General features: G+C 48.6%; 2 protein-coding genes and 1 gene segment (V, D, J or C); all 3 read left to right on the top strand.

The window, feature by feature from the left end:
* The first annotated feature begins 8,522 nt into the window (after window positions 1-8,522).
* LOC109284644 (uncharacterized) lies at window positions 8,523-23,231 on the top strand. Of its 3 annotated transcripts, XM_019493625.2 has the most exons (7): window positions 8,523-12,637; window positions 12,858-12,966; window positions 14,368-14,748; window positions 18,029-18,382; window positions 20,587-20,667; window positions 22,119-22,270; window positions 23,043-23,231. In XM_019493625.2, the coding sequence occupies exons 2-7, from the start codon at window positions 12,906-12,908 to the stop codon at window positions 23,187-23,189; spliced, it is 1,176 nt and encodes a 391-aa protein (XP_019349170.1). In that variant the 5' UTR covers window positions 8,523-12,637; window positions 12,858-12,905; the 3' UTR covers window positions 23,190-23,231. The 3 variants fall into 3 exon arrangements, 2 of the variants coding, with proteins under 2 accessions (XP_019349170.1, XP_059569480.1); XM_059713497.1 differs by having other exon boundaries at window positions 8,523-12,966; XR_002092181.2 differs by having other exon boundaries at window positions 8,525-12,966; window positions 14,368-14,648.
* A 7,962-nt stretch (window positions 23,232-31,193) lies between these two features.
* On the top strand, window positions 31,194-33,281 carry LOC106737354 (pre-B lymphocyte protein 3). The gene is made up of 2 exons (XM_014593575.3): window positions 31,194-31,327; window positions 31,599-33,281. Exons 1-2 carry the CDS (start codon window positions 31,279-31,281, stop codon window positions 31,925-31,927), a joined length of 378 nt encoding a protein of 125 aa, XP_014449061.1. The 5' UTR covers window positions 31,194-31,278; the 3' UTR covers window positions 31,928-33,281.
* Window positions 33,282-40,067: 6,786 nt separating this feature from the next.
* On the top strand, window positions 40,068-40,745 carry LOC109284646 (immunoglobulin lambda variable 5-37-like). The segment is given in 2 exon segments: window positions 40,068-40,184; window positions 40,297-40,745. Coding segments are annotated over 2 exon segments (498 nt in total).
* Window positions 40,746-63,851: the final 23,106 nt, after the last annotated feature.

The following is a 63,851-nucleotide window of genomic DNA, read 5'->3' as shown; positions in this document are numbered from 1 at the left end:
ATGACGAGGTATGGCTGGCCTTGCTGGCTGCGGTCTGGCATTGGCGGCTCATGTTCATCTTGGAGTCAACAATGACTCCAAGATCCCTGTCCACCTCTGTGCTTTCAAGAAGGGAACTCCCCAGCTTGTATGCATGCTGTGGATTCCTTCTCCCAAGGTGCAGCACCCTGCATTTGTCTACGTTGAACCCCATCCTATTATCATCTGCCCACTTTTGTAGTCTGTCTAAATCTAGTTGCAGCTTCTCTCTCCCTTCAAGTGTGTCCACCTCACCCCACATCTTAGTGTCATCAGCAAACTTGGACAATGTGCTTTCTGCCTCCTTGTCCAAGTCGCTGATGAAGATGTTAAATAGTGCGGGCCCGAGGACCGAGCCCTGGGGTACCCCACTGCTCACATCTCACCAGGTTGAGTACAACCCGTCCACCACTAATCTCTGGGTGCGCCCCATCAGCCAATTTTTTACCCATCCAACTGTGCAGGCATCAATGCCGCAGTCACTTAATTTATTGATGAGGATGGGGTGAGAGACAGTGTCAAAGGCCTTCTTAAAGTCTAGAAAGACTATGTCCACAGTGACACCATCATCCAAGGATTTAGTGCCGGGGTTGGAGACCCGAGCCGCCTCGCTGTGGCTCCCAGGGTCCTGGTCCCTCGCAGACTCTCCATGCAGCGATGCCCGCACCACCCACCACTTCTGTCCAGTGGCAGAATCTTTCGGGCTCTTCTGGGCAGTCGGATATGCCCGCTGGGCAGCTCTCCCAGCTCTTCATAGTCCTGGGACCTCTGCCTTCTTCTTCATCCCTCACCAACTGTGGTGCATGCTTGGCACGTGGCTGCTTATATCCCCTTCTGGGGCTCCATGCCCAGATTGAAAATTAACTAATCAGGGGGGTGCAACTGCTGTTCCCAATTAAGCCCACTCCTCCCCACTTTGGTGTAGAGGGGGAGTGGACTCTCCTAGTGGCTCCTCCCCTGCCTTTCTCTGATTGGTGGGTTTTGCCCCACCAATTGCATTCAAGGTCTCCTAAGCCCAGAGAGCCGGCAAGCCAGCCACAGATGCAGAAGAATAAATCCCCTGAGCCACCACAGAAGGGCAATACATGCTTATGGTTAAATGAGAGCTTCACAGGCTAGGTACAGACAATTGAAAAGGCTGAGGCGGAATTGATGTAAGTGATGCTATTTTCTCTAAGTGGCTTAATGTAGATTGGTAGTGAGCAGAACAAACATTCGCCCTTCGCAGGGGGTGCAAATCTTAGACTAGTTTCCTCCATTTTGAACACAGCCTATGTGTGCCAGACATCTGTTCTGTAATGGTGTCACAGAGCACTGAGGTGCCCTGCTCCTAGAGAGGGGAAACTGCCAGGGAGAGAGCCCTGGCAGGGAATAACGAGCACAGCTGTGGGTTGCCCGGGGCAACCAGGAAGTCAGCTGACCGGAAGGGGCAGGGCCTGGCCCTCATAAGGCCCAGGGGCTGAGGCCAGGCTAGCAGTTCCCTGCCAGCAGCCAGAGAGGCAGGATCTCTGGGAGCAATGATGCGGGAAGAAGCCTGATCGCAAGTTCAGCTTATGGCAGCTCTGGAGGCTTGAGCAGCGATGTTAAGTTATAGCCAGGTGGCTTATGTTGTTATAGCCAGGTGGCTTATGTTTCAGTTGTAGCCAAGAGGCTTGAGTTTGTGTTGATGTTACACTGGTGGCTAGGGTGAGGCTATTAGGGGTTGGAGGAGGCCTCATAAGGGACCCACAGTGGTGTGGGGGCCCCAGCACCAGTGAGGGCGCAGCATAGGGGGTGCATAGACCCCAGCCCCAGGAAAGGGGCAGCATTAGACAGTGAGCCCCAGAAAGGGGGCCACCTTATTCCCTAGCACCAGAGGGAACGTGCAGTAAAGGAAGGAAGGCCCAGGGAGAACGGTAAGGGGCTGAATAGCGAGAGAACTGAGACAACAGCAATTCCCATTGGCGAGGCGTGGACTGCAGTGTAGGGGAGGAAACGGAGCTGCAGATAGCGCCCCCTAGCGGCGGGGCAGTATAAGGGCAGCTTCCCGCTAATTAATATTAATTAATTAATTAAGATCAAGGCATGGCAGGCGAGTAGGTGGGCGGTTGCCCCAGAGACAGGCGGGTGGGCCACATTAAGGGTGGCCCAGAGCAGAGACCTGTCACAAATGAGTATAGACCAGTTTCTGATCACTTATTCTGGTTAAAGTGTAATGTCTGACCCTAGCGACAGACAGTTGCTTGTGGTATGATCTGGGCAGTCACCACAGGCAGAGCAGGATTGGTTCTGCATGGTATTTTAATTTGAGGGAACTGGGAGTGCTTTAAGAAGAGGGATTTGTAACTGTGAAGGAGACATAAGTTCCACAAAGTTAGCACCAAAACCCTTGTTCCAGCATGGCACCAGCAAGCAGTGATCTGTGAGGAGTACAGTATACCCCAGGTAAGTATCATCAGCACTACACCCCAGCTAAGTACCAACGGGCCTTTTGGGCATCAGAACAGGGGGGCACCAAAGGCACCATTCGGAGGTCTCAAGTGCCTCTATACTATTGCTAGGAGCATGGGGAACAAGCAGGAAGAACTCGCATTTCTGCTTGCAGATAATAACTTCGATTTAGTGGGGCTAACAGAAACCTGGTGGGACCCTACCCATGACTGGGCGGTACACACTGAGGGCTACAGGTTGTACAGAAGGGTCAGAGTAGGGAGGAAAGGGGTGGGGTTGGTCTCTATGTAAAGGATACATGGAGGTTGAGGGGAAAGGGACTTGGTGGTGGGTGTCTGCTACAGACCACCAGACCAAGAGGAAAAGCTAGACTTGGCATTCTTGCGGTAGCTCTCAGAGGCTGTACAATCTAGGGACGTGGTTGTCACGGGGGACCTAAACTACCCTGACATCTGCTGGGAGGAGCAGTCTGCCAAATCCAACCGTTCACATAGGTTGTTAACCTGCGTGCAGGACCTTCACCTAACGCAGGAGGTCCCACTAGGGGAAATGCCTTACTGGACTTGGTGTTGGCTATGGGGGAGGACCTGGTAGGGGAGCTGCAGATTCATGGCACCTTGGTGACAGTGACCACCAATCAAACAAATTCACCATACGGCGAAGGGTTGGTAAGATAAGTAGTAGGGTGGAAATGCTTGACTTTAGGAAGGCTAACTTCAGTGTGCTTAGGAGTCTAGTCAACGACGCACTGCAGGAGAAGAGTATTGGCGAGATGGGAGTCCAGGAAGAGTGGTTGTTCCTAAAGGAAGTGATCCTTTGGGCACAGAGGGAGACTATCCCAGTACGAGGGAAAAGGGGGAAAGGAGCCAAAAACGCTTGGCTAAACAGGGAAATCCAGGGGAGCCTCAGGGCAAAAAAGAAGTCATATAGGCGGTGGAAACTGGGGGAAACTACCAAGGAGGAGCATACCTACTTGGCGCGCACTTGCAAGGAGGCAATTACAAAGGCAAAGCAACGACAGAGCTGAGGCTGGCAACTCAAATTAAAGACAACAAAAAGTCTTTTTTTAGATATGTAGGGAGTAAAAGGAAGGCGTGGGGCAGCATAGGACCCCTACTGAACAAGGAGGAGCAATTAGCAGCAGAAAGGGGGGACAAGGCTGAGCTATTCAATGAGTTGTTTGCCTCAAGTGTTCCTGAGCAGGGCTCAAGATAAGTTTCCTAATGGGTTCTTGGATGGGCATCAGAGGGACACCAGCCCACCAACTGTCGACTCTGACTTGGTGCAGAGTCACTTGGAGGGACTGGATGTGTTCAAGTCAGCAGGCCCGGATGAGCTGCAACAAGGGTTTTGGTACTGAAGGAATTGGCCAGTGTCATAGCAGAACCACTGTCACAGCTGTTTGAGCACTCGTGGTGCTCGGGTCAGGTCCCGGAGGACTGGAAAAGGGCCAGTGTGGTCCCTATTTTCAAGAAGGGGAGGAAGGAGGATCCGAATAATTATAGACCAGTCAGTCTCACCTTCATCCTTGGAAAGGTCTTTGAAAAGATTATGAAAGATCATATGTGTGGGAGCCCAGTGGGAAAAATAATGCAGCAGAGAAACCAGCATGGATTTGTAGCAGGTAGATCATGCCTGACCAGTCTGGTTTCGTTTTATGACAGGGTCACAAAATGCTTAGCCGCAGGAGTAGAGGAGTAGAGGTGGTTGTCATTTTCTTGGACTTTAGCAAGACTTTTGATATGGTATCTCATCTGATTCTCATAAATAAATTAAGAAGCTGTGACATAGATGTTTACATGGTCTGGTGGATGGCAAATTGGCTTAGCAGTCGCACCCAGAGAGTGGTAACAGACGGGTTGGTATCGACCTGGAAGGAGGTGGGTAGTGGTGTCCCACAGGCCTTGGACCTGTACTCTTCAATATCTTCATCAGTGACTTGGATGTGGTTGTGAAGCATACTCTGTCCAAATTTGCAGACGATACTGAATTGTGGAGTGAAGTGCACGCTCCGGAGGGTAGGGAATGATTGCAGGCAGACCTGGACAGGTTAGAAAAGTGGGCAGTACACACTAGGATACAGTACAACAAGGACAAGTGCAGAGTGCTGCACCTAGGGTGTAAAAATATCTAGCACACCTACTGGTTGGGAAGTGACCATCTCAGCAGCACAGAAGCGGAAAGGCATCTTGGAGTAATAGCGGACTCCAAGATGAACATGAGTCATCAGTGTGACGAAATGATCAGCAAAGCTAACCACACTTTATCATGCACAAGCAGATGCATGACAAATAGAACCTAGGAAGTGATACTTCCCCTTTACGCAGCATTGGTCAGACCGCAGTTGGAGTACTGTATCCAGTTTTGGGTGCCGTACTTCAAGAAGGATGTTGATAGACTCGAGAGGGTCCAGAGGAGGGCCACTCGTATGGTTAGGGGCTTATAGGACAAGCCCTATGAGGAGAGACTGAGGGACCTGGACCTCTTCAGCCTCCGCAAGAGAAGGCTGACAGGTGATCTTGTGGCTGCCTACAAATTCATTGGGGGGACGCAGCAAGGGATCGGAGATGCTCTGTTCACCAGGGCGCCTCTTGGGGTAACACGGAACAATGGTCACAAACTGACAGAGAGCAGATTTAAGCTAGATATCAGGAAAAACTTCTTCACGGTAAGGGTGGCCAAAATTTGGAATGGGCTTCCAAGGGAGGTGGTGCTCTCCTCTGCCTTGGGGGTCTTTAAGAGAAGGAGGGATAGGCATCTGGCTGGGGTCATCTGACCCCAGCACTCTTTCCTGCCTAGGCAAGGGGTCAGGCTTGATGATCTGTTGAGGTCCCTTCTGACCCTAGCATCTGTGAACCCATGAATGTATGAGTGTTGGATCTCTGATTGGTCTTTAGCACCTATGTGTTATTAGATATCCCCCCAATACTTTTTGTAGTAACAGGATTGCTAATGCCTGAATCAGGCTCAAATTTCAGAGGTTTGTATCCTTGCATGTATGTCGTCTGTCTGGCCTGTTCCCTTCTGTGGGAGTCCAGGTTCTGTTGCTCCTATGCTCTGTTACTGGTGTCTCCCCTCTGCTGTCTGGATTGACCTCCTGCGCCTCTGTCTGCTGCCTGTTTTGACTACTTCACCTATTGCTACTAGGGTCGTGCAAAGCTAATTCGATTCGGTGGAGATTCAGCCTGATTCAGTGGCCGAATCTCCAAATCCAAATCAAATCAGGAGACCCTTTAACCTCTCCATATTGAATAGGAACCCTCTGAATCAATTTAGAGAGATTTGGAAAGATTTGGGGATTTGGACATAGACACTGTTGGGTGGCTAGGCACCACCACAGGCTCTCAAGGGGGAGAGAGTGAACCCCGCGGGCCCCATACCCCGAGATCAGGCCCCCGGCGTAGCTAACTTACCTCCTGCAGGGCAGCCGGAGCAGGAGCTGCACCCACAGCTGCAGCCGCGCGAACTGGCATTACACCAGCTGTTTAATCAGCTGTTTCCAGTGCGGGAAACAGCTGAGCCAATCCCAGCGGCCGTATTGGCTGCTGCGGGAAAGTTTAAAAGCCCCGCCAGATCTGGGGTGGGAGGAGAGCAGGAGAGAGAGAGAGCAGGCTGTCCACTCATGAGGCGGGCTCCAGCACGGGGAGGAGGCAACCCAGCCTGCGTGGCTCACACAGGCAGCACCGGGGAAAGCCTTAAGTCTCCTGTGGGAGGCAAAGCAGGGGCACCCGCACAGTCCTCGGAAGAAGCTGAGACGGAGGCGGCAGGGGAACTCCCTGCTTATGGTAGGAGAGAGGAGGCATCTGAGATCCCTAGAGGGGCCTGGGATAAGGGAGACAGCCCTGCAGCCCCTCCTACTCAGAGGAATATTTTCTTTGAAGTGAAACGACTCCAAGAGGGGAGAAAGAACAATTGGAACCCAATAAACAGGCCCTCGGCCATCTTACAGGGCCAGAGAACATCATTAACACATCACCAACTGGTTGGCGAGTGGACAGGGTGTAGGGGAGGCGGAGCCGCGTGGAACATCGCGTCCGACGATCGTGAGTACCGCCGTCCATCGGGAAGGCCCACCCGGTAAAGATCTCCACTGAAGACCCCTCTTATAGTAAGTTCGACATCAAAGTCATGGCAGGCAAGTTGAGGGGAGGGGCCACACCCTGACAGGCTGGGCGGCCAGAAGGGCGCAAGATGCCACACACAATTTTAAATGCATAGCTCAAAGTACCAGGCAGCTCGTGAATGCTGTGATGCTGGGGTGCATGGAGTGTCCCACAGAAGTGCAGGGGGCTCCCCAGCGCGCTTGGCAGTGGACTAGGAAGTGGACCAGAAGCACTTCTGGTCCACTTCCGGGGCCACCGGGGGGCATGCCGGGGGGCCCCCCCATGCCCCTCCGGCTTGGCAACTGGTGCTTCCTGGGCCTGGGGGGGCACCTGGGTTCCCCCCATGGCCAATCACTGAGCTGGGGAGGCATGGGGGGGGGGCCCTGTGCGCTCCCTGATGGACCTGGAAGTGGACCGGAAGTACTTCTGGTCCACTTCTGGGTTCGCTGCTGAGCATGCGGGGGGCCCCCACACTCCTGTGGGATGCTCCATGCACCCCAGCATTGCAGCATTCACGAGTTGCGCCTGGTACTTTGAGGTATGTAGAAAAAACATTTAAAGCTGTGTCTATGGCTCATTTCACACACCTCTAATTGCCACCCAGTACTCTGCCTGTTAGGCTTTTGTATTTATGAGGCACACTTTAACTGTGCACACAACAGTTAATATTTTGACTTATCTAACTGCATTGATTTACTGTCTCTTTGGTGAATCCCCTATACCAGTGTTTGACAACAGAATGACCAAGATGAGGTCAGAGGCAGGTAGATAGTAGGGCTGTGTGAAATTTTGCCGGCTGTTTTGTTCCAACACTGTTTCGATCAATTTCGAGGTCGAAACAGCAAAATTGGAATGAAACAAAGGCTGTCGAAATAGCCTCAAAACAAAACGAGGCTGGTCAAAACATTTTGAAAGTCAAAACGTTTCAACCATAGGCTGGGGATGGGAACTCAGTCCAGCTGGGCTGCTTCCCTGTCCCCCGTGCTACATCGTGCTGGGGTGGGAGGCAGCCTAGCTGGGCTGCTTTCCCTCCCCTGTACTACATTGCTCTGGGGGCAGGAGGCAACCCAGCTGGGCTGCTTCCCTGGTCCCCATGCTACATTGGCGCAATGTAGCGTGGGGGATGGGAAAGCAGCTCAGCTGAGCTTCCTTCCACCCCCGGCACAATGTAGTGCGGGGGATGAGAAAGCAGCCTAGCTGGGCTGCCTCCCGCCCCCAGCACGATCTAGCTGACTCTCCATCCCCAGCGAAACTCGAACCAGAGTCGAAAGAGCCTTTCTGTTTTGACGGAATGGAATGGAACAGCTGTTTTGATTTGAAATGAAATTCGAGATGAAAAACTGTTCCGTCGAAACTCAAGGTGAAACAGAACAGTGCCATTTGGCACAACCCTAGTAGATAGCTAGGTGCTATCTCAGGGCCCAAGCATCATTCCTTTGGGCCCAGTACAAACTTGCAAGTTGGACCCCCTCCTCCCCCACACACTATTCCACATACATAAAATCTCATGAATCGTGAAAGAAAATTTTCCATTTTAATTCTGAAATTATATTCTACATTGCTGACTATTTTGTAACTTTTTGGTTCTTGGTCCTTATAATAGTATTATCTAGTTAATGTTTTGATTTTTTTGTATTAATGGACCAACATGGCTGCAAACATTTTATAAATAGACCAATTCACTTTAAAGCTTTATCTTTCTAGCCTTTTTTATTGCAAAATCATGAATTATCTCCCCAAAGTCAGTTTCTCTTGCAAGTTCACATTTGATAGACAAAACAGCAAGATGGCTTAACCGTTCTTGTCCCATAGTAGAACGCCTGCAGTTCTTGATGGGTGCCAGCTTGCTGAAACTTCTTTTAGTTTCTGCTACAGTCACTGGCAGTGTGCAAAAGATCTGTATGGCTTTGCACGCTTCATTGAAAATGAGTTGCAGTTGTTTTTTGTAAATCTTATTTAATAAGATAAGTGTGGGTAGTTCATACTCTTTTCCAAAAATAGATTTGAAGATTTTGTTCAGATGCAAGATTTCACAGAAAATTCTCAGAAAGATCTGTAGGATACCTGTGAAGTAGACATTTAGAAGCTTCGCCCAGTTCTTCAGGCTCTAGTGTTACATATCTTAGGACTGAACAGAATGAAAAAAAATGTTATTGGTTGCTTTGAATCTGCACTCTAATCCATAGATAATGTTGTTCAAAGTTGCATCAAAAACATTCCTTCTGAATAAGGATTCTGGATCGTTTTCAGAGATGGTAGAACATGATTCCTCAGCTGTGTCATCATGAAATCTTTTCTGCTTTTTGCCTCTCTTCTTTGGTAATTGTGGCAAAATTCCCATGCCTTATGCTACAAGACGCGCTTCCAGTTGAATTTTGGGCCACTGATCTCTAAGTTGTGTTATTTCTTCAATAATATCAACAATGAGAGCTGCCTCTGATTGAAGAGAGATCCCCCTGGCTTGTAAAATCTTGTTTCTGTCATCAGTACTTGAAAGAACCCTGTACCAGAAGCTAGCCAACAAAAGGCATGAAGATGAGCTGAAGTACCTTTTCAGTGTTTCCATTTGTGATTGAGCTTTGTGTGTCAAACTGAATTTAAGAGCACATTCCAGTGCTTCCAGAATACCTGGAAGATACTTTGTGAGTGGATGGATAGCATCAGCATGTGCACTCCAGTGTGTGTCTGACAGAGTGGAGTGAGCAGCAAGGGTGACGTGTAGGGGATGCATGGGGGTGCATGTCCACCCCCTGAGAACACCGGTGCACTCCTTGTCAGGCTGCACTCCTTGTTTAGCTGGCGGGCAGAGGGGCAGGCGGGAGCACCAGTGGACGCCCTGCGAGTGCCAGCCAGGGAGCAGGGCTGCCAGAAAAAGCAGCTGTGCTGCTTCTGGAAATGGCACAGCTGCTTTTATGGAGAGAGATTGACTGTAGGATTGGCCACTGGGGTACCCCCCCCAGTTGTTGACTGGTGTCGGGGGGGGCATGTGCCCCCCTGACTCAAGAGGGACCAGAAACCCATGGTGAGCAGTGTATCTTATCTGTTATAATCTTCCATCTCACAGGGCTAGCACTGAAAAACAAAGTTGCTGCACACAACCAAAAATTGTTTTAGTACATGCTGCTGCAGCATTAACTCCTATAAGATTTAGTGAATGGGAAGCTCAAGGAAAATACACAGCAAGTTCTTTTTTTTGACATAATGCAGGCCTGAACACCTTTTATTTTCCCTGACATTTTAGAGCCGTTATCAAAACCTTGACTTCTATAGTCATCAAGAGGAATGTTATGACGCTTCAAGCTGGCAATCAGCATTTCAGCTAGCTGTTCTCCATTTTTTAAATCAAAGTTGATAAACGCAAAAAACTTTCTTTAATGTTAGGTGTACCAGTACCTTTGTTGTGAACTACAAATCAGAATATCAACATGTGGTGTTCTTGGTGAGAGACATCAGGAGTAGCATCACATATGATAGAATAATAAATTGCCTTTTCTCTCTCTGCAAGGATGGCCTTCTGCACACTCTTACCACATAATTCAATAAACTCATTCTGACTCTCCCATAAGAGATAATGAGCCTGTCTTTGCATTGTTTTACTCTTTGTTTGCATCTGTTTGACTTTAGCTAAATGGTCATGAGTGATGCTGTCATAATGAGCTATTAAATCAACAGTTCCAAGAAAGTTGCCATTGTGTGGGTCACCTATCAGATTATCTCCTTGGCATGCTAAACCTCTTGAAGCAAGATATAAGGTAACCTCCAACAATCTTTCCGATATTTCTTTCCATCTTGTTGCTTCTGTTTAATATTTGTTTTTGAACCTCACTGTCCACTCACTCCATGTCCACCTGACAGTGACTGCTGTAATTCCTGCCACTGGCAGTAGCAAGTTCTATGCTCTTTTCATGTTCAGGAAGTTTATTATATAGCTCTTGCCATTCTTTCACATTTGGTGAATACCCTTTTTTTTTGCCAGCATATTGTGTGGTTTTTGTCTCCCTTCAGAAAATAACTGACATGGAAAACAATATATAGCACTTGATTGGTAGGACTCCAAACAAGCCAGTCTCTTGGTAGCTGTTCTCCATTGGAAGTCTTACATTTGAGAAGAAATGTATGCCCACCAACATCTTTTGGAATTGACTTTGCTAGCATTCACATTTCTTCAAAAGTCAGGACAACAGATAGAACATTTTTTTGATGGACATAGTCTGTTATCAGTTTAGGACACAAGCCTGGGTCTTTGAAAAAGCATGAATCAGATAGTGTAGTACTACTCTCTCCTGTTTGTGTAAGCCTTTTTCTTAATGGTGATATTATCTGACTAACTTTTGAAATCATTAGATTGGAGTCACATGATGCATCTGGCAGTTTTTCTTCATCATCAGTTGCCACAGACACAGGCTCTACATTAAAATCATTTCCATCTTGCTTTCGTTCATCTACTTCCCTAGTTAGTGTATTGCCTGAGCCAGACTGCACAAAGGTCTTGTCTGTTTTGAAAAACTGAAGGATTGATTGGAGTCGCTTAGCTTTTAGATCCCTTTGTTTTACCTCCCTACATTTCTGGCTGCCTAATTTGTATTTATAGCCAGGCATGGTGTGTGTGTGTGTGTGCAAGAGAGAGAGAGAGCGAGAAAGAAATGTCCTTTCCTTCCAGGGACTAACCCTATCCCCATGTCAGTTCTTCTCTGTGCAATGTTTAGACCACCAGGCCTAACTCATTACTCGCTTTTGGGCCTGTAAATCCTACTAACAACACTGTGGCTTCCCCTGTCTCTGGGATCAATGTCCCTGGTTATATGGTGCTTTGTCCCGCCCCTCTGCATCTATATGCACAAGGGACTCTGGGACTTGTAGTTCTTGAGACAGCATGTCCTACAGGGAAGCAGGAATCCTTTTGTCTCTCAAATGACAAGTCCTAGAATTAATTGCATAAGCACACTCTCTGTTCTGCTTCTGATTGGCTCCAGCAAAACTCACAGTGGAGACCCCATATAGGTAGCACATAACTTTCCGTACATATCCTCAAGCATGACCTACAATTAAGCCTCATTGGTTTTTTTCCCCTTATGGTAATAGGGTTGCAGCCTGGGCCAGCCTACCCCGGATCTCCAGGCCCTGGTAAAGTGCACCCCGTGCTTAGGCCCTACTAGGACCTGGCTGCTGTTGCTACTTCTTCCCACCATCACAAACCCATATCCATCCACAAACCAGATCCAGCTCATGGGCCATAGGTTCCTGACCTCTGCCCTGTACTGACTGCCTCTTTCCTCCTTTCACCTCCTTGCCCACAGGAGGGTTTGGTCTCTACCTTATCTCCCACACTGCTCAAAACCTCGGATGCTCGTGGAGGCCTGGCTCTCACTGCTTCCACAGCTCCCCTGAGTGTAGTGACCTTAGCTACAGCATTATCCCATCATGACACTCTCGTCTACCAAGAAAAGAGGAGAGGGTTAGGTTGGGTTATCACTGTCCAGGCCTGCCAGTTCTGTCCTTCTTCTTATACCACTTCCTTCACCTTCATCAGAGTCTCTTCTGGGTAATTTCAGTATCTCTCTCATTTACTTGATAGTGGTAATGAGACTCTCACACTTCAAATTGTAAGAGTGTTGCTTTCTAGCTAAGGTAAATGTACAAGAGGGGGCCTGGGCCTCCATCCCTAGAGCATGACCCAAACATTTCCTGTGTAGGCTGAGAGAGGGACAACAGTCTGCCATATTTGTGAGTGAGACAACTGGACCAACTCTTGAGGCTGATGGGGAAGAGATGGGAGGCTGATGAATGAGATGACCATCAGTGTGGTAGTTGAAGGCATGAACAAGTGACAAGAGACTGAAAAAGGGAGAGGAAGAGTCACGGGTCAAGCCAAGAAGAGCTGGGAAATACTTCCAGGGGAAAATGCCATTTTTAAGAGAGGCGTCCAAAATGCTTGAGGAAAAGGAGAAATCTTGTATTAGACCAACTAGATAGTTGCAAAAAATATATATTAATTTATTTATTGATTGTTAATAGAGGAATCCTATCTGGGAAACAGGTGTTCCCTTTCCGTTTGGGGGAAGCAGGAACAGGAACCTTACATTCAGGTAATTGTTCTTTCTTAAAAGGTCAGGGTGCTGGGTTTGCATTGATGTGGGACATGTCTCGTCTGAAGCATATGTCCTCTTCTCTCTGAGACTAGGGGGCAGAACAGGGTCCTAATTAGGTAACTTAGCACACACTTTCACACCACATCTCTGACGGAGGTGAGAGAATCAGACTCTCACATTGGCTGCATCCTCTGGTGTCAATTATTGGTATTTGCAGACTCTGCTAGCAATATGAGGCTTTGGAGAAGGAGAACACGAGTTAAACATGGCTGCTTCCATTTTGATGATGATGATTTCCTCTTTGCTGGGGGAATTCCTTTCCCTAGGTAAGCAGAGTTATACTATCCAATTATTTTTCTGCCTTAGTCTTTTGGGATGTTGCTCAGTAAAGGAGGTAGATGGGAACCTGCTGTAATGGAGTTGGGGTGGCAGAGATGGGGAAACTGAGAAAGACAAAAATTGTAGCTGGTTCTTCAACAAAGCCACAGAAAAAAACTTCTCTGACCTTTGGACAGGTGCAGAATTCACACAACACATGTGTACGTATCATACGAGTCAAATACTCCCAGGGCTCTGAGGAGCTTAAAACTGAGTTTGAAATGACCTTTTTGGCTTGTTTTTGTCTCTGTTCATTAAGATGGTGTTTTCTAGCTATTCACACATTGTTTGTCTAAATTATTTCTGATGTGCCAATGGAGAGCTTTAAAATGTTTTCTATGCAATTCACACTATACCAAATTCAGATTAGGAATAAAATACTTGCTAAAAAAGAACCTGTGCTGAAATGGATGGCAGCAAGGATGGAAAAAAATGCCAATCTGAGGAATAGCAAACTTACTTTTATTTTGCCTTGTAGCCATAAGAACATTTTTTGTTAATGGCTATCAAAGTGTGTTTTAGTATTCAAATATAACTAATGGTTGTAGAATTAACTGCAATATTAACATGGAATATAGACCAGATCTGGTTTCTTTTAAATGTAAAAAAAATATCCTTTTCTTTTACCAAAAGGAAACAAATTCATTGACTTTAAATATCTTATTCAGTAACATTTTCCTTTGGGGCTCTCCAGAAAGATGAAATTAGTTTTTGGCTTACATAATAATAGATTGAATACTACAATGGATAAGTAAATCTTATCTAAGTAGCCTTCAGCACTTGGGTAAGCTGGTTAATAGCTTGGGGGAGTATTGTATAATAAAATATATTGTATTGATCTCCAGAAATGTAGTAAAGAATGTTTCCAAGTCATTTGACAGTTCCCCTGAGATGAAATATATATTATGGTAGATATACTGTTTATTTTATTATGTCTACTGTATATATAGATATTATATAGAAAACACAGCTAGCATCAGATACAGGAGGTATTCACAATATACTTCATGATATGAGTAACTCTATGGATAAAATTAAAAATCACTCTGTATACTGTAATGGGATTATGTAACAATGCTAAACTTCCAAAGAACTATTTTTGGGCTACTTGGAGATTAGGTAGAAGTCAGTTTAACTGACTTGTGTTTGTTTATGCTGTGGCTGCTCTGTCGATGAAGAGACATCTGTTCTCGAAGGTGGTCAATCTTTTACTAGAGTTTAAATGAATAAACATAAAAATATTAAGAACAAATAAAATGAATGTAGAGTGAAAGAAGGCCATCCCTTTTACAGTAACAGGGTTCAAAGTTGGTTCAAAGTCTGCTTTTAACTCCTCCTTTTTGTTGAAGGTGTTGGAGCTCTCAGATGCCCTGGACTTGCTCCGATAGTCTCTGTGGCTGAAGGGGAACCTGTCTCCTTTGAATGTCCGTTTCCTGGACCCCCCACTCTCAACAACACTTTCCACGAGATAATCTGGCTGCATACCCTGAGCCACACAAACCTGTCCAAAAGGATCCTGAGCATTAGGATGACTCGTCCCAACGACAGTGCCACTGTAACAGTAACTGAAGGTCATTTGAGGGGACAGCTGGATTTTGAAAAGCACATGAGTTTTCTCTCAATCCCTGAGGTACGGGTGAATGACAGCGGTCTGTATTACTGTGAAGTAACGATAGTGCCTCCTCGAATTTATTCAAAAACAAATGCAACTAATCTAATTGTCAAGAGAGGTGAGTTTCTCTTGTGGTCTTTCCAATTCCTTTTTCTCCATTGGGACTCTGCTGTGTGCCCATGAAAAAAATCTTAGCACTCTTGCTTGTTATAAAACAGACAAGCCCTAGGATGCAAGCATCTTTATGACTGGGAAGTTTCTTTACCATATTATCTTGCAGTGGTTGCAGCACCGTGCCTAGACTCCTGGCAGCCCCAGGCGAGCTTTTAGTATCGGGTCACCCTTCACCAGAGATAATGATAATAATAATTAAAAAATTACCATTTTCGGGCCCCCTTTCTGTCTGGGTCTCGGGCAGCTGCCCAGTTCACCCTGCCCATGTCCGGCTCTGAGTGGCTGGAATTTCATATGAAGTATTCTATTTAAATTATTTTGAGTCGCTTGTCTATCACATCCCTTCACTTGAACTTTAAACTGAGCATTACCTCAGATTTAAGGTTTTTCACTTACATTTCACTGTCTGTTCTGCTGTGAAGTTGCAAGTCACTGGAACTGACCTGATGGACAGACTGTCTGAAAGTCCTGACTATATAGATTTCATTTCACAAGTTTGTATTTCTGTGTTTATACATTCACTCTCTCTCTCTTTCTAAAGAAGGACCATACCTGTTTTACAAATTAACTAGTAAATTATGACCAAGTTTGGAAACTTAAGAAGATATTTCCAGCATTGATAGTTTTAATGGAAGATTGTCCTCTTCCATAAAGCAAAAATATGCTATAAATTTTAGGAATTATACTTACTGTTTTTATTTCTCTTAATTTATAAAGATTAATTTTACAGTTTGATTTGTTCACAGTCACAGTGTTGCCTAAATTAGTATGTAGAACCATAAGCTATTCATAAAGATATCCTACTAATTTACCAGAACTATACCTGTGTGTTTTTGAAACATAAAAAAATCCTATTTAAAAAAAAAAAGTCTCTGTTATTTGTTATAATACCATGGATTATTTTAAAAGAGAGTTTTAAAATAATAATCAAATTAAAAAATCAACATTTACTTTGCAATAATAGATTTTAAGTTATGTTTTACAAGTGAACGACCATATTAATCTAAGCATCAGTATATATTAAAAAAAATCTAAAAAAGCCTACTGATTTTTTCTGCCTAATACAAGTTTTCCTCACTTTATGCAGTACATGCGTTCCTGGAGAACTGTGCATAAATCAAATTTGCATAAAGGGAACCTAGTTTATAAAGCAATAAATAGGGAGATGTTCCCACGGCGGTGAGGGAGGAAGGGAGTGAGGCTGGAGCTAGGGAAGGAGTGAGAGGAGGGGAGGGGGACAGCTCTTGTTGCTATGTGCACCCTGGGAAGGCTGTGGGCTGGGGGGCTGTAACAGGCTCTTCCCGGGGGGGTGCATTCCCTCGGATCTGCACACAGGGCGAGAGCGGGCTGCTGCTGCAGGCTGGGGCCGGCGGTGGCACTGAGCTCTTCCCAGTGCTCGGGGCAGACAGCAGCCTGCTCTTGTGCCACGTACAGGTCCGGAGGCATACCCCCCCTGGGTAGAGCCCGGTGCAGCCCCCAGCCCGCAGCCCTCCCAGGGTGTCTGTAGCAGTAAGAGCTGCCCACCCCCCACCCCCGTCCTACCCCCATTGTCAGTTCCCTCCACAGCTGGCATTGGCTGTTCCCGGGGCTGGGGTGAGTGGGAACAAGCAGAGCCCCAGGGGCCAGGGGGCATGGCACAACTTGTCCTCGCTCACCCCAGCCCCTGCTGCAGTGGCCCTGAGAACAGTCGATGCCAGCTGCCTGCAGTTGCTCCGCTGCGCTGTGCCCTGTACCCCCTGGGGCTCCGCTCGTCCCCACTCACCTGAGCCCCTGGTGCAGCAGCCCCGGGGCAGCCGATGCCAGCTTGCTGCACCACAGCATGGCACAGCCCAGGGGCTGGGGTGAGTGGGGACAAATGGAGCCCTGCAGGGCTCGGGGCACGGTGCTTCCATATGCTATTTACTTTAAATTTTTGTAAACAGCCATTTTACTTAATGTCTTTTTTCTTTCCTCCTTGTTGTCTGTGTATACATGTACGTATGTGCACTTTGTTTTGGAAATGTCTTAAATATAGTAGAAGAGCAACTGCTCCATTTTAAAATACAGAAACATAGTTTCATGTTGTAAGGAGTGTTGACATTATTGACTTCTTGCCTCAGACAATGGCAAAAATTGCGTGTTTTACTGAGAGTTATTGCAGAATCCCAGAGGTTGTTTCTCATTTCATCTACGCCAGTGGAAATTAGGAATAAGTCCAGTAAAAGCAATGCAAGTTATTGGCACTGATGTAGAACTGGGGAAAATGAAAGGAGAGCCCAGCTCTTTGGGGTCAGTGTTTCTCTCTTCCATAATTATATTTGCTATAGTTGCCAAAGGCCCCAGTAACTGTATTGCTCCATTTGACTAAAGTGCCTTTAGACATTATAATTAAAAAGGCCATTCTGCTATATTTCAAGCTAAAATGATTGGTGTAATAGGAAATGGATATACGGCATGCAGAGGCAATGTACATGTCCTTTTTATGCCAAAGGGCCCAGTCCTGAGCACTTTAATTCCTACTGAAGTCACTGTGAGTTGAGGGTGCTAAGCATTTCCTAAGAGCCACTCAGCCTCTAGAGGACTAGACCCTGTAGTTATGGATACCTTTGCTGGCACTGTTTCATGAGAGGCTGCTAGTCTCCAACATTAGTCTTCCAGCTAGCTGCTGGGTTTTCTTTGAGAATTAAATCATCTCTTATATGTCCGTTGCTTTTTTTTTTATAAATTAGAAATATAAGTGAATATAAGAAACAATGGCAAAGAAAGAAGTCAAGAGTGGGAAACGGGCTATCCCAGCATATCAGTCAACTGGCAGAGAGTGTATCTCAAACATGGTTCTCTTGGGGATGATTCAGCCCCCCCACAGGTAGTACGAAGTGTTCATTCCTGGGGACTTTGTATTTTATCTAAGAAAAGTATTTAAAGGCCCTTTGACTTCACTGGGTTTTGCATCAGGCTTTCTGTACTGCTCCTGATTCCTTTAAATTTAATGGCAAACTCCACATCTGCTTCAACTAGAGCTGGACTGGGCTCAGTGAGATGAGGGCAATCCCAGATGTTTTGGATGTTAGTGAGAGAGATTGCCCAGGCTGATGCACAGAGAATGGAGAATTTGCTGCCAGATGCCCATGCTGCCACACTAACTATAAAGGGTGACATAGAGTGGCTCTTTGGTTAATGAAGATGGTGGGAAATATCTTTGATTCCCTAAGGGCTGCCCCTCACTACTGCTCTCTTCTTTGTAGGCTGGCCAACCCAAATCACCTCTGAATCTTCCTCAAGTCATTCTGCACCCGAAGGCGGCACTGTTACACTAAAGTGTGATTTCACTCCAAACATGACTGGCAATTTCACACAGCTCTTTTGGATTCATGAATTATCAGGCCAGGCCCAGTTCAGACTAATAGCTTGGCACGGACTACCTCAGAGGGATGGCACTTACTGTGGGACTGGCAGTCGCTTCCACAGCCAGTTAGATCTAGACAAACACCGGAGTTATCTCACTATAACTGACCTGGAGGTGAACGATAGTGGAAGGTATCACTGCGAGGGACTGGGACACCCTGGAAGAGGGAGTAGTACCAGCCTCATTGTCAAAGGTGAGAGCATCTTGCAGATCTCAAAATATCTCACATGTGCCCCTGAAGCCTCTCTTTCTTACTTTGTCATATTATCTGTGTAACTATTTTAATCTTCATACTGGGTTAGGGACCGACAGCCTGAAGATTTCATACGATAGATGTTAAAACACGCTCCTGCCACTAGCTTGAGCAGTTTCACACTCTTTACAATTCACCGAGCCCAGGAGCTGCACTTGCTTTACACCTCCCTGGAGCATGAGAGGTGCATCCTTTGCAGCATGCTTGCACATTAGCTTTGTTGATGGCTTTTTGGCTGCACAGAGAAACCCTTTGAAGTGCAGTGATGTTTGGGTTTGCAACCCAGCAATCATTATCAAGAAAAGACTTTGTGGATAAATCAACAGAAAAAAGTAACACATCTACAAAACCACAGCACACCACCTGTCAGTAAGACACGCAGCCTTACATACTGCTTGTTATTAATGAAGTTTATATGAAGCTGCTTAAGGCTCTGACATGACTTTTCAGTGTATTTACATGGTTGCATAGTGGTGATGTAAATCTGTCTTATATTTAGCAATTAGGATAAAAAAAATCTTTCAGGTAGCAAAAAAGCAGCATGTGACTATGCAAAAAAGGCCAGGAAGACTGAGCTATGGAAAGTGTGATGGCAATGAAAAAGATGCTGGGTTTACTTAGGGCAGTAGTTGGGTGAATTTATGATGAGGCAGTTCTGATTCAAAGCTGATTGTACTGGTAAATATATAACCAGAGAATGAATGTTATTTTTTTTTTTTTTAAGTTGAGGACTTGCTGGATTTGGTCTTAGTCTAATGCAAACAAACAAACAAACAAAAAAGATGGCACTTTCACCTTAAATGAAAATTTTAAAATTGGGTTTGTGCATATTGTTTTTAGCTCCTTTGGGCATGTCTACATACAATGCTATGCCACCACTGTCTCCATAGTGGTGCACTCCCCCATTTCAGTGTGCCGCAATGGGGAAGTAGTGGCTAAAAATAACCATGTGCCACGTGTACTGTGCAGTACAGGTGGTTATTGTGCCATGCTTTAGTACTTCCAAAAGGCTGCAGGGTGACATGTAGATGTGCCCTTCATCCTGTATAAAGAAAGACTCTTGGAAGTCTGCTTATCTTTTACTTTAATGCTATTCAGGGTGTTAACTGCAGTATTTCCCAGTGTTTCTGGGAGTCCTGCACATCTCATCAGTATCCTGGAGTTTTCTATTCTGTTCATCACCTTAATAAATATTTGAGCATGTTTCTCATGCCTTAATGAAAGAGGAAATAGCACCCATTATTTTGAAAAAGCAAATGGAAGAAATTCTAGGGTTTTGTTTTTCACATAAGAAACAAGATCTGCCATTTACTGAGTCAGACCATAGACCAACTGTCCTGTTTCCCGCGGTAGCAGAGAGTGGATGCTGAGGGGGAGGGCGAACAGGGCATGTTCAGAATTTTCTGCCCTGCCCCTCACCTTTTGCAGCTTTCAGAGTAAACGTTTAGCAAGTTCTGATTCAGAGGCTGCACGTGGACATTTCCTTCAAGAATTGGTCCAGTCAGTCCCTTTCTGAACTGGATTAAGCTACCAGCCTGCACAACATCTTGTAGCAATGACTCCCACAAGTTAATTACACACTGCGTGAAATAGAACTTCTTTTTGCTAATTTTAAACCTGCGACTTTACAGTTTCATGTTATATGCCCTAGTTCTAGTGTGAGAGATTGTAATAATAAATCCCTGTTTACTTTCTCTGCACTGTTTGATATTTCATAAACCTGTCATGTCCCTCCTCACACATGTCTTTTCCAAGCTGAAAAGTCCTAGCCTATTTAGTCTTTCTTCACACGGAAACCCCTTCAAACCCATGATAATCCTCATTGCCCTTCTTTGTACCTTTTCTAGATTTTCTGTATCGGGGCGGGCTTTTATTTTGAGCGGAGGGCCGCTTACTGAGTTTTGGGAAGCCATCGAGGGCTGCATGACAAGCAGCCAGGGGCGGATAAATATTAATTTTCTAAACTTTTTAGGAGCCCCGTGTGCTGGATAGAATGGCCTGGTGGGCCGCATCTGACCTGCAGGTTGCATTTTGCCCACCCCTGTTCTATATCCTTTTTGAGGCGTGGAGACCAAAACTGCACATGGTATTCAAAATATTTTTCTTTTTAGCTGTTTACCAATAGCATTTCTTCTCTTTTATAGCCCCTATGAATACTGTGCTGATCTCTGGTCCAGTTGCTGGGATACTCCTGTTCCTCCTGGCTTTGTGTTTGTGTTTTAAATGTAAGTAACTGTTGGTGAAGTACAGAAGAGTCCTGCATCCCTTGTTAAGTATCATCTTACACCAGTAGTGATGCATAGGGGGTGCATGGAGGTGCACATGCAACCCCTGAGTGCACCAGTGCACCCCCTGTCAGGCCATGCTCCCCATTCCGGCAATGGGCGAGGGGCAGGTGGGAACACCAGTGCCCCCGCTGTGAGCGCTGGCCGGGGAGGGCGAGTGCTGGATGTAGGCCGCAGCCACTTCTGGAAGCCCGACAGCCACTTCCAGGAGCGCCGTAGCTGCTCCCTTGTTGGTAAACTTTGCTGCAGGGGGACTCCCCTCTCAGTCAGTGAGATTGGCCGTGCGGGGGGGGGATGACCCCCCAGTTGCTGACTGGTCGCTGGGGGGGGGCATGTGCCCCACCTCGACTAAGGTGGTACCAGTTGCCTATATCTTATACCTTACAACAATGGTTTAAGTGTTCTTTGTCTCAGGGAGGTACACTGGGAAGTGGCTGGTTCAGGGCATCTTTTCCAGATTCAGACATTGCTTAGTGCTTGTTCTGTCCCTTACAGACCGGTCTATAACAGATTTTAAGGGCTGAAAGCCAAGAATAGGAATGTAAGAAATGTCTTAATTATGAACATAGGAACAGGGTCATTGACTATATTTTCCCACTGTTGCAGGTAACCACATCACATAATCCCTCTCATAAAATGGAGACTGTCTGTTTATGAGTAAAACAACCATTTTTGAATACTTAGCACCGTAGGTCAGCAAATCATTGCATTTTATGTCAACAATGCAAGGTCTCACCCAGTGGTTCTTAACTTTTTTAGGCTTGAATCACCATTTGGAAAATGCCAGTTCTTAGTTCTCACTTATTTTTTCACTACAGAAAAATTCTAGAATAATTCTTCTGTTGCAGAGATCTCAGAAAGACCATAACATGTCAGAATATTCTTATTACTAAAGATTCTATTTGAAGTCTCTGATTTTATCTTGGGAATCATGTTTGCACACCTCTTGGTGCTAATGCTGTGTGGCATCCTTGAAAGGGTCTCAAAGCACCCCAAGGTGCCCCAGCATCCTGGCTGAGAACCACTGGTGTAACATCTCCACTTCCAGAAGTAAAAGCAGACACTTCTTTTGAAGCATGGCAGAATTTCCAAAGATACTCAAGCACATGACATGCCTGGATCAAGGGCAGTGCCATTGCCATTTAGCTGTCAACTAAGTCAGGGGAAGATTCCCTTTGATTGCAAAGGGTTTTAGACCAGACCCTTATGATGCATGATATATTCCTGGGGGGTGGGGGAAAGAAAGAAAAAACCATAAGCAATCACTCTATGAGCAGAGACATTAAACAGGAATTAATCTTTCCCCGCACATCTGCATTAGAAGTTTGTCTATTATTAGTGTTTCCAAGTTGTTCCATAAGAAATGTATGTCCTTCTGTATTGCATGTTAGTTAGGAACCGAATCCATGCCAAAAATCAAGAAGTTTCCCTGGAAATGTCACAGCTGAATTCTAACACCCCTGCACCTGCTGGGAGAGAACCCCTCACACAGCCTGTCAGTGGTGAAATAATCTATTCACATCTACGGTGGAGCAAGAATGATGTAAGTTCTGATTCTGTGTTGGAAGGAGAAATGGGCAAATAATGCATTTATTTTTTCTGCTTGGGGGCTAAATGAAAAAATTGGTTAGTAAGAAAAATGGCTCAGGTCAAACCAAAACACATTTTTTTTCAGGGTTTTTGGCACAATAGTGACTGCAAATTTTTCATTTAACACAAAATTACACATTTCTGTTTCAGTTTTTTTTCTCTTCAGGTCATTGTTTAATGAAAAGTACTGTTTTGAAATGAGAAAAAACCCTAAACAGGTCATTTAGAACATGTCACAGTAAAATGTTTTGACATTTTCAAAAGGAAACGTTTCTGACTGATTTGCCCTAAGTCTTAGCTTGGCATTTGCCCCTGTGTGGATGCCTTGTGCACCAGTCCTGTGTAGAAATTGAGTACGTGGGTCCACTGACTGAGTGGTCATGCCCAGCCCTATATACATGAGAAAATCTCTTAAGTGACTCTGTATAAGCTAATGTAGAAGGTAGGGTTTGTGGTAGGTCAGAGAGAGGCTTCAGATGAATCTAGGATATTTCATGTCTCTAGGCTGTATCTTCTCTTTCTGCTCATTAACTGAAAGAGCAGCTATTGCGGAGAGGCTGCACAGCAGCCCTACACTCTGGCCGTGTTGTTACTGAATCTCTTGAAGGCTGCTCCTTCTCTGCCCATCTTGGCCTCTTCTTCCCTAATGCTGAGGTTCATTGCTAAGTGAATGACAAAATCACTGGTGCTACTCTGGTCTAACCATACATTCTGCTTGTCCTCAGGCGGTGTCCTCTCTGGGACGGAGTCCCCACTCTGAGGATCCCGGGGCCAAGAAGAAGTCCAGAAAAGGGACTGATGGTAGCTCAGGAACAGATGTTCAGTATGCTGTAGTTGGGTGCCGCAAACAAATTCCCCTTAATCATGTGTAATACAAATGGTTTTGGTATTTAATAAAACTATGGTTAAAAGTTGTCTGAGCAGCAGTTGTCTGAGTGGGCATAAGTGAGATGTGATTATAGCATTCGCACACTTCCAATATTGCTGTGCAAGGTGGAGTTGACCGACTATTGTTATGAGGAATACAAGTTTCCCTCGATTTATGCGGTACATGTGTTCCTGGAGAATGGCACATAAATCAAATTCGCATAAAGCGAACCCACTTTACAATGTAACAAATAAGGATAGGTCCCCATGGTGGGGAGGGAGGGAGGGAGGCTGGGACTAGAGAAGGGGCGGGAGGAGGGGTGCCGCTCCCAGGGCTGCACAAGATGGCAAAGCAGAGGGAACAGAGTGGCATTTACCCCAGCCCTGGCTGCAGTGGCCCTGGGAGTGGCTGGTGCTAGCTGCCTGCAGCCGTTGGGCTGCACCGTGCTCCGCCTGTACCCCCGCGCCTGGGCTCCACTTGTCCTCACTCACCTGTGCTCCTGGGCTGTGCTGTGCCCTGTGCAGGCAGCTGGTGTCAGCTGCTCCCAGGGCCGCTCCAGCACGGGCTGGGGTCAGTGTGGACAAACGGAGCCCCAGGCAGCATGGGGTGCAGCACTCACCCCAGCCCCGGCTGCACTGGCCCTAGGAGCAGCTGACGCAAGCTGCCTGCACCAGGGCACAGTGCAACCCAGCGGCTACAGACAGCTGGCATTGGCCGCTCCCGGGGCTCCTGCAGCAAGAGGTGGGGCGAGTGGGGACAGGCAGAGCCCCAGGGAGTTCAGGGCACAGTGCAGTCCAGTGGCTACAGGCAGCTGGTGTCGGCCTCTCCCAGGGCCACTGCAGCAGGGGCTGGGGTGAGTGCTGTGCCCCACGCCGCCTAGGGCTCCACTTGTCCGTACTCACCCCAGTCTGTGCTGGAGTGGCCCTGGGAGCAGCCAGCACCAGATCCCTGCACCAGGGCACGGCATAGCCCAGGAGCAGAGGTGAGTGTGGACAAGCGGAGCCCAGGCTCAGGGGGACAGGTGAAGCATGGTGCAGCCCATCAGCTGCAGGCAGCTGGCACGCTGGCTGCTCTCAGCGCTGCTGCCACCGGGGCTGGGGTGAGTGGGGCCACGGCCCTTTCGCCTCCCCCCAAAGACTTACCTGCTTGGGTGGGGAGGGGCGTCTATGCTAATCGCAGAAGAGCGAATTTACCTTGCATATAATGAATTATGGGTCTAAATATGCTCATTGCATAACAGCAAATTTGCCTATAAAAACCCACATAAATTGAGGGAAACCTGTATGTCTTGCAGTGAGAAAAGCCTAGTGCCTCCTTCCTCTTAGTCTCTGATTGTAGTGACCCAAACACTATCTTCATTTCTTCTGGAATTCCCCCAAAGATGCTACAGCAGCATTTATTGTCTGTGATGATCATAACACTGATTGTGCCAGCTCTTCCCACCTTGGGATAAAGCGGGTCTTCATCACAGGTACCATGCAAAGCAAGCCCCTCATCACACAGGCAGTGGAGCTCACCCCTATGCTCCCAGCAGGTCAGATTATACCCACAGGTTCAATAGCTTGTGGTATCTACCAGATACTGCTACATCTTCATCACAAGCAGTGGTAGCAATTCACCTTCCACAGTGCAAACATCTCAGAAAGAAGGAAACCACAGAGGGCCAGGCCTGTATGCTTTTTCAGTGGCCTCTTGCCTAAGAGTCAGGCTTGGGAGCCGTTGTGAGCGGGAGACGTGCTAACAGCTTCACCTCTAGTACTTCCTCTGCAGAGCAAGAGTGTGAAAGCCACATGCGACAGAGACAAAATTACTCTCACCATCTCCCCACCAAAAGAAGCCTCATTTGTTCTCACCTTGTCATGTACATCTAGCCTGCCATGGCCCCGTGTGATACAAAGACCCAACTAGTTCTCAGACATCAGAATGTTTTAACAGCACCCATTTCCCAGTCATTGCCCATTTCTTCATGGGTCAAAACCAAAGTCAGTTGAAGAGTATTTCTGCTCACTTTAATGGGCTTTGGATCTGGTCCTATCAGTTCTTTAGGACTTTTAACACTGGCTCTGAGTGTATTTTTACCAGACAGTTCTGCCTACCTACCTATAGAGACCCCCATGGGGGAGTCTCACATCAGGCTGAGGCTGACACTCTTGTTCTGTCTGTATCAGATTATCCCTCTCCTCGCCTACTGCCATTACAGCATGGAAGGATGTTTAATGGAGGCTGTCCATCCTCAACAAGAGGAAACACATCACTGCTCTGTCAGTGTATGGAGTGAGGCTGCAGCATGGAGCTGCGTAGTCCAAATACGTTTGGTAGGTGAGAAAATCCTTGTGGGGGAGCCAGACTAACCCAGGGGGTCTATGGCTCCCTGTAAGTCAGGTAACTGGTGTGGATTGGAGGCTCTGTGCAGGGCAGCAGTGTTGCCACGTCTGCTCATAATAAGCGGAATTGGGCTTGCTTTATTAAAAAGTTGTTTTAATTTTTTGAGAGTTGCAGGTTGATAAGCACCCTCACTCCCCTCTCTTTGAAATGGGTTAGGCTTGTTTTTAAAGGCAGTGCTGCTTTTTTTTCTTGCGAGACTTGGTAACGCTGCAGGTCGGACACTCATTCTGGGCAGGTTGGGTGTTCAGTGTGGTCTGGATGCTCTGCATGGATAGATGCTGGAGTCTGCAGGTCTCCCAGTAAGTGGGGGGCGTCCCCTTGGATGGGGTATTCTGGGCCATGCTTTGCCATGCTATTGTAAGGGTGAATGGGGAGGAAGGGGCAGCATATGTAGCCTAGCAAAAGCCAGGTCCAATACCAGGCTCAGGGGAGCACAATTCCCGTGCTCTTGGATCCTGTCAGCACCAGGTTGAAGAACTGGCAGAGTGTATGGTGTGGGTGACACAGGGTTGGTGCTGACTGCACACCTCTGAGGTGGGCACCACAATCCCTGCTTTTGATATGGCAGGGACTGCAGCACAAGAAAGAGTGCAGTGAATTCAGGCTGGGCCTCATGGTGCTGTGTGAGCTCGTCTACAGTTGTGTTTCCATCATAAAGTCTGGCTACTTCAAACCTACCCCTCTTCCCTCCTATTTGCAGGATCCCTTGCTGCCTATAAAGTGAGAGAAGTCACAGAAGGGGGATGAATTATAACAGATTGCATGCAGGCAGTGCACGTCCCGACAAATTTTGCTCATTCATTTCACTCCTCAGGGGAACGCCGCATGTACCAACTGACTGTCCGTGAAGCAGTGGGCAATGCTATAGCTGCCAGTCCCCTCTGGAGGGCATTGCAGCTCAACACCTGATTTCAAATAGCTTTGCTCCTGTCCCTGCCTGTCACTGCTGTATTTAGGGACTGGAGAATATCAGTATTGCAATGATCTATTTCAGTCATCTCCAGGGCTCCAGTCAAGATCTGGGCTCACCGTGGGAGGTGCTGCACAATCACTTATTCCTAGAATATCAAATCAAGATAAAATGATTTAACCCCTTGACCTTTGTTGCTCATGCCCCTATGGTGTGGATTTTTTACTATTGCTGCTCTGAGTAGTCTGCAGTCTTCATCAGGCAGTCTCATTCAGCCCTGTCTCTTCCTGGGCAAGCACCACAGGAAAGCAGCCCTCCAGACTGTTGCCTGTCACTCCTTGTTGTACACCTTCCTTTTCAGGGTCTGGTCCCTATTAAGGGCAAGTCACTAGACTGACTGATCACTGGTCTGACCTGGCCTGGGCATGTCTCCATGGATTGGGCTTGGGATTTGGGATGCAGACTAGTGACATGGAGACGGTACTTTCCAATCTTAGTTTACAAGAGTAAAACTGTGAATGAAGATCAGCATTCATTTAAGGCTGTAGTGTACAGAAAACAAACTATCTCCAAATGACCCTAGATTAATGTTTGGCTCTTTTACTGAATTTCTGGCTTCCTGGGGCACTGGTCACTGCTGCTGGGGCATAGCAAGGCATCTGGCCTGGCTCATTGAAGACTCTTTATTTGCATGCGAGGGTTTCAGTGTCTGTTCTGACACTGGGATGGAAACCAATTCCCCACCTACATTCCCCCAACTGAGTAACAGATTTGCATGGCCCTCTAAATGCCACAGCAAAGCTCATGTGGTCCACAGTAGAACAAGGATAGACAGAAGGACTTTGCAGGGCTCTGTTTCTTCTAAAGCCTTCAGTGGAGACCAATCAAGCCAGCCCAGCTTCCTTCGGCACTGGGATTCCTTGTCCTCTTTTTGGCATATAAGTTTTTCAGTGTCTGTCTTAGTTCTTGTGAACTTTGTGATGCCAAGTTTCTCTATAACTTCGCTAGGGAAACACTTGAAAGCTCAGAAAGAAGTTGCAGCATCTCCTGGCCAGGTCTCTAACCTTGATGCAACTTTTAATAAAGTTATGGCATTTGGGTCTCCATCAGATTAACAGGCAGGTGCAGGGGTGTAGAGAGTGATTTGGTTAAATGACTTTTGCAAGAACAGCTGGCAACATTGCTTACTCACTGCAAAACTCAATAATATTGCCTTTGCTTACTGCAGCTGTCCAGACCCAGCCTGTCCTGACTCAACAGCCTTCTGTATTTGTTGTCCCTGGGGAATCCATCACTCTGAAATGTGTCATGGCTGAAGTCAAGTTCAAGGATTACTGTGTATCTCGGTACCAGCAAAAATCTGGTTTGCCCCCATTTTCATTTTGTGGTACTGGGTAACAAGTGGTGAAATCAGAAGAATGGTGTGCCAGACAGATTGTCTGGCTCCAAAGACAACAGCCTTGATGAAGGGTATTTGAACATTTCATGTGTGCAGTCAGAGGATGAGGCTAATTATTACTGCTCAGTTTTGGATAACACCCACAAAACGCACAATGACACAGGCTTACAGGGAACCAGGGCATAAACCTCCTTGGTAGCTCCATGGCACAGACTGTGAAGGACTGTGCTCAGCCCCTTCAGGCATGGAGAGCTACTGCATTTCTACTCCCTACCTCACTGTACTGTACACTTGGCTGTCACTGTTCTTCCAGAGCAGACATTTTCTCTGACCCTCTTTTGCAAACTTGGAAATACCTCTGTTCCCTTCTCATTCTGGTGGACCGGCATTGTGATTACTAGAACTGTGCAAATGGTGCCATCAATGGCTTATTACCATTCACTTGAATTCAAGAGTGGAATTCAATGCCATTTTATATCAATAAGATGTTGTTGAGGTCCTGGGGTATTTGGGGTAATTCCTGGAAAAGGCAATAGAAAGGGAAAGGAGCAGATGCACAGACATGTCCTGGGATAAACACAGAAGGTGGCTAGACAATATGTACATCTGAGTGAAGATGTATGGTGCAGGGGGAAAGCAGTGGTGGTGTATTGATGAATCTGTAGCAGGCCTGGGTCTATAATGTGGGTTTATGAGGTTGTGGGTAGTGGATAGAGTGGGCAGGGTTGGGGTTGAGGTTTACAAGTTGCCATTAGCAAGAAACACAAGGAAAATCAAAGCGGCAGAAACTAGTAATAAAAGGAGACAACACTATGAAAACGGTGCAAGAGTTTAATTAAAATGAAGCCACTTTGGGGAGAGAGGAGGAACTGTCTGAGCAAGTTCAGCTGAAGGGCAAGCAAGTTCAGCTGAAGTTCAGCTCTGCTATCTTCTAAGTCTAAATGCTCAGAGTGAAGCAATGAGAAACCCTTGTGTGTGAACCAGGCTGATGTTCTTCTCTGCATCAGCAATAGCAAAACCCAGGTCAGAATTTCCCTCATATTGGGAACACCACACACTAGTATTTTTTTCAATGTTATGCTGTTTTAATTCCCAGTAATTTGCAAAAAGTTGTGCAGACCCCTCCTTCCAGTTGGGATTAGGTATTAGTGATCTAAGACCTAGATGTGGATGCTTATCTGAATCTCCAACTTTATGAGAATCCTTCCTCCCACTCTCTCCATCAACATAATCTCCCCATTGATGTCCATGAAAAGTTCTTCCCTGCTTGAGGGTCTATTCCTTCCCAGTGAAGCCCATGTAGTCACTCCAACCCAGTTCCTCTGTCAACCCTTCTTTGTTTCCCCATCCAGATGCATGGCTAGTCAGTGCACTGTCTGTTGGGGCCTTAGGTTAAAGGAATTATAAACCAAGCAATCTCTATCAAGAAACAATGAAGAGAATGTAGCACCAATGTGTGAGAGTGTGTCCTTTAAACCACTGAAGCGGGCAGCAGGCAACTCCTTTGAATTACTGTTATGAGCGTTCCTCTATTGAACTCTCCAGTACGATGACCTGATACACAAGCTATGGGGGATGTACATTATCTTGGAATGAGTACTCCATAGAAACTTTATAGGCATGCAGTATTGCCTGACAGAGCTTGGGGCAGAGAAGAGCCAAGAATGGGAAATGTAACTAAAGAGAGTGTTGGAGTTCAGACAGGATTTTTCCTTGTATATTAATGCTGTGACAGACTGTAATGAAAAGACTATATAAAGGATAAAACAGCATCTGGGACAAAATCGTATTTGGGGAAGGATGGTGGAAGAGATTCTACTGGGGTAGTGGTGACAGTTTCCTTTAGACCTCTAGGTTTGACATCTCAGTAAGTTATTAGCGAGATAAATACTACCAGGAATTGTGTCATTATAGGAGACTTTCACTCTCCAGAAATAGACTGGAGAACAAATGCTTTGAAGAATGGTGTGGCCCAGATATTCCTGGATGTCACAGCCGATGAAGTTCTTCAGCAAATAGTCACTGAACCAGGAAAATATGATGCTTGGTACATAATGAGGACATTACAGAATGGCAGGTCATAGAAAATAACCTTGAACTGTGTGATCATAAATTGATTCAATTTAAATCAAATGGAAGAATAAACAAAAGTGGTTCTATAACTGGATTTTAAGACCACACAGTGAAGAACTGGATGATCTTGAGGACTGGTGTAATAGAAATGGGATGAAACTCAGTAGTACAAAATTCAAGGTCACATGCTTTGGAACTAATCCCAAGAACCTCTGTTATAAACTGGAAGCTCATAAATTAGAAACAACAGAGGTGGAGACCAACCTGGCTCTAGCAGCTGATTAAAGGTTGATAACATGAAAAAGGTGTTGTCGGGTACTACTAGTGTCATTATTGCTGTTATCCTTATTGGCTGTTGTTGATGTGCTGTCACTGGTGAAGTCACAGGAACTGCGGTGTCAACAAAGTCACAGCCAGGAGATTCCAACACCATCTTGTCCTAAAGAACGACCATGGGCTTGCTTCAATGGCAAAGAATTGGCCAGGTTTATAGAAGCACAGCCCTAACACATTTTGGCATAACAGGTACATCAGACCAGGAGTTAAAGCATTTGTATTTGTGATAATGTAGTCAGCACAACACCACGCAGGTTCTCCCAGGCTGCTAGTTTTGTTATAACTTTTTGGATTACTGTCCACATTTTCCTATTCTCTTCCTTAAACTCATATGGACCACCTTTCTCCATTACCCAGCACGTCTATAAAAGGCAAATGGGATCCTAGGATGTATCAGGAGAAGAATTTCTAACAGAGGTAGGGGAGTATCAGTGCCACTTTACAAGGCCCTGGTGAGACCTCCACTAAAATACTGTGTACAACTGGTCATTAATTCTGTTCACTCAGACTGGAGTAGATGAAGATATGGGTTACTACTATGATCAGGGGAATGGAGAGTCTGTCTCATCAGAGACGACAAGGGCTTAGCTGGTTCAGCCTTGCAAAAAGAAGGCTGAGAGCAGATATGATCACTCTCCATAAACACATCAATTGGGGAAACACCAGGTAGGAAAAAGAACCAATTAATAAAATGGCACAACCCTGAATGACATTGGGATGCCATCCCAGAAATGCTATGTTCTTGCTTCTCGTTGATTGAAGCCCCATCCTTATACCGTGTGTCTTGTGACAGACTGTTACAGAACGCAGCGCAGGATCACCTGATTAGCAGATGTGGTCTCTGAGTCCCAGCACACATTTGCATAGACCTGCTTGTTCTGTCCTGGTCCCCCTCATCTCTACAGCTGCTGCAGACTCGAACAAGGTCAGGGGTCTGTCTGTAAAGCAGCTGTACTTTTCTTCCCTTTCTCTCCCTCAAAGCCCTTCGAGATGGTTCTATGTATCCTGGCTCTCCTCCTCGCAGGGGTTTTGGTGTCAGGTAAGTTCTCGTCTGAGACTGAGCCACACAGTTATTTCAGATGGAGAGCATCACATGGTGGTGGCCATGTGCTAACTTGCTGCACAGAAGGTGGGCTGTGCTTGGGAGACAGGCTCATGTGGGCTGCCGAGGTGAGGCACATGCTAAACTGTGGTTGGAGCAGGAGTTGCATGAGAAAGAAGAGGCAATGCTAGAGAGGATGAATGTAACATTTCAGGGACCAGGGGAGGGATTGGCACAATCTGTTGATAACTGTCCTTGTTTCCAGCAGCTTCCAGGTCCCAGCCAGTGCTGACTCAGCCAGATTTTATTTTAGTGTCGCCAGGACAAACCGTGAATCTGTCCTGCTCCTTGAACTCTGGGTACCACATCAAGGATTATGGGGTTTCGTGGTACCAGCAGAGACCTGGATATCCACCGAGGTACCTGCTCTATTACAATTCAGAGGCAGACAAGCACAAGTCCTCTGAGATTCCAGACCGCTTCTCTGCCTTCAAAGACCCCACCATCAATGCCTGCATCTTGACCATCTCTGGGGTCGAGGCTGAGGATGGTGCTGACTACTACTGCTCAATATCATACGCCATCTACTATCTATAGAAATGTGGAACCAAAACTTTGCCTTTCGATTCCGATGATCCCTATGCAGCGCTTTATGATTGAAGGAGCTTAGCCCTGTAAGGAATGGAAAAAGACACTTCCGAAGTTCTTCATCCTTGAGTTAACTTAGAGGTGATGCGCTTTGTTGGTTATGCTCAGTGAGCTGTGATGCACAGTGACTTCCTGTTCGACCGATGGCACGTGGCGGAGTGCAGAATGCTGTTAAACATGTGAGGCCAGATGCTGCGAGGTGCTTAGCAACAGCAACTCCTATTGTGTAGAAAACCTAACCAAGTGATTTCTTTCCTACTTGCAGCCTATTGTACATCTGCTCAGACCCTGCCTCCTGTATCTGTGGTTTCTGGTTCAGCTTGACATACACCTCTGAATCCTGCTGAAGTTCATGTCCCTTTTATGGGTCTTTGCTACGTGCAATTAGGCTGGGCTGTCAGCTATGCTGTTCCTGTATTTGGGAGGAAAAACAGAGGGTTGTGGTGGCAACCTAGGTGATTTTGAGATCTTAGGGGAGCTGTATTGAACATACTGGCAGTGTAGCCCTGTTCCTTGCTGCAGTGACACCACACTAATGTGCAGCGTATACCTAGTATGTGGGATATTTCTTAACTCAGAAACACAAGACTCCAAAGAAAGAACAAAGAGCTCTGGGGGCTGTATTCATGCAGTACCTTCCAATAATTTGGAAGAGTAATTTGAACAGCTTGTACAATCACCTGGGGGGAGGGTGGAGTGCTCTGTGCCTTAGTTTGGGACCGTATCACATCAAGGCTGGTCTAGTATGGGGGCCTTCAGCGCATGTGTGATACTGCACTCCTTCGTTGCATGCATGTGTGATGTGAAGGATTGATCAGCTTCCTCTGAGACTGGTGCATGTCATTCAGTGTATTTTCATGCATAAAAAAAGAAAAAAACTCCCAAAAGATCTTTTTTGCCAGACCCTTTAAATATAGAAATAAATTCAATGTGCTGCTCATGTGAAGACAGGCTTGGCTATGCTTATAGATTCATAGGCTTGGGGCCAAAATAGGCATATGTTGCCAAAAAACAGTTCAGAAATCTGTGTGGGCTTTTGGGTGTGAGCTTTGCTTTGTGCCCTGTTACCCGTTATTCAAGGTACTTTTGGGGAATCTAATTTGTGGAGTTCCCAGAAAAAGTGAATTTGCTGTGAGTGTTACCTAGATAACAGAGTCCTGTCCTCCTTGACATTCAACAGTATTGTGCTTATGTAAATCTGCCTGTCTTGGGTTTCACTTGGTATGTATGTACAAGCGGGTGTGGACTAGATTTTGGCTTTGGTGGGGTTGTACAGTACAGATAATAAAGCTGGATAATTACATTTGTGAGTGTGTCCTGATGAGGGTAGCGTTTAGGAAGCTTTGAAAAGATTTCATTTTGCTCTGTGGTTAAATTAGCCATTTTAAAAATGTATTATGTCTCTAATCTGCCATCATGGCAGAGATACAACACGGTGTAGGAATAATAGCATTTTACAGAAGATGACTATCTCATCATAGAGAAGCTTATACTACAAGGCTATAGAAGTGGCTATACCAGACCACTACAGTGCCCCCCTCTCTGATCCTGTTGCCTGCCTGACCACCGAATCATAGAATCACAGAAAATGAGGGTTGGAAGGGACCCCAGGAGGTTGTCTAGTCCAACTCCCTGTTCAAAGCAGGAACATGGCCAGTCCACAATGTTTTAGACAGAGGTGCCAGAAACCCCATGGTGGATGTTTGTGGAATAAACTATTCACAGGGGGAGTTTACTCCAACACAAAATTTATGCCTGAACGGGATTTATGTCCTTTTCAGATCCCACCTAATGTGACCGTAGCGTAGATGTTCTCACGATCCATTTAAACATCCAATATTTTTTGTTTGAACTGCATTGAACTCTTGGTCTCAGCGCTATGCTGTGCCAATGAGTCCCAGAGGCATAGAATGCCCTATGTGGGCACGTCCACACGAGTGCACATGTGCCTATTGACTCGCCTGAAACCCCTTTGAGGCAGGGCAAGAGGCACATGCAGGAACAAAAATATGTTCCCTGCGCTGCAAACTTGTAGCGTGGGGAGAAAATTAGACCCCTGGGTCTAAAAAAAATGAAACAAAAAAAAGTGAGACAGGCAACTGGAGGCTGGGTCCTCCAGGGAGATGTTCCCCCCGCCAGCCCAGCCCCTCCCCCCCCCAGCCCCCGATCCTTGTGCAGCCCCTCCCCCCGCTAGCCCCCCAGACCCTCCTGATCCCCGCCTAGCTGGGTCCTGCTGCCCTTGGGGCCCCTGTGCCATGCCCAGACGGGTCCTGTCGGCCCTGGGGCTGCTCCTGCTGCCCAGGTGGGCGGCAGGAGCAGCCTCAGGGCTGGCAGGACCTGGAAGGTGCACTGCGCGGTCGCCATGTGCCACACCAGGTCCTGCTGTCCCGGGCCCGGCCCGGCTGGGTGGCACAGGGGCCCTGAGGGTGGCAGGGCCCGGCACGCAGTCCCCGTGCACCATGCCCGGTCCTGCTGCCATGGACTTGGCCCAGCCAGGCGGCAGAGGGACCCCAGGGCCGGCAGGACCCAGGTGGGCCTGGCACCTGGTCCCCGTGCACCGCACTGGGTCCTGCCACCAAGGGTCCAGCCTGGCCGGGTGGCAGAGAGGCCCTAAGGGTGGCAGGTCCTGCCACCAAGGGCCTGGCCTGGCAGCAGAGGGGCCCCAGGACCCGGCTGGGCCCGGTGCGGGGTCCCCGTGTGCTGGGCCAGGTCTTGCCGCCATGGCTCAGAGACCCACTCCCGCTGCTGCTGCTAAAGGTCAGTTATGGGCCCTGGGTGGGGGGCTGGGGCCCTCTAGGGGGAGCTGGGACCCTGAGCGAGGGGGGGGCTGTGGCCCTCCAGGGTGGCTGGGACCCTGGGCGGGGGAGCTGGGGCCCTGTGGGGGATAGGGGCTGTGGCCCTCCAGGGGGGAGCTGGCACCCTGTGGAGGGGTATTCCATGTGCTGGCGGGGGGTGGGGGTGGGGCTGCACCTGCACCCTGTGGGGCCGGGGGACCCACCCCTCCTGAGCAGCCCCCACAAGGTCTCCCACACCCACAGTGCCCCCAGCAATCTCCCCACTCCCACCCACAGACCAACCCACATCCCTCCACACACACCCACCCACCCACCCACCTTCCCCCACACCCCTTCCCACCCCCTTCCTGCAAACACCACTTCCCCCCATCACACACCCATCATGTATGAAGAAAACCAAAAGCACAAATCAACACATATATGTATTTAGAATATATTTTTTCATGATGATAGACACTGGTAGGCTTCCAAACTGCTTTAACATTGTAAACATACCAATAAAGCATTACCCACCTGATCACTCTCTCTCTCTCTCTCTCTCTGTCTATATATATATATATATATATATATATATATATGTGTGTGTGTGTGTGTATAGAGTGGTCTTTTGTGTTGTGGAAAAACATGGATTTTGGGATATTTTTTAAAATGGATTTGGGATGCTGCTGCAGCAGTCCAGCTGGCACAAGCAGTAGTGTCTCCAGGTACCAAGTGGCTGAGCTCCAGAAGCTCTGGAGAGCAAGTAGCCGAATGCTGCTTGCCAGGGCAGGTTTTTGTACTGCTGGGACCAGGACAGGGCAGTTTTTCGTACTGCTGGGGACAGCACAGGTGCTGGCCTCAGGCTTTAGTTCCCCCTGGCTGCAGATCTGGGAGAAGCCAGGCAGCGTTATTTTGCCCCAAGTGGCACAATTTGCTCCACAACAAAGTGCATGTCTGAGCGCTGAGGCAAAAAGTCCCAGCTCAGATTTGCACCACTTCTTTTTGAGCTGCTGCAAGTGCACGTGCTTGCATGTATGGACATGCCCTATGAAGCATTTCCTTATGCTAGTTTTCAGCTTGTGGCTTTTCAGGGTCATTGGCTGTCAGCTTGCCCTGCAAAATGGACCTCCTTCTCTATAACACTTCTGGAAGGGGCATCTTCTGCCATTGTCCTTTGCTCTCAGGAGTCAGAGAGGTGCCAGGGAGGCATCCAGATCAAGATCTCCCTGGTCACTGCCGGAGACACAACACTGGTTTATGTGAAGCAATGCTCTAAGCCATTCTGGCAGTTCTCTTAATGAATGTGCCCTCATCAAGAAAATGTTTGGTGCTCCCCAAGAGCTGTGTCAACTCCACACTGCACATATATTTTGCATACTGGGCTGCTCTGGCTGGACTTCTGAGGACTCACAAGACATAGAGTTGTCTCTCTTGAGCCCTGGGACTCATTTGCATGTTGAGCTCCTTCACTTTGCCTGTAAAGGTGCTAAAAGCAGCTCCAGGGTTTCACACATTTGGGTAGTGGCTATAAAGCAGCAGATCCTCAGATCCAGAGCCCAGCTTCTGCTGTCTTCTCTCCATCTCCCCTGCACCATGGCCCAGCTTGCTCTGACTCTCTGCCTCCTGGGACTATTTTTGGCAGGTAATTGGTACAGAATATTGGTGGTGAACTAATTTCAGAGCCTCAAAACTGTGTTCAGACAAAACTGTAGAGAAAATCATGATGTCCAACCTCTGCTCTCTGCTCTCTGCAGGTTGCTGTGCACAGGTGACTCAGCCACTCACGGCAACTGTGTCTCCAGGAGGGACGGTCCGGCTCTCCTGCACATTAGGGGGCAGTTACACTGTCAGTAGCAACCGTGTGCTTTGGATACAGCAGAAACCAGAGAATGTCCCTAGGAGCTTGCTGTATTTTTTCACTGAGTCTAAAAATGGCCTAGGCTCTGGGGTTCCCAGCCGGTTCTCTGGCTCTCGCTCTGGTTCTGACAAGGAAGGTTATCTGACCATCACTGGGGCCTTGGAAGAGGACGATGCTATGTATTACTGTGTTACCTGGGCTGGGAGTGCTTGCACAATGCTGCAGGCCTGCAGGGAAGTGAGACAAAAACTGCCCACTACCTGCTATCCTGATACAAAGCTGTAGCCTCACAGATCAGTAGGGTGCATGCCAGACTGTGCACTAGGGCTCTTGATTTTGGTGCTGTGGACACATCCCCAGCCCTGAAATGCCCTGTGAACTCAGGCCTGCCCTCTCCTCACACAGTTGTCTTGTCACCTGATTGCTAAGAGAGCTGATCTCAGTGCCAGAATCCCCATTTTTCCTGCGCCATGTCCAGAGGAGTTTTATCGGGGCTGCCCCAGGTACAACATGAGGTGTGAGCATGATTGTGTGTCCTTGGAGGAGCAAGCTCAAGGGCATATCATCCCCCATAGATGATAGCAGCCCACTACTGATGCAGCGGTTCCCTGATTTGTGATGAGATGGGGCAGGTGATGGGAGGGGGCATTGGCCAAGCCCCTGATAAACTGCATCCCAAAAGGGCTCTGGATGCATGGGAGGCAGTGGCAAGCTCCAGCACATCTCAACCCTCTCTGCGTCCTCTCTCTCTCCCTTCACCCCCACAATCATCAAGTTTTGTATCATCCTTCTCCCAGAAAGAGGCCTTGAGTCCAGTCTCATTGCACAGTGAGCAGCTTTAGCTGCCAAACACACCCAGAATCCTTTGTGTTGGCTGTAGTGGTCCTTCATGGAGCTGCAAGGCAGGAGTGCTAGGGATTCAGGAGGAAGGGAGTTGGGGAGCAGTATTTCCCTTGGTGTTAAGAACTGGGTGGTAGAGCCTCCAGAGGTGGAGAAGGGCAGTTCAGGCTGAGGCTGTTGGTGAGTGGCTGCAGCCCGCCCAGAGCCAACATGATGCCACGCAGGAAGGTAACTGGGACCATGCAACATTTCAGGCACTGTGGAAGGGATTGCCACACTCTTCCAGAAACTCCAGCCTTTTTTCTTCCAGGTCTCAGCTGGTGCTGACTCAGCCATGCTTTTGTTCAGATATTTGTTAGGAAAAATGGTGCAGTGCTCTGGTGCCCTGAATCCTGGTTACACTATCAAGGATTATGGGATTGCCTGGTACCAGCACAGACCTGGGCATCCCCTGCGATACCTGCTATATTACAATACAGAGGCGGAGAAGCCCCTATGAGTTTCCAGACTGCTTCTCTGCCTTCAAAGACCCCACTACCAGTGCTTGAATCCTCATCATCTCTGGGGTCAAGGCTGAGGATGAGGCTAGCTACCACTGTTCAGCGTCATGTGCCATCTACTATCTGTAGAAATGTGGAACCAAAACCTCTGCCATTCTTTTGTGATTTTCATGATCCCAATGCAGCGCTTTGTGGTTGAAGAACCTCAGCCCTGTCAGGAATGGAAAAAGACACTTCTGAAGTTTTGTACACTTTAGTTAGCTGGGAGGTGAGGCGCCCTGTCAGTTGTGCTCAGTGAGCTGTAACACACAGTGGCTTCCTGTTCAACTGGTGTCACGCGATGGAGCAGAGAGTGCTGTTGGACACATGGGGCCAGATGCTGCGAGGTGCTGAGTACTAACAACTCCCACTACATCACAAATTCATCAAGATTCATCTTAAAATGAGTTAGCTTTTCCCCCTCAACTAATCCCATGGGAAGGCAGTTCCAGAATGTCGCTCCTCTGATGCTTAGAAACCATCTCATTTCCAGCCTAAACTTATTTATAGCCAGGTCACATCCATTGTCTTTCACGTCAACAATGTATTTTAACTTAACCAATTATTTTCCTTCCTGAGTCTTACCCCTACAGTGTGGTTATATATAGAGCAATCAGACGCCCCCATGGGCTTCATTTCTGGCTATCATAAGAAAGCCAAGATACATCTTTCTCCTCTGCTACATTAGGATCTCTATTCCCCTGATTCTCCCAATTATTCTTCCTTGTACTTTGAACATGACCAGTCAGAACTCCATGTGGTATTCAAGATAAGGTTTAATCAATTTCTTGTTCAATGGAGCAAATTCTTCCCTACCTCTTCAGAAAGGATCTCACCTGATACATGCTAGAATCCCATTTTTATTTTTCATGGCCGTATCCTATTGCTGGTTCACACAGTCACCTTGGAGTGGGCTAGTAGGCCTCTGCCTTCTTCTCCCCTGCCATTTCTATCTGATGAGCTTCCAGTTTCTAGCTGGAATTCTTGTTATTTGACCCTAAATGCATGACTTTGCACTTTCTACCATTAGATTTCACTCTGTTTCTATTACTCTTGTCTCATTCCTTCCTACTTACCACCTCCTCTCCATCTGCTTCCATTTCCATCCACTGCATTTGTGGCATCCAGTGCAGGTTCACTCTGAGTCATCTGGCATTGCTGTTGATACTCAGTTCTAATTTGTCAACCTTTACTGAGTTTCTGTAGCTAGTTTTTCAGTTACTGTGCTCCTAAGCTCTGGAACATGAACAAAGTACGGTGGATTGTACATAAGAAACATTAAACTGTCAGTGCACTTCTTGTATTCAAGGACTTCTATAGGACCTCACTCAGTCCTTACTATAAGCCAGAGCAGCTGCCTCAAGTATGCATTTCTATATGCACTTTGCTTCTTTGTGACCCTAGCACTCAGCCCCACTGATTCTTTACCTGGCTACAAATAGGAGAGAAAGCTTTTTCTTTTTCACATGGAAAAACAAAGTAATGGATTTCCCAGCCCCCATCCATGCCAGCTGCAAGGACATTCATCCATGGAGCACAGGCCTCTGGTAGGCGTGTTGTTGAGATTAATGTCTTAAAGAAGCTGCCAGCACACCATTGTCCTGGTGTACATTCTCAATAACACTATGACTGCTAGTGGGCAGTGCACGTTTGGTGCGTGGGATGGATTCACCAGTTCTAAATTCAGAAACTCGAGACTCAAGGGAAGAACAAAGAGCTCCTCCATGGTTCCTGTTCAACCAGCACATGCCAAGAGTTTAAGCGAGAAATTCAAACAGCCTGTATGAAGTTCTGTGCCGAGTGCCCTTCTATGGGACTGCACAAAAAGATGTATAAGTTAACAACAATAGTACTACAGCTGGTCTGGCCCTGAGACCCTCTGGGGAGGGTGTGTGTGCAGGACCACTCCTGAGTCATCTTCTGTCTCTGTTTAGGCATATAATGTATTTGCACATAATTTGTCTGCTGGCCTGCCCCAGCCTGACCCCACAGGAATTATTTGCATACTGAGTTGCCCCAGTTCTGCCCTTAAAGGCACTGAAGGTGGCTCTAGGGTTTCACACAGTGGGGTAGTGGCTACAAAGCATCAGATCTGCAGCTTCAGGGTCCAATTTCTGCTGTCCTCTCTCCATCTCCTCTCCGCACCATGGCCCAGGCCACTGTGACTCTCTGCCTCCTGGGGCTATTCCTGGAAGGTAATTGGTACAAGAGACTGGCAGAAAAAAGATTTCACACCCTTAAAACCAAGTTCAAGCAATCCGGTAGCAATAATTGTGATACCTAACCTCTGCTCTCTGTCCTCTGCAGGTTGCTATGCTCAGGTGACTCAGCCACCCACAGCATCTGTGTCTCTAGGAGGGACGGTCCGACTCTCCTGCACGTTAGGGGGCAGTTACACTGTCAGTAGCAACCGTGTGCTTTGGTTACAGCAGAAGCCGGGGAATGCCCCCAGGTTCCTCCTGTACTTTTTCACTGAGTCTAATAAAGGCATGGGCTCCGGGGTTCCCAGCCGGTTCTCTGGCTCTCGCTCTGGTTCAGACAAGGAAGGCTATTTAACAATCTCTGGGGCCGTGGAAGAGGATGATGCTGATTATTACTGTACTACCTGGACTGGGAGTGCTTGCACAGTGCTGCAGGGCTGCAGGGAAGTGGGACAAGAACCACCCACCACCTGCGCCTCTCAGATTACTAGACCATATGCCAGACAGTGCACACAGGCTCTTGAACCTAGTGCACCACCAGCACTGAAAGTCTGACAGATTCAGGGCTGGCTCATGCTCACATGTCTCTGCCTCCCTGGGAATTGTCTTGTCACCACACAGCTTGAGTACAGAGAGCTGGGCTGTGTGCCAAGGTGACTCACAAGGTGGCCAATGCCCCTTACAGGCTAAGTGCACTAGGTCGGACGCTGCTGTGAGATCCCAGAGGCCCTGTAGGAATGTTCTGCCTTCGCGTCACGCCGACACAGCTGGAGCTGAGAGCAAGGGGAAGGGCTGGTGGGTAGACTCTAGCTCTGCTGAGGTCCGAAAGAGCTTGATGTAGCATCACTTGAGTCGGTAGGTGATTGGCCATTGAAGGCACTAGGACAAATGCTGTTAAATCCACCCAGTGCACTATTTGCCTTTTGTTGGATCTCTGCTCTTTCTTGTCCGTGTGATTCATTTGACATATTTAACCATTCGCTAGCATGATGGTCCCTAGCAGAACCAAGTGAACAATCACTAATAGTGATTAACATGGATACAGTCATTTCCTGCCTGGCCTTTCTCTTCCTTTCCTTCCCTATTTCCTGCTGAAAGAAAGGATGTAAAGGGCAAGTTACCAATACAAGTGCTGTGTATGTTCACGGGCAGTGTTGTAGGTGCCACACTCTACATTCTGTTTTATGCAACCTCATTGCAGGTATAAGTGACTGTATTTCCTCATGAAAACCCACCCAGACAACCAATATGAAAGGTGGGTTTGTAATGGGATAGTGTACAAACTGTTCACCCCCAACGCTAATACTTACATAGGATACAGCAGGCTGAAGTCGCCTTAGTTTCTGATTTCGAAAAATAAATTCAGAAGTTCTGTAGCAAGTTAACTTTTGCCTGTCTGTGATTAAGTGCATGGCAGCTGAAAACACAAGTGCATTATATCTTCTGGTTCCCTGGGGACTCCTGTGGTACAAGGAGGGGAAACCTGTGCATACTGCCATGTGCAGATAAAGAACAGGTGTACAAAGGAGGAAGTGCTGTCAAACACTGCCTGCAGCCACTAGATGGAGGGATTGGACTGGCCTTGGGGTAAGACCTGAAAGGCCATGGGGCTGAGTTTTTTAGGTGTGGAGGGAGAACCCATGGCATTCCCTCCTGTGTCACAGCTGGAGGCCAGGCCAAGTATGACTTTCAGCTCTCTCCCATCTGTTACGATCCTTCAGTACACAATGGTAGGACTTTAGAAGATATATTTAATGCCCTGGTACTGCTTGACTCTTTTTTCGCATGTGTATCTTCTACCTGCGGTATAAAGAAGGGACGGCAGAGGGAATACTGGGCAGGAGAAAGGCCCTAACTGCATGTTAAAAAGCATCTCCCAGCAGTCAGCAGAGTCCTCAAGTCTCACAGGTCATTGCATTACTGCAGGGGCTCCCCCAGCATCAACCATACACCTGGAGCTCTTTGCCCTGTGATTTATCTCATCCTGGGTGACTGAGGGCTTATTTACATGCTAGCTTATTTCAGCCTGGCCCCCCACAGGCCTCATTTGCATAGCACCTTGCCCCTCAGACTCTAAAGGCTGCTACAGGGCTTCCCAAAGGCAGAAATCAGCTGCAACCCAAGGGCAGGGGCAGGGGCAGGTGACTTTCTCCATCTCCTCCCTGTACTACAGCCAACAGTGCCCTGTGTCTCTACCTCCTGGGGCTTTTCCTGGCAGGTAATTTCTGTCTCTGGTGACTTGGATCCAATACATTGAAATAATTGGGAGTTCTTGCAAACTCTGCAGCACTAACATCTGTATCTTGTCTCTGGCAGGGTCTGGTGCCCAGAAGGTGGTGACACAGCAGGCCTTGGTATCAGGGTCTCTGGGGCAGTCTGTGAAACTCTCTTGCAGTGTAAGTGGAGGCTACAGTATCAGTAGCTATGGAATAGGGTGGTTCCAGCAGACCTCTGGGAACCCTCCCAGATCCCTGCTCTACTACTACAGTGATTCGAGAACAGGCAGAGGCTCTGGGGTCCCAGACCGGCTCTCAGGCTCTGCCTCTGGCAGCGTTGGTTATTTAACCATCTCTGGGCTCCAAGCAGAGGATGATGCTGATTATTATTGTGTGATTTGGGACAACAGTTCTGTGCCCAGTGGTTTGATCAGAGTAGGAACTGAAGCACAAACCTTTCACGTTCCACTGCCCAATGCTCAGCTCAGCTCAGAGAAAGAGCCTTGCCCCTACTGCTATTTTAAAAGGATGATTCTTTCCCCAAACCAAATCCCCATCCACTCAGACAAATAGCTGGCCCTACATCAAGTATGGATAGGAGGGGTGAACTGAGTGCTGGAACCGTTGTATATTATGGCATTTACAGAGTCTATGGCTGGGTTGGTCCTGTTCTGATTACCCTGGGTATCTCTTCCCCATGGCTATAGGAATTTATTTAACTTCTCCCTTGTCACATCAGAAGTGATGCAGTAGTGTTCCCTGCTGCAGAAGAGCTGTGAAATCTTAGGGTCTCCCTGGGCTTGCACTGGCAGCCAGTCAGGCAGCACTGCAAGGGTTTGTTTAGCCCTACAGCTCTATTTCTCATGGAGAGTGATCCCAATCAGATCCCAGTCTTTGCCATCCTGAAGGGAGAAAAAGGGGCTTGATACAAAAGGGCTGCCACTCTGTGTTCCTCCTCCTGTTGGACCAATGATTCTTAACCAGGATGGCACAAGATCCTTTTAAGGGTGTTGCAGGGTGCACTGTTAGGTATGCAAACACCTATATATTCCCAAGATAAACCCAGAAATTTCAAATAGAAATCCATAGTGTCAAAAACATTCTGACATGCTGTGGGCTTTCTGAGGTCTTTGCAATGGAAGAATTGTTTTATTTTTCTGTACTCAAGAAATGAGTGAAAACTAAGCTGACATTTTTGCGGGGTGCTTTGAGTCCAATGAAGGTGCTTCGAGTGGAAGAATGCTGAGAACCACCCTGTGAAACCCAGTGTAATCCATATTATCCAAAGAAGCTGTCACCTGTAAGAGGCCCAATATCTTCAAAATACACGCAACAAAATGCTTTAGGATAATAATTTCAGTCAGAATCTCTTTATAACAGTTGGAAACAGCTATCATGGCATAGGCAGTGAGGAAGAGAGGAGAGGAGCCTAGGCCTTTGTGTGTGTTTGTGCACATGTGTATTGGGGCAGCCTCAATCTAGATCCATCTCCATGGGATTGTGTCTAAATCCATTATATTACTGGTTTCACTGTGCAGCGCAAATCCCTAGTTATTACTATTAGTGGTACTTCTTTGTTCTAATTGTAACTCCTCACCCCTATGGGACAGAACTATCCGTGTCATCACCTATCTGAAGAGTGTCTTCTCAGCCTGTTAATGAGCCCCAAAACTTCTTCCATCCTAAAGCAATGGATGACATGGGACCTAGGAAGGGGAATCTAGGATAGCTAGTTAATCAGTGATCTTTACTTTGGCCTTCTTGGATATCATCAGAGGGTACCTTGCCCCTTCTTAAATGCTCTCCTACTTAGCATGGTCACAAGGCTGGTAGTGATAAATTCAGGTCAACAGATGTTAACAGAAGGTTACAACAGGATTGCTGCATCATTTCAATGCAATGCCAGGGGCCCATGGCTTTGATCCAGCATGCAGTGGCGCTTGAATTCAAAACCATCTGCTCTTGGACTAGACAGCTGAAAAGGCTGACTCCTAAGCCAGGCACTCCCCTGTCTCTGTTTTTCCTGAAATTAGCATCCAATGGTTTCCAGACAGTGGTCCTGGACATTGTCCACACCATTGTGGTGTGGGACAGCATTGCAATCTGTACTTTGGAGACAACTGGACTGATTATAATGAGGACTGTGTTATAATATGGGATTAAAAGGGGGCATAAAATCCTGTTTTTCTCTAACAGGAGAGAATTAGTGAGCTAATCAGTGTAAGGTATATGAAAAGTTGTGGTTTAGACTCAAAGGACCTTGACAGTGCATGCAGAGGGGGGAAATGTTGGGTAAGGCCTGAGAGGCAATCCTGTATTCTGAGGAAAATGTCAGGGGATCATTGTTGTTCAGGCAGAGCTGGTGACAGATTAGTTGTTAAGATGCAGAGGAGACTGCAGCAAAATTTCAGGGTCTAATTCCATGCTAACAGCACGATGGACCATGCTTCCTGAACTGTGCTCTGAAAAGTATTATTGCTCTGAATAGCCATTTAAAGTGCCAACCCATACAAAGTCAGAAGCTTGCTAAATCTATCTCTAAGCAGGGCTCATTTGCATCCTGGATTTCTCCAGCCCTGCCTTTAAGGCTCTAAAAGGTGCTACAGAGCAGCTTGAGGCAGGGGCAGAGGGAAATCAGCAGCAATTCAACAGCAGGGACAGGCTCCTTCCTTTGTCTCTCTCCTCCAGGTGCCATGGCCCAGCCTACTTTGACTTGCTGCCTTCTGGGGTTTTTTCTGGCAGGTAAGATAATCCTCTTGATTCAAAAAACCTAAACTCAGCAGCCTGGAGCAGGAGCTGTGAATTCATGGTTGCATGTGTTTTCTCTCTCAGTCAGCAGCACAAAGGCAAAACTAACCCAGCCGAGCTCTGTGCTGGTGTCCCCAGGAGGCACTGCTAGCCTGGGCTGCACCACGAGTGAGGACATCACTGGCTACACCATATCTTGGCTTCAGCAGAAATTTCAGAATCCTCCCAGGTACCTGCTGTATTATAAAGATGAAGCTAAACACGGCAAAGTCTCTGGGGTCCCCACTCGTTTCTCTGCTTCTAAAGACACCTCCAGCAGCACCTGCTATTTAACCATTTCAGGGGCCTTGGCAGAAGATGATGCTGTTTATTACTGTCTAATATCAAGTCAGGGGGAGTAACACTGTACTACAGCTGTATGGGGAACTGTAACCAAAACTCCCATTGGATGTTCATGGTAGCACGCATGCAGTGCTAGTGTTTCCTTGGGGCACCTCCACTTCTTGCTTTCTTATGGTAAGAGCTGTGTTCTATTTTCATCAACTTGATGGACAACTCTGGAAGCCTCACACAATGGCGATGTTGAGGATGTCCCTTCTGCCAATTTCTAATGCTTAAAGGAGCCTGATTTCTGTAGGAGCATCTCCAAAGAACACAGTTGCAGTTAGGGTATGCTCTGTTTCTTCACTAGGTCAGGATTTTTACATTAAACCTCAGCACTGGATACCTGAGCATGGAAACTGTGCTGTCCCGTGGATCTTTGCAGCTGCACCCTGTTGAGTCTTGGTGGCCAAAATCCAGCTGAGTGAGAGCAGTACTTGGCAGGTGTGAATCAAAGGCTCTTTCACTGGTTCATGAAAGAGAGTTCTGGCATATTTCACACATGCCCAGTGAGTGACCCTATCTAAAACTGAGTAGGGGCCTGTTTATTGCCTGTCTGATTAGCACAAGTAGGTTGAAGGGGTCATTTTTTTAAATGAACAATATTTTTTTCTCAAATAGTCCACAGGAAAAGAAAAGCAGTAAGGAGTTGGTACTCAAATAACTATACAGAGACAGAACAATGGCAGAAAACTGCAACTAATAAGGCACCACAGAGAGAGCAGGGGGCAGACACTATTGCTCCCAGAAGCATGTGTGTGACTGACTATCTGATGGGTCACCCCACATATCTTTTCTCCTTACTGGAGCTATCATACATGGAGACAAAGCTTTCCAACAAACTGCTACCAGGCCGGATATCAAGATGAACATCAGGGTCTTACTGCACTCCAGGCTCCCAACACTGGGTGAAGATTGCAAAGTAATGCTGGCAACCTAGACGAGATTTTTCCTTCCCCTGTGTGGTTTTCTATAGCATGTGTCTGCACCACTGCTGTACTAGCTCAGGGATGTCTACAGGTCCAGGCAGAGAAAGGAGATGTTAAAGGAAGAAAATAATGCAGCAGAGGAGAGATACGATGGGTCTTACATTATTTGGAGGCTTTAAATCCAGAGAAGATAGCTCTCCAAAAGATGTGCTATAGATGTTTTGGGCATCTCTGTTCCTAGTTGAGGGCGTCTGGCCTATGATACTCGGAGTCAAAGCCAGAGACCTGTGACTCTGTCCCTTCTTAATATGTCCACTGGAATCCCTAGGTATAAGGTCACCTGGTTGGCATCACAGGTGCTCCTTATTTCCTTCCAGAGCTCTGTAAAATAATCACCATTTCTCCTAACTGCCCAAGGAAGAGAAAATGTCTCATTGCATTTTGCTGCTTTTAACCCTGATGGCCAATGACTAGTGTGTCACACACATTGATGAGACCCTCTTCCCAAATCTGTGTTTTTAGTTTTTACCACTTTACAGAAATGAAAATGTGGAAACAATGGCTCTGGTTCTGATTGTTGTAGCCAATCTGCAGCTATAGTGGTATTCAGTCATGGGGTACACCAGGCCAGTGTCTTCTCTGCCATCTCTTGGTGCCCTTAGAAGAGGGATCCTGTGGAATATGAAGGGTGCCCAGTACACCTTTTTAAAGATTATTGGGAGCCAGAAGGCATTTGTTTGATGCAGCAAAGCACTAGTCGTACTGTACTAGAGCAGTGCGTGTGATGAGAGGTCACTGGAGTCTAGGTTGGGGGGACATAGATCTGTGCGAATAGGGAAGTATTTGATTTGGATTTGGCTGATTCAGAGGACAGGGATTTGATCTGGAGATTTGTATCACTATCTTGAATCGATTCAGCTGAATCAGCTCCAGAAGATTTGGCGCTGATTCAGAGAGATTCGGTGATTCCGATTGGTCGGGAAGAGGCAGGCACATCTGGGTGGCTGCAGGTTCTCCTATATCTCCTCCAGCTTTGCTTGCCTCTCCCCAGGTGCTGGGAACTGCGGGAGAAGCCCCCATGGCCGCCCTGCCCAGCCCCATCCCCCACCTGGCCCCAGCCTCCCAGCACTTAAAAAAAAAAAAATCCCTGCACTCATTGGTTGCAGGAGCAGCAATTGGGGCCTTTGGTGCTCATGGCAGAGCCCCCTGTGCAGCATGAGGCAGTGGAGAGGCAGTAGGGATCACCCCCCTGTGCAAAAGCTGCCCCATGGCACAGGTGCAGTGCGGCTTGGCAGGGCACCGCACACTGTCTGGGAGCTGGGCCCACTGGGGCTGAGTGGTGCTGGGCTCTGGCTGACACATGGAACCACCCTGGATCCCAAGAAAATCAAATCAGAAGCTGGGGAATTGAACCAGGTGCTGGGGAATTGAACCAGGAGGTGGGGAAATCAAACCAGGAGCTGGGGGAATGTTCAGGTCCCTGAACATTCCCCCGTTCCAAGTTTGATTTCCCAGCTTTCCAATCTTTCCCCCAGCTCTCTGATCACTTCCCCCAGCTCTTTCCAGGGTGCAGGACACCCATGGGGGCCCCCGCACTGGCTGGGCACCTTGTCCCAGCTCCAATCCCTCCCTCCCTCCCCAACTCCCCTTCCCTCCCTTCCTCCTTCCCCAACCCCAACAGACTTATCAGCTGTCAGCTGCCTGTTTAGTCTACGGCCAAATCTCTGAACCATCCAAATCTTTTCCTAAAGCTTTTTCAAATCAATTCGGATGCTTTGAATCGATATGGAGCTTTTATTTGGTCTCCTGATTTGATTCAGATTTGCAGATTCAGTCCTGGAGTCAGGCTGAATCTCCTCTGTATCAAATCAGCTACCAAAGCTTTGCACAGCCCTGACAATGTCATTTCTGCCTCCTTTACAACTCTTTATTCTGCTCTAAATCTCAATAAACACCAAAGCCTTGTGGTAGCTCAGGCAGTTGGAAATCCAAGTCAGTTTTTTCTTTGGAGTTGGATCTCTCCCAGGGGAGACCCTGTGATATAAAGGTATTTAACTTGAACACATTGGTAAAGACCAGAAGATGCGGTAGGCAAGAAGGGTGAATTCTGTCTGCTACCTCTAGATGGGCTGGGTGCACACTTTATTCTTCTGAGAGACCCACAGAAAGACATAGCCATGTCACTTCACTCCTGGAGCAAGGCATGGGCCAGGGCTGAACTGGGCTTTAACCATTTGTTGGGGTGTCTGTGCTGGGGGAAACTGTGCCCCAGGCTGGGAAATAGCTAAAGCAGAGACTGGCACTCTGTGGTGTGTCTGTGCCATAGCAGTCAGAGAGAAAACTAGTGTGGCAATTGCTACTGCATGACTGAATGCAGACATCATCTGTCTCTTGGCTGTGCTTTGTCCCTTTCAGACTCCCTTCCTGCCACAGCAGTGTGGGGGCACTAGCTAGTGCTTGGTGTTAGGTTAGTGCTAGTGCCCCAGAGCACATCCCTGTGGAGCTTGCTCACATGGCAACTAAACACCTTTGGTCTTTGATGTTTCCTTGGGGCCAGTCCCTTAGGTCCCACACACAGGATGACTTTGTATCTGTTGGAAAATGTCACAGCTCAGGACCCCTGGAATAATTTGGAAAGTCTAAGAGACGAATAGAACAAGGTGCTGCCAAATTTGCATTCAGAATGTCTATGTCCATCACAGGTTTTTAAAAAGTCCCTTCTTGCTGCAGCTTCTAGGATGGCTGGGGTCGCTACACTGGTGCTGGTAGCCTGTTGGGCAGATAAGTAGAACCGCAAAATTGAGTGAACAGTAGGGCTGTGTGAATATTCAGACCACGATTCAGATTCGGAAAAGATTCAGACGATTTGGAGGCCGAATCTGCATGTCTGAATCAAATTGCTAGCTGTTTTTGACTTTCTGAATTGATTCGGAGCTTCCAAATTGATTCGGAAAAGATTTGGGAAAGCTTCGCTGATTTGGAGACTTGGAGGGCTGTCTGTATGGGGAAACAGAAACTTAGAAGAGGGAGGGGGGAGGCGGAAGAAGAAAGAAAGACATGTCTAGGTGGCCAGTGAGCATGATTTCTCTCTGACTGACTTCCCAATTACAGTGTCTGTGGGAAAGGACATAGAAACAGCATAAAAGTCTCTGTGTGCAGGCTTGCTCTGCCTTCTGTGAGCTGGTTCTGTCTGAGCAATAGTGTCAGAAAGGTCCTGTGCTGCCTGGCTTGCTTCATAGTCAGCAGTTGCAACTTGCCTGCTCCTTTTTGTTAGAAAGGACTGGATAAGATTTAGCTTAGCTTATCTTATCTTAGAAACTCTTTACTTAATACTATCCAATTTATTTCTTTCATTTTATATTTGCTCTCTTTTTTTGGTGCAAACTTTGAAAAAAGAAAGCTCAGTGTTTTCCCTGCCTGCGTGATCCATCACCGTGCAGGGACGCACACAGATGGCACACACACACTTATAATATACACACAAAGAAGAAGGAAACTAAGATATTCATAGGAGAAGAAGAGAGTCAGATTATATATAGTAGTTATTAGTTATTAATATTATTATAGTTTACATAAAGACTGAAGACAACACAGAAGTCAGATTCAGATTGAGACTAACACAGAACTCAGGGTCTTAGAAGAAGGAGATATATCATTTTAGGTACATATTACAATGCAGAAGAAGAACAAGAAGTAAGGTAGTAGCCACACATTCACGTTAATAGAACATCACAGAAGAAGACACCATATATAGTTATTAATAATCAAAGCAGAGTCCAGTGCACCCACACAACACTGGGTGAATAAAACACACAACTGAGTCACACTCCACATTCAGAATTCATACAGAATAAACACATCCCAGCAGAGAAGAAAAAGACAGACTGCACACATTTTTTACATAGGCCTTCATACTTATTAAAGAATCAAACCAGAGTCCAGTGCACACGTGCAATGCAAAGGAAGAAAACACACAGCACAAAAGGAGTGACACACAGAGACTTTTTGCAGCACAGGAAAGATTAATATGTTGTGTGCTGGAAAGGCAGGTGCCAGGTCTTCTGGCAGGGGAAGGGGAGGGGGCAGGAGGAGAGCTAGAGCTGCAAGTCCCCCACCCAAACATAGATGCATTCTCTTCCCGAGCAGCCATGACATCAGTGCTGACAGTGGAAGCAAGGAGGTGGGAGCAGTGTCTGCACCTGACGTCCCTGCATCTGCACCACCTCCCCTCAGTTCAGAAATAGGCACCAGCACTGAAATCACTGTCTCCTCCACCCCAATGTCATCTCTCAGCATGAGCCTCCCACTGCCAGAGGAGGAGCTGAAGCTGGAACCAGGGGTGCTGAGTGCGCAGGCTCAAGCAATTCTGGGGACCGAGAGGGAATCAGAGTTAGTGCTCCACATCCTTCAAAGTTCTCCTAGACCCAGGTCTCCTCTGGAAAGCAGCACCTCGGAGGAGGCTGAGGTTGTGGAGGCAAGTGGCTCAGCTGAGGCAGCTCCTCCTGCTGTTCAGCCTCAGCCTGCTCAGGAGGAGGATAAGGCAGCATCCTCATCCTCAACCCAGAAGTGGGCAAGTAGTGTGGTATGGGAGCATTTTGAGCTGGCAGATGATCCCAGGTTTGTGATCTGCCAGCACTGCCGAAGCCACATCAGCTGGGACAAGGATGTGAATACTTTTCCACCATGGTGATGCTGCTGCATCTGTGGAGGCAGCACCCCCTTGCCCTTCTTGCTGCTCAGTCTGGCACCAGTGTGAGCGTGCCAAAAGGGAAGTCCCCCACTCACTTCAAAGCCCCCTTACCCCCCAAAACAGAGGCAGGCCACCCTGGACCAGTGGGGGAAAGCTGCAGACAGAGGGGAGTGAGTTACAAAGGTGAGCGAGATCACCCAGACCACTGGGGAGATGCTTGCTCAGGATAGCCAGCCCTTCTCTCTAGTTGAGTGGCCAGGGTTCAAGCGGCTCATAGAGCTTCTGGCTCCATCTTAGAAAGTTTCCGCATGAACCACCTGTACCCTCCCTGTGTGAAGCGTGCAAAGAGTACTTGAGGGAGGAGCTGCACAAGGCAGGGCCACAGGTAGCCTTGCACTTCATCTCTGACATCTGGAGCAGCTGGTGTGGCAATCACGCCTACCTCTCCCTCACAGGGTACTGGCACGATCAGTCAGGCCATCGGTGGGCTCTCCTGCAAACAGCACCACCACCAGTACTTCTACAAGCCAGCTGATTTCAAAATGCAGGATGGTGGTGGGCTAGTGCAGAGGCGAAGGGATGTGGAAGAGGAGGATTCATTTTCCCATGCCAGCATTTCCAGCACCGGTGCTAGCACCAGCACCAGCCAGTCTCCTCTACATCAGTCACGGCCAATGTGGGCCATGGGCATGGCTTCAATGCTGGGGTCCAAATGCACCAGACCCCAGCCTCGGGCACTGAGACTTTGGTGGCTACCTATCTTGCTGAGGATGTGGAGCCGCTGGACTGCGACCCCTTGGCCTACTGGGCAAGCCACAGCCAGATGTGGCAGGATCTGGCCACAGTTGCCCAGCAACACCTGTCCTATCCCCCGACCAGTGCTCCAAGCGAGAGGGTGTTCAGCATTGCAGGGGACGTTGTGACACCCCGCTGCACCTGCTTGGGTCCTACGTTGGTGGAGCAGCTGGTGTTCCTGAAGGTGAACCTCCCGCTGCTGGGGTTCCCCAAGCTCCACCTGCAGATGGGCTGAGTGCCACCCTCCTCACTCCGACTGCACCAGTTTCCTTTTTGGAGGTTTTGAAAAGCCACGTAATGCTCCGCTCTCAGCTGGAGGTGGCACTAACTGCATCACCAGCCAGCAGGGGAAGAACATGTCCCTGCTGAGCTCATTCCTCTGACAGGACGAACTTGGAGGAATGGGATTGGGGCTATGGGGATGGAGGAGGCACGCACACACAGAGTTCTGGCTAGGGAACACCCAGACCTGTCACATCTTTGACAGGCCTGACGCTTGCTGGTTGCAGTGTAGTTGTGAGGCTCCCGGTGAGCTCAGCTTAGCTGCCCGGGATGCTAGCTTTAGGGTTGAAAACCCCTTTGTCAGGCTGAGGAAGTGCCTGCAGTTGGTCCTGGATGGAAGGAATAGTAAAGAAGCCAGAGGCTGGCCTGGCCCGCATTGCAGGCAAGAAAGTGAAAATGGAAATGGAGGCAACGGGGGAGGGACAGGCTGGGGTGGGGGGCAGGGGGGAAAGGGGGACATAGCAGCCAGGTGGAAGTGCAGCGGTGCCTGGGGTGTCAGATGTCCAGCAGGTCGCAGCGTGTCAGAACTGCACTGTCTGAGCTATTTTGAGTCCACGAGTTTCTGTGCCTCGGGGGGTGATGAAGTGAAGTTCATAGGCCCGTCTGTGAAAAGTGGTTTGCACTGTAATGTGTTCCCCCTCAGGATCAGGCCTGAGAGACTGGAGGCAGAGTGGTTTTTTCATGAGGAATGTGCCCCCGCAGGTAGCTAGTTGGGTTTTGTTGCCTTTGATAGATTCTGGGGTGCGGTTTGTGGGGTACTGGAGATAGTTGGCAGGCTTTGTGTTTTGAGCTGTAGGAAGTTGGCGTCAGTTCTGGTGATGAGCTTAGGTGCTTGCTTGACTGTACAAACCACTTTTCAGAGCTGGGCCTATGAACTGCACTTCATTAGCCTCCTAGGTAGTAGGTACAGAAACTCATAGATTGAATTTAGATTAGATAGTGTTTCTCCTCAAGGATTCACTCAGGGACCTGCTCAAAACACAGTAGCTAGTGCCCTGCCCCTACCGCACTCCCTCCTGCACTGTGGGGGTCTCGATCTGCTCCCCACCAAGCCCAGTGACTCTTACCTGCCTGCAGTTGCGATCCTGGCTGGGAGCGTGTGGGTATCTCAGCGTGCGTGCCCCTTCCCCCTCCTGCAGCATCCTGTCGCCTGGTTGGGGTGGGTGCATGGCATTAAAAAATGACTGTGTGGCAAGATTTTTTCACGTGCGCCGCTTAGAGGGAACCTTGGTTATTCCCCGCCAGGATGGGAGCTCTCACTATAGAAAACACATTTCCTCTGACAACAGGAGGGTTGTGTTTCTCATCCCCATCACCTCTTGTCGCTGTGAGGAGCTCTGCTGTCCCTATCCCATGCTTCACAGTAATAGTCTGCCTGGTCCGGGGTTTGGACTCCAGTGATGGTCCGTGTGGCTGTGCTCCCTGATTTGGAGCCAGAGAATCAGTCAGTAATGCCAGAGGGTCTGTTGCTATTTCTGTACTATATATAATCCATACAGCGGCACTGCTGAGCCCATCCCAGCTCCTCCTGACCCAGCTCCAGCCTGGCAGATTCCCCAGCCGGCCAGCGCGCCCTCTCCTCCCCTCGACCTGTCTGCCACGGCTGGGGGAGAATACGGCCTTTGCCTCGCTCCAGACAGAGGGCTGGTGTCTCTGCTACAGGCACACAAGAAGAGAGAGCATGTCCTTCCCCATGCTGGAGGCCCTCTGTGTACATCCCTGGCCAAGCCCTCCTCTAGCGCATCCCCCTCAGCCTGTGCTCCCCGCCTGCTGCAGGCACCACCATGTATTGCTGTGCTGGACATAGCGACACAGGTCTCACACAGAAGGGGAATCTCTTTCCATCCCAAGCACTCAGGCCCTTTAATGCACCATTCCCCTGAGCAAGCTGAATGAGGCCAGCTACCAAGACCACGTCTTTCAAGCCCTGGTCAAGAAAGGGGGTGGGCACAGTTCTCTTTCCCCCAGCCCAGTTCCAAGCAGAACAAGCAGAGCTCCACATTGATCCCAGCCCCTCTGATGATCCCCCTGGGAAACCCACATACAATCCCTGCACCACACAAACCCCTGGCTGCCCTCCAGGTCTGGAGCCAGGTGGGGCTTGGCTCCCTGGGTTTCTCACTGCACCGAGGAAGAACAACCTCTCCAGGCACCAAAAAGGGACATGGAGAAAACCCCCAACCCCAGGTCGGGTGCCTTGCTCCCAGGGGAGGTTTCCATTCAGGGCTCCAACTCTGAGGGCCCAACCTGGAGCCCAGGACAGGGAGTGCAGGCACCTCTACCTTCAGCTTCCTCTCCCAGCTGCAGGGCAGGAGCCTGCCAGGAGCACCCCACAGCCTCCCCGCCGCCTGCTGGAGCAGCTGGGGCTGGCGGGGCTGAGCGCAGCTGGTGACAGGAGGTGGGAAAAGGGAAGACTTGGATCCCACAAGTAGCCATAGCAATAAGGGACCCTGTGTCCTCACACTTGCACAGATCCCAGTATATATCAGGCCAGGGGGTAGACCTCAGGGGTGAAAGATCCCACATGGACAGTGCCTGCAGAGAAATACTATTGCAATTTACCATCTGAAACCTGAACCTGTTCCAGCCTGAGAAAGGGATTAGACTCCTCTGGCAAGTAGAGGGGGAAAAAACCCTCAGGGAAAATGGAAAGCAATGACTAGGTGAATAGGCAGAATGATGTGCTCAATCAAACCAAAGCAGAGAAGCCCTTACGTGAGCCCAGAGCAAATGTCATAAGGATTTGCAGCACTGACATAAGAAATTCTCCTGTCTTTTTATTACGTTACAAATTACACACTTATTCAGTGGAGTTTTCTTTTAACACACACAAAAAGGGATATCCATTCTTCACCTACGAATTTGAAGGCTGCCATTCTCATCAAATGAGTCCTGATGTTTCACTGGGGAGAAGCTTTGACATTTTTGGCATGCCTCATGGATGCCTTTCTTGAAGCTCTCACTCTTTCTTGTGTGATCAGTGGGGTCAAAAGCATCAGGGCATCAGTTGGCATGATGCTCTCGGAGGCAGTGCTGGAGGTGATGTCTTCTAGCAGGGTTTTTCAAGCACTTGAGGTTGAACCTCTTCTTTAGTTGTTTCTTTTGTTGACATCATTTTGTGGCCATAAGGATGGACATGATGGAACATATCAAAGGAGGATCTATCCAGCAGTCCTTGGGGCTGGTCTTTTCCTCATGTCCTGCCTGACAGAGTTGACTACAGGGATTCAGCAAAACCTGTGGCTTGTTATACTCTGAGCGGGCCGTGACGGGAGCACTTCTCCTGCAGCCATTATGGCACTTGGGAGCCTGCACTGCCCTGGTCCCAGCTGTGCAGAGGTGGATTTTGCAATACACCAAGATATAGTCAATTAAGTACCAGGGTTGCACTAGGATGTATTCCAGGCATGCACTATGATGTAGTCAATTAGGAGCCAGGGTTCTGAGCAGGGGTGCTTGAACAGTGGCTTCCACTTGTTGCTCTGTGATTTATTTGTACTGAAGAACAGAGCAAGCTCTAAGCAACCTCTAAGCAGTGGCACTAAGGGTTAAGACTACAGTGACAGTTTTAGGTTTGATATCCATGGCAAGTCATAGTCAGCAGCTTGGTGCAGGTCTTCAATGCAATCATTAACATGATAAATAGGTCATTCCTCCATGATATGTGTTACAGTTTGGATGTCACCACATTCACACTTGGGATCTTCAATAAAATTCCACTGACAACGTAGCTAGTTGTCCACTAGGAACCTTGTTCAACGCAGCCCAGCTCTGCCTTAGGAAAGCAAAGCCAGCAGGTTTAGATGTGGGGTCCGTGATAAGACATTTATTAATGAGGTCAATTGTCTTGCATCTCTGGATGCATTTTCCTTGATATCAAAGCTTTCATGATTCAGTTCTTTTCCCACATTCCAAAAATGGCTTGCTTGACATAAGCCTTGTCCTATGAGGGACATCAGGTTCCTCAAAAATTGGTAGAGAATTGAACATAGGCAGTTTTTGTAGACTCTTAATCTAGTCTCTTTATGTCGAAGATGGTGAAGAGCGGTATGAGACAGAAGAGGCAGGAAAGGAACATGAGTGTATCTGCAAGTACCTGCCATATAAGTTTCAAGTTTACAGTCAGTTGCTTTGTGATGCTTAGATCATATTCTGAAGACTTGTTCAGGAAAAGAAATCTGTGCAGCTCTGGGCACAAGTGCTGTCCTTCAATTTAGGTGAGCGCTGTTCGTGCTGTGCACCAGGGTGTGGACAGTCCAGGTTGCAAAGCTCAGTACTTGACTTGGATGGATCCCATGCAGGGGACATGACATGGGCTGTTTAAGGTGCTTTTTCTAGTGCCCTCCACACACAGGATGAGCAGAATTGATCTGCATTAGGCCTGCTCAGTCATAACTGCAGCTGCCTAATCACACACCTGTCTCGGTTCCAATTACAAAATAACCATCGTACAGTCTTTGTCTCTGTAGGTGCAGGTCCGTGACGAGGGGCAGGTCTGTCACTAGGGGCTTATGGTAATTGCTAGCATCTGTCCCCATCACCACTCATCCACCACTCTGGGACTTGCTATTGAAGCAAGAGGCGTGTCTTCTTTTCACATGGAGATGACATTGCGCATCAGCAACCACACAGTACTTCACAGGAAGGAAACCTGAATCCCACGGCCAGAAAAACCAAACGTACTGAAGATTTCTATTCCTCTGCAGGCTACCTCTGCCACCATTGTGAAATATTTTTTCTTCATCTGTATGCTCCCCCATCAATAACTTTAATCTTAGTTTTTGGATCACTGTTAGCCTGGCAAGCTTGCTCTCGACTTGCCAACAAAGTTGACCCTAGCAGAAGTACAAAACCACAGACAGCATCACTCTCAATGTAAATGATAGCAAACAAGCCTTTCACCATCACATCACAGTTGTGATCCTTGTGAGGATGTTTTGGGTGGACAGGCTTCTGCCTATGGGAGAGGAAAATAAAACATTAGAAAGAGTAGGTATGAGTGAAACCCCATGTGATGTCCACATCAGGACAATGACGACCCTTCTGCAAGGCACTTGGGCAGGCTAGTTCTGTGATGCTTCTGTCTGGTGGCCACTCTTAGTAGCCAGTGTTTTGCAGACATGCACCCAGACACTTTGCCCATCACTCTAAGCTTTGTGAAAGGATCTTGTGGGGTTGGTGCTTAGAGGAGGAGAGGCCAGACCTGGAGCAGGACACTCAGCAAAAGAGAAAAAGAAAAAAGCACAAACTCCTCTCCCACTCCAGCCACAGCCTTTCAAAATGGAAGCTTTGGACACAGCTCTGATAGTGTCCCAGCGTCCTGTCCCTGCCTGCCTTTGAGGGGTGAAGCCTGCCTGTCTGCAGGAGGGAATGGCAGATGCAGGCCTCTCTGCCAGGGGCAAAGCTTTGGGGCTTGAGTTGCAGTGCCCCACTAAGATTGGGACTTCCTCAAACTCCTGATGCAGCAAAGTGTGTATTAGGAAAGAGCAAAACTAACAGAGGATCAGCTTAGCCCCACTGTGCTCCTTCAAGCTCTCCCTATGATACTTGGGAAGAGCTGAGACACTGGGCAACTTTCTCTCTCCCAGCAGATCCTTTGCCCCTGGATCTTGAAGTGTACCCCCTCCTTTCAAAAAAACCGCTGCTGGAAATTCCACTGTTCATTATGTGCAAGACATCGGGAAAGAGGAGTTTCTGCCAGTTACTGGGCAAAATTAAAAGTCAAGTCTTCATGTGATCTACACGTGATCTACCAGGTGCAGAGCAATGAGCAGGCTCAGGCTCCTTGCTGCTGCTCCTCAGTTAGTTACTACAAGTAACGATCTTTCTTTTCATTCTGACTTTCAAGAACAAGGTGTGTATCATATTTTGGGCATGCTGTATGTGGGGAACTACGACAAGCACCTTTACCATGCACCATGACTGCCCAACTTGAAAGTCACTCATTCTGTACGTGAGCCTTTCAAAATGAAAAGACCAGTAAAAGCACAAACGAAGGGTAGTTTTGGAAAAGCTTTACCTGCCACGTTGGGACAGAAAAAGGCAATCCTGACCTATGTCAGGGAGCCCTCAAGGCATTCTCCTAGAATTCAAAGATCATGGAAAGGGTTAACAGAGGACTTACTGCAACAGTTTGATTGTTGGCCCTGGGAAACAGGGCAGCTCTGGATCCAAGGGAAGTCATGCAATGGGCTGGATCAGGCATCCTGCTGTTCCTAGGCCAGGTGCATGGGAGTCTGTAGTGCTGCAGCATCCTCACCTCTCTGTAGTCCTCTACTAGGATACCACTGCCTACCACCAGGCCTCGCTGCAATTGTCCTGGGCTTGACCTAGTGTCAGAAAGGCGACAGGACAAATGAATGGAAGAGACTTCTACTGCAGCGAGGGAGAGGGTTTCTGACATGCTCGCGCCCAACGTAGTTGCCAGTGGCCCACTGTGGGGACAGGCCAGTGTGGGACAGGTCACAGGCATGTCCCACCCCCTTGGGTCACTCACACTGTTGTTTCCCCTGTTTGAACCTTCACTTGTCTGGAGGGGGTGTTGAGTGGTTTCCTGAGGGTCCAGATACAGAGAGCATCCAATCTTGTTTTAAGTGTCCTGGTGTAAGCCCCCAGTGCCTCTGTCTCTGGGCCCACTGTTAGGCCACTGCACCCAAGCCCCAGGGCCAATTGGTGGGGCTCCTCTGTTCGGCGTGGCACTGGCTGCCTTGATTGCAGCCGGGCCAGCTGAGCCATAGTGCGGAGGTTCGGCAGAGACCTGTTACAAGGTTACGTGAGAGTGAGGGGGGCAATCTCAACATTAAGATTCTCTAGCACTTTGAATGCTACAAGCAAATGGGGATGGGGGTGGGAGATTTGGTAAGGGATGGATCAGCCTGCATACAGCCTGGCCAGTTAATTTTGCCCAGGGCTGTCTGACTGATGACCTGTGGATACGAGCATTTTCCTTCCTCATAAAAGCTGCAGCCATGCACAAAAATGTCTAGGCCCCTATTTACATCTGCGCTCTGAGGACAAGGCAGAGAGACAGTATTTCCAGGAAACATGGAGGTTCCAGTTGGACACTTTGGAAGAAGTCCATACCGCCAGGCCATAGGTAACAATTTTGAACTGGTTCACAGGGCATCTGAGTGCCTGCTTTTCCAGGGACACTTGTGACCCTTTCCAAACAGCTTTAAACAGCCTCAAGAGGAATTGGGAGAGAGGAAAAAATGAGGTGAATAAAAACAGAAATGAAAATTCAAACTACAAATCCCGAATGAAGAGTCATTCCAAACGGAGCATTGAAATGCTTCAGTCAGAAGGATGAAGCAGGACATGTCAAGTTCATAATCGCTTAAGCGCATTTGAAAATCTTGCCATCAGTCTGATGGCAGCAGGCTTGACTGTCCAGTCCAGGTCTGACTGTTCAGATCTAGGCCAAGGGCACTCCATTGAAAGCCAGAGCTAAACACGTGTAAAACTGAACAATGCAGCAGTGGCTCATACCATGCCCCTTGCTTTGCTGTTCACACCTGTGCATCCTGCCTTGCCTTATAGCTCAGGTGTGTTTACAGCCTGCCTGGCTTATGGGCACATTCATAGGACATGGCTTCTTGTAGTCCTAAGGAGCCCTAAGGTCATGATGACTAGTTGGTTGGAGTGTGCAGGCCCAAGACAAGAAGACATTAGAAGAGGCTGAAGCAGGTTAGAAGGAATGAGAAATCACTTACATGCTCCGAAAGGCAGAAACACCAATGCTGGCATCCTGTGGGCCCATCCCGGCTCAGGCAGGAGAGGATGGAGGGAGGGGATGACAGGGGTGGAAGGGGAGGGGAGGAGTTCAGGTCTTTAGGTTTAGGTGGGGAAACAGCAGGGAAAGAGCCAGGCCAGCTGGAGCCTGTGGGAGAAGGGGCAGAGTCAGGGCAGGCTCAGCGTGGGGTGCAGGCCAGGAGAGGAGAGTAGCGTGAGTGGGACGGGGTGGATCTCGGCCCCTCCGCTCGCACCCATGACATAACCATGGGGTAAAGGAGTCTCCCCAGCAGGGAGCAGTACTTGGGTCTTGCATATGACTCAGTGGGTATTTCCATCCCCAGCAGGCCTGACCTGGGCCAGAAACCTCCAAACCCCGGGGTGAACCCCTGGCAAAGGGTCCTCAGGCCCAGGGGTAGATAATGAGGGGCCAACCCAGGACATAGCTGGTGTATGCCAGGGCCCTGGCAGAGAGGCAGAATGGGTCATCCCAAGCAGTCTGGAGGCAGGAGGCACCCGATTGTCATCAGGGCTGGGGGATGGGCAGCCTGTCAGGCCTGGGGCTGGCTGGGGTGCAGAGGGGGGCACTCACCTTCTTGCTGCTCCCCACCTTCTCCTCCTTCCCTCTGCTGCAGTGTCAGCCCTGGGGTGGGAGGCAGAGATAGTGGTCACCTCGCAGGTAGCTGAAGCACCCAGGTTCCTGCCACTGCCACCAGCCCATGCCCCGGCCTCCCCTCTCTCCACCACTGCCTCCATACCAGGGACCCGCTCTGTCAGAGCCATCTCCCTTCCTCCCTCTCTGCTCCCAGGGCCTAGGTCTGGTTCCTAGGGAAAGCATCTTACCTTTCCCCCTGTCCTTTTCTCTTTCGACCCTTGGTCTGGGTGCTGGCCTCCATCTTAGTTAGGGGTTCAGCTTGGCACCCAACCTCGGCCAGGCAGAGGGCCCCGGTCTGGGTGCAGGTGTCTTCATGCCGGGGGCCCTGTGCCTGGGTGCTGGCCTTGATGGGGAGGGACATGCTGGCCTCGGTCCCTGCCTCTAACCCTGGAGGGGAGCATCTCCTCCTGACACTACAAGAAGCAACAGGTCAGAGATGGATCATGGACTGAATTCAACCCCAACAGCCCCTTTGAAGGAGGAACTCCCCTGCCTGCAAACACCAGCGATCCCAGCACCTCCAACCTGCCCTGCAGCTGGAACGCAGCTCGTGACACCCCCAGAGCCCCCACCATTGGTCCAGCCCCCAACACACCCCTGTGGGACCACGTCCTCCTCCTTCCTTCCCTATGCCCCACTCACCTCCGCAGGGTGGGCCAGACCTCCTGGGCCGTCCCCTCCTGATCCATGGGCTGTGCTTGCAAATAAAAAAATGCAGTGCCATTGAGGATGAAATCCACCCTCCTGCTCCTCTGTCGCAGAGCTGGCCCCCAGTGGTAGACCTTACCCTTTTCCACACATGCACACACGGTCAGACACACACACACGAACATACATGGACACGCACACACCCACACTCACAATCCCCTCCCCCCCCACTGGGTACAGGAGCAGAGAGGGGCTCATCTCTGCATTGCCGTTCTCCCTATTAGGGAGAAACCAAGTGTATCGGGCCTCTGTACCCAGCAATGTTACTTCCATATCCACCCATCAGGGCCTACCGCTCCCCACACACAATGTCAGGGGTCTGTTCCTGGCTTCGGCATCCTCTGGGATTTCGCCCTGCCTCAGCCTGCTCCCTCCCCTGCCCCAAGGCCCTGCCGGCCTCTGCCACACACAAACTCACCAGGAGCCGCTTCTCCCTCTGCTGAGCACTGTGGAGACAAAACACATTTCCGGGCTCAGAGAGACTAATGGTGCCATCCCAGAAAACACCCCTTTCCCAAGGAGAGAGTGGCACAGAAGCAGGTTTGCTCTGGGCTTGTGCCCCAAGCCCTGTGCTGCACAACGGGAACAGCTTCCTCCCCAGCCCCACACCTACCGGGACAGGAGGAGGTCCAAGTCCTGCTGCTGTTTTTTTATTAGTGCTGCCAGTGCCTTCGGCTCAAGCTGTCAGCAAACGAGACAGCGTGGGTTAGAGAGGCTTCATGTCACTGCCTGTCTGTCTTCACACGTAGCCACCTCTTGCCCACATCTATCTCCCTGGCCCTGCCTTCGCCCTCCATCCCCCAGCCCAGCCCCAGGCTTGTCCCTCTGGTCCACCCCTCTGTGCAGCTGTCACCCAGCCCACTTGGTCTCCCCCAGGTCTCCCTCCCTGTGGCAGGACCTTGCATAGGTACCCTCTGGAATTGCTCCCTTCCTGGCTCCCTTCCCCACCCCTGGGCTCCTCCCCAAGGGCCCAGAGCCCCGCTGCCCCTGTCCCACACGCTCACCAACACCTTTTCCTGCTGCTTCTGGGCACTGCGGAGACAAAAAGCATTTCACGGCTCAGAAAGAGATGGAGCTTTCTTGCCATCCAGCTCTGATCCCAGGGTTTGCAAACTAATAGTATGAAAAGCACCACACCTCTGCCCCTGTCCTGCTCCTTTTGGATGGAGGCGAGCCTGTGTCTGTGTGCTTGCCTCTGTCTTTGGCAGCGGTTGAGCCTGGCACCCAACCTCAGCAAGGGACAGGGCCCTGGTCTGGGTGCCAGCGTCTTTATGCCAGGGGCCCTCTGTCTGGGTGCTGGCCTCTCTTCTCAGGGGCAGGCTGTCTTGGGTCCCTGCCTCCTCCTGGTGGGGGCTACTGCTCCTGATTGCACAAAAAGGAACTTGTTAGAAATGGGTCCTGGACTGAATCCATCCCCACCAGCACCAGAGAAGGAAAAGCTCCCGTACCTGCAAGCAACACCACTTGCAGCACCCCAGAGCCTGCTCCAGAGCCTGAAAGCTATCCAGGAGAGCCCTGCACTTCACCCTCCCCTCCATGTCCCCCACTTACCCCTCCAGAGCCGGCCAGCCCTCCTCAGCCTTTTCCTCAACAAACATGGGAGGCTGTTGCAAATGAAAAAGCCAAGTGCTGATGAGGAGAAAACCCAGCCCCTGGCCCAAAGCTGCCACCTGGGAGAGTGTGGGGGGAGGCTGGGGGACAGCAATCCAGGGAGCAGGGGAGGTCAGCACAGCACAGACATGTCACCCCACCGGTCCCATCCACAAAGCTTGCATGGTGCCCAGCACTGCACACACAAGCCCTCCCAAACAGCCAGGGCAACACCCTGCCCCCTCTACTGCAGGGCCTGGCACAGCAGGGCACAGCCTTGCCCTGTGCACACACAGGCACACACACACTCAGCCACCCCCTGGGACCGGGGCATGCAGAGTGTCTCACCTCTGTGGGGCAGGCGTGCAGAGCCTGGTCCTGCTTTCTGGTCAGCAGCAGAAAGAAAACTTGTGTTTTAAGCTCTTCCATTTGGGCCTGCAGGAGAATCACCCAAGGATGTCAGAGCCTGCCTATGCCTGCACCAGGCATATCAGGCCCTTGTACCCAGCAGTGTTACCTCCTATTACACCCATGAGGGCCTACCTCTCCCCATCGCAATGTGTCAGAAGTCTGTTCCCAGCTTGGGCATTCTCTGGGATTTCACCCTGCCTGGCCAAGCTTGGCCTCACCCATTCCCTACCCTGCCCCATGGCCCTGCCGACTTCTGCCACACTCAAACTTACCAGGAGCCGCTCCTCCCTTTGCTGTGCACTGTGGAGACAAGAAACATTTCTAGTCTCAGAGAGACTGACGGCGTAATCCCAGAAAACATCCCTTCCCCAAGGAGAGATTTGCACAGGAGGATGGTCTCTAGGGTTGTGCCTCAACCCCTGTGCCATACAACAGGAACAGCTTCCTCCCCAGCCCCGCACCTACCAGGACACGAGGACTTCCATGTCCTGCTGGTGTTTTGCCACTCGGGCCCGAAATGCCTTC

Source organism: Alligator mississippiensis, chromosome 10 (assembly GCF_030867095.1).
Source record: "Alligator mississippiensis isolate rAllMis1 chromosome 10, rAllMis1, whole genome shotgun sequence".
Classification (NCBI taxonomy): domain Eukaryota; kingdom Metazoa; phylum Chordata; order Crocodylia; family Alligatoridae; genus Alligator; species Alligator mississippiensis.
This window is presented reverse-complemented; position numbering and strand designations above follow the sequence as displayed.

What these genes read in the sequence shown, in the direction of transcription:
- LOC106737354 (XM_014593575.3), top strand. Translation starts at nt 31,279, where the DNA reads ATGGTTCTATGTATCCTGGCTCTCCTCCTCGCAGGGGTTTTGGTGTCA. An exon ending in CGCAGGGGTTTTGGTGTCAG is followed by an intron (nt 31,328 to 31,598) that starts GTAAGTTCTCGT and finishes TGTTTCCAGCAG; the next exon opens with CTTCCAGGTCCCAGCCAGTG.
- LOC109284644 (XM_019493625.2), top strand. Translation starts at nt 12,906, where the DNA reads ATGGCTGCTTCCATTTTGATGATGATGATTTCCTCTTTGCTGGGGGAA. An exon ending in GGGGGAATTCCTTTCCCTAG is followed by an intron (nt 12,967 to 14,367) that starts GTAAGCAGAGTT and finishes TTTTTGTTGAAG; the next exon opens with GTGTTGGAGCTCTCAGATGC. An exon ending in TACGGTGGAGCAAGAATGAT is followed by an intron (nt 22,271 to 23,042) that starts GTAAGTTCTGAT and finishes GCTTGTCCTCAG; the next exon opens with GCGGTGTCCTCTCTGGGACG.